We start from the raw sequence: 72,089 nt of genomic DNA, 5'->3' as shown, positions 1-72,089 counted from the left end.
CCATTCAAGTGAATGGGAGAAGCACTGGAGCTCTTGTAAGAGAAGGTTAACTTTACAAGCAAGAGGGTCTTGCACCTTGTTAAGCATGGTGAACTGTCTTAGTTTTGGAAAGGAATGCTGCCTAATCTTCAGCGTTTTCATGGATGATCAACATAAACTTTGTGCAAACTCACCGCATACAAGTGACTAGGACAAAAACTGCAGTTTTTTAAGAGAATCCTTTGATGTTAGAAACAAGAGGGTCTAGCAACTTGGTTATTATTGTGAATTCAGTTTTCTGTTTAAAGGAGTACTGAATACTTCTCAGTGTTTTCCTGGATGAGCAACATCACCTTTGTGTTCAATCACCCTATTCAAGTGAATTTCAGAAGCACTGCAGCTCTTGTGAGACAAGCATTAATATTAAAAGCAAGAGGGTCTTGCACCTTGTTAAGCATGGGGAACTGGGTTAATTTTTCAGAGGATCGCTGCCTAACCTTCAGCCTTTTCATGGGTGAGGAACATAAACTTTGTGCAAAATCACCACATACAAGTGAATGGGAGAAAAACTGCAGTTTTTTAAGAAAATCCTTTTATGTTGGAAACAAGAGGGTCTAGCAACTTGGTTAATATTGTGAATTTAGTTTGCTCTTGACAGGAATACGCGTAACTCTCACCGTTTCCCTGGATGAGCAACATCACCTTTGTGTTCGATCTCCCCATTCAAGTGAACGGGAGAATCACTGAAGCTCTGTAAGAGAAGCATTAGTGTTACAAGCAAGAGGGCCTTTCACCTTGTTAGGCATGGTGAACCGAGTTAGCATTTAAAAAGAACGCTTCCTGACTGTCAGCGTTTTCAAAGGTGAAGAACATCAACATTGTGCAGAACAGCCTCTTTCAAGTGAAGGGAGAAAAACTGTAGCATTTCTAAGAAAACAATTAATGTTAGAAGCAAGATGATTTAGCCGCATGTTTAGGTTTGAGAATTGAGTGTGCTGTTTAAGGCAATACGCTCTCCCTCTCAGTTTCCATGGTTGAGGACATCATCTTTGTGCACAATGAGAGCATACAAGTGAATGGGAGAAAAACTGCAGTTTTTTAAGAGAATTCTTTTATGTTCGAAACAAGAGATTCTAGCAACTTGCTTAATATTGTGAATTCAGTTTGCTGTTTAAAGGAGTACTGAATACTTCTCAGTGTTTTCCTGGATCAGCAACATCAACTTTCTGCTGAATCTCCCCATTCAAGTGAAAGGGAGAAGCACTGCAGCTCTTGTAAGAGAAGCATTAATGTTACAAGCAAGAGGCTCTTGCAGCTTGTTAAGCATGGTGAACTGAGTTAGCTTTTGAAAGGAACGCTGAGCAACTGTCAGCGTTTTCATGGTTGAGGATCGTCAACTTTGTGCAAAATCACCGCCTAGAGGTAAATGGGAGAAACACTGCAGATTTGTAAGAGAATCTGTAATGTTAGAAAAAAGAGGGTCTAGCAACATGGTTAATGTTGTGAATTCATTTTGCTCTTTAAAGGAATTCTGCCTACTTCTCACTGTTTTCCTGCATGAGCAACATCACCTTTGTGCTGAATCACCCCATTCAAGTGAATGGGAGAAGCACTGGAGCTCTTGTAAGAGAAGGTTAACTTTACAAGCAAGAGGGTCTTGCACCTTGTTAAGCATGGTGAACTGTGTTAGTTTTTGAAAGGAACGCTGCCTAACCTGCAGCGTTTTCATGGGTGATCAACATAAACTTTGTGCAAACTCACGGCATACAAGTGACTTGGACAAAAACTGCAGTTTTTTAAGAGAATCCTTTGATGTTAGAAACAAGAGGGTCTAGCAACTTGGTTAATATTGGGAATTCAGTTTGCTGTTTAAAGGAGTACTGAATACTTCTCAGTGTTTTCCTGGATGAGCACATCACCTTTGTGTTCAATCCCCCTATTCAAGTGAATTTCAGAAGCACTGCAGCTCTTGTGAGACAAGCATTAATATTAAAAGCAATAGGGTCTTGCACCTTGTTAAGCATGGGGAACTGGGTTAATTTTTCAGAGGAACGCTGTCTAACCTTCAGGGTTTTCATGGGTGAGGAACATAAACTTTGTGCAAAATCACCTCCTAAAAGTAAATGGGAGAAAAACTGCAGCTTTTGTCAGAGAATCCTTCATGTTAGAAACAAGAAGGTCTAGCAACTTGGGTAATATATTGAATTCAGTTTGCTCTTTAAAGGAGAACTGAATACCTCTCAGTGCTTTCCTGGAGGAGCAATATCACCTTTCTGCAGAATCACCCCTCTCAATGAAAGAAGTGAAAGGGAGAAGAAATGCAGCTCTTGTAAGAGAAGCATTAATGTTCCAAGCAAGAGGGCCTTGCACCTTGTTAAACATGTTGAACTAAGTTAGCTTTTGAAAGGAACGCTGCCTAACTGTCAGCATTTTCATGGGTGAGGAATATCAACTTTGTGCAAGATCACCGCATACAAGTAAATGGCAGAAAAACTGCAGGTTTGTAAGAGAATCCTTCATGTTAGAAACAAGAGGGTCCAGCAACATGGTTAGTATGGTGAATTCAGTCTGCTCTTTAAAGGAGTACTGCCTACCTCTCAGTGTTTTCCTGGATCAGCACATCAACTTTCTGCTGAATCTCCCCATTCAAGTGAATGGGAGAAGCACTGGAGCTCTTGTAAGAGAAGGTTAACTTTACAAGCAAGAGGGTCTTGCACCTTGTTAAGCATGGTGAACTGTGTTAGTTTTGGAAAGGAATGCTGCCTAATCTTCAGCGTTTTCATGGATGATCAACATAAACTTTGTGCAAACTCACAGCATACAAGTGACTAGGACAAAAACTGCAGTTTTTTAAGAGAATCCTTTGATGTTAGAAACAAGAGGGTCTAGCAACTTGGTTATTATTGTGAATTCAGTTTTCTGTTTAAAGGAGTACTGAATACTTCTCAGTGTTTTCCTGGATGAGCAACATCACCTTTGTGTTCAATCACCCTATTCAAGTGAATTTCAGAAGCACTGCAGCTCTTGTGAGACAAGCATTAATATTAAAAGCAAGAGGGTCTTGCACCTTGTTAAGCATGGGGAACTGGGTTAATTTTTCAGAGGATCACTGCCTAACCTTCAGCCTTTTCATGGGTGAGGAACATAAACTTTGTGCAAAATCACCACATACAAGTGAATGGGAGAAAAACTGCAGTTTTTTAAGAAAATCCTTTTATGTTGGAAACAAGAGGGTCTAGCAACTTGGTTAATATTGTGAATTTAGTTTGCTCTTGACAGGAATATGCGTAACTCTCACCGTTTTCCTGGATGAGCAACATCACCTTTGTGTTCGATCTCCCCATTCAAGTGAACGGGAGAATCACTGCAGCTCTGTAAGAGAACCATTAGTGTTACAAGCAAGAGGGCCTTTCACCTTGTTAGGCATGGTGAACCGAGTTGGCATTTGAAAAGAACGCTTCCTGACTGTCAGCGTTTTCTAAGGTGAAGAACATCAACATTGTGCAGAACAGCCTCTTTCAAGTGAAGGGAGAAAAACTGTAGCTTTTCTAAGAAAACAATTAATGTTAAAAGCAAGATGATTTAGCCGCATGTTTAGGTTTGAGAATTGAGTGTGCGGTTTAAGGCAATACGCTCTCCCTCTCAGTGTTTCCATGGTTGAGGACATCATCTTTGTGCACAATGAGAGCATGCAAGTGAATGGGAGAAAAACTGCAGTTTTTTAAGAGAATTCTTTTATGTTCGAAACAAGTGATTCTAGCAACTTGCTTAATATTGTGAATTCAGTTTGCTGTTTAAAGGAGTACTGAATACTTCTCAGTGTTTTCCTGGATCAGCAACATCAACTTTCTGCTGAATCTCCCCATTCAAGTGAAAGGGATTAGCACTGCAGCTCTTGTAAGAGAAGCATTAATGTTACAAGCAAGAGGCTCTTGCAGCTTGTTAAGCTTGGTGAACTGAGTTAGATTTTGAAAGGAACGCTGAGCAACTGTCAGCGTTTTCATGGTTGAGGATCGTCAACTTTCTGCAAAATCACCGCATAGAGGTAAATGGGAGAAACACTGCAGATTTGTAAGCGAATCTGTAATGTTAGAAAAAAGAGGGTCTAGTAACATGGTTAGTGTTGTGAATTCATTTTACTCTTTAAAGGAATTCTGCCTACTTCTCACTGTTTTCCTGCATGAGCAACATCACCTTTGTGCTGAATCACCCCTTTCAAGTGAATGGGAGAAGCACTGGAGCTCTTGTAAGAGAAGGTTAACTTTACAAGCAAGAGGGTCTTGCACCTTGTTAAGCATGGTGAACTGTGTTAGTTTTTGAAAGGAACGCTGCCTAACCTTCAGCGTTTTCATGGGTGATCAACATAAACTTTGTGCAAACTCACGGCATACAAGTGACTTGGACAAAAACTGCAGTTTTTTAAGAGAATCCTTTGATGTTAGAAACAAGAGGGTCTAGCAACTTGGTTAATATTGGGAATTCAGTTTGCTGTTTAAAGGAGTACTGAATACTTCTCAGTGTTTTCCTGGATGAGCACATCACCTTTGTGTTCAATCCCCCTATTCAAGTGAATTTCAGAAGCACTGCAGCTCTTGTGAGACAAGCATTAATATTAAAAGCAATAGGGTCTTGCACCTTGTTAAGCATGGGGAACTGGGTTAATTTTTCAGAGGAACGCTGTCTAACCTTCAGGGTTTTCATGGGTGAGGAACATAAACTTTGTGCAAAATCACTTCCTAAAAGTAAATGGGAGAAAAACTGCAGCTTTTGTCAGAGAATCCTTCATGTTAGAAACAAGAAGGTCTAGCAACTTGGGTAATATATTGAATTCAGTTTGCTCTTTAAAGGAGAACTGAATACCTCTCAGTGCTTTCCTGGAGGAGCAATATCACCTTTCTGCAGAATCACCCCTCTCAATGAAGGAAGTGAAAGGGAGAAGAAATGCAGCTCTTGTAAGAGAAGCATTAATGTTCCAAGCAAGAGGGCCTTGCACCTTGTTAAGCATGTTGAACTAAGTTAGCTTTTGAAAGGAACGCTGCCTAACTGTCAGCATTTTCATGGGTGAGGAATATCAACTTTGTGCAAGATCACCGCATACAAGTAAATGGCAGAAAAACTGCAGGTTTGTAAGAGAATCCTTCATGTTAGAAACAAGAGGGTCCAGCAACATGGTTAGTATGGTGAATTCAGTCTGCTCTTTAAAGGAGTACTGCCTACGTCTCAGTGTTTTCCTGGATCAGCACATCAACTTTCTGCTGAATCTCCCCATTCAAGTGAATGGGAGAAGCACTGGAGCTCTTGTAAGAGAAGGTTAACTTTACAAGCAAGAGGGTCTTGCACCTTGTTAAGCATGGTGAACTGTGTTAGTTTTGGAAAGGAATGCTGCCTAATCTTCAGCGTTTTCATGGATGATCAACATAAACTTTGTGCAAACTCACAGCATACAAGTGACTAGGACAAAAACTGCAGTTTTTTAAGAGAATCCTTTGATGTTAGAAACAAGAGGGTCTAGCAACTTGGTTATTATTGTGAATTCAGTTTTCTGTTTAAAGGAGTACTGAATACTTCTCAGTGTTTTCCTGGATGAGCAACATCACCTTTGTGTTCAATCACCCTATTCAAGTGAATTTCAGAAGCACTGCAGCTCTTGTGAGACAAGCATTAATATTAAAAGCAAGAGGGTCTTGCACCTTGTTAAGCATGGGGAACTGGGTTAATTTTTCAGAGGATCACTGCCTAACCTTCAGCCTTTTCATGGGTGAGGAACATAAACTTTGTGCAAAATCACCACATACAAGTGAATGGGAGAAAAACTGCAGTTTTTTAAGAAAATCCTTTTATGTTGGAAACAAGAGGGTCTAGCAACTTGGTTAATATTGTGAATTTAGTTTGCTCTTGACAGGAATATGCGTAACTCTCACCGTTTTCCTGGATGAGCAACATCACCTTTGTGTTCGATCTCCCGATTCAAGTGAACGGGAGAATCACTGCAGCTCTGTAAGAGAACCATTAGTGTTACAAGCAAGAGGGCCTTTCACCTTGTTAGGCATGGTGAACCGAGTTGGCATTTGAAAAGAACGCTTCCTGACTGTCAGCGTTTTCTAAGGTGAAGAACATCAACATTGTGCAGAACAGCCTCTTTCAAGTGAAGGGAGAAAAACTGTAGCTTTTCTAAGAAAACAATTAATGTTAAAAGCAAGATGATTTAGCCGCATGTTTAGGTTTGAGAATTGAGTGTGCGGTTTAAGGCAATACGCTCTCCCTCTCAGTGTTTCCATGGTTGAGGACATCATCTTTGTGCACAATGAGAGCATGCAAGTGAATGGGAGAAAAACTGCAGTTTTTTAAGAGAATTCTTTTATGTTCGAAACAAGTGATTCTAGCAACTTGCTTAATATTGTGAATTCAGTTTGCTGTTTAAAGGAGTACTGAATACTTCTCAGTGTTTTCCTGGATCAGCAACATCAACTTTCTGCTGAATCTCCCCATTCAAGTGAAAGGGATTAGCACTGCAGCTCTTGTAAGAGAAGCATTAATGTTACAAGCAAGAGGCTCTTGCAGCTTGTTAAGCTTGGTGAACTGAGTTAGATTTTGAAAGGAACGCTGAGCAACTGTCAGCGTTTTCATGGTTGAGGATCGTCAACTTTCTGCAAAATCACCGCATAGAGGTAAATGGGAGAAACACTGCAGATTTGTAAGAGAATCTGTAATGTTAGAAAAAAGAGGGTCTAGCAACATGGTTAGTGTTGTGAATTCATTTTACTCTTTAAAGGAATTCTGCCTACTTCTCACTGTTTTCCTGCATGAGCAACATCACCTTTGTGCTGAATCACCCCTTTCAAGTGAATGGGAGAAGCACTGGAGCTCTTGTAAGAGAAGGTTAACTTTACAAGCAAGAGGGTCTTGCACCTTGTTAAGCATGGTGAACTGTGTTAGTTTTTGAAAGGAACGCTGCCTAACCTTCAGCGTTTTCATGGGTGATCAACATAAACTTTGTGCAAACTCACGGCATACAAGTGACTTGGACAAAAACTGCAGTTTTTTAAGAGAATCCTTTGATGTTAGAAACAAGAGGGTCTAGCAACTTGGTTAATATTGGGAATTCAGTTTGCTGTTTAAAGGAGTACTGAATACTTCTCAGTGTTTTCCTGGATGAGCACATCACCTTTGTGTTCAATCCCCCTATTCAAGTGAATTTCAGAAGCACTGCAGCTCTTGTGAGACAAGCATTAATATTAAAAGCAATAGGGTCTTGCACCTTGTTAAGCATGGGGAACTGGGTTAATTTTTCAGAGGAACGCTGTCTAACCTTCAGGGTTTTCATGGGTGAGGAACATAAACTTTGTGCAAAATCACCTCCTAAAAGTAAATGGGAGAAAAACTGCAGCTTTTGTCAGAGAATCCTTCATGTTAGAAACAAGAAGGTCTAGCAACTTGGGTAATATATTGAATTCAGTTTGCTCTTTAAAGGAGAACTGAATACCTCTCAGTGCTTTCCTGGAGGAGCAATATCACCTTTCTGCAGAATCACCCCTCTCAATGAAGGAAGTGAAAGGGAGAAGAAATGCAGCTCTTGTAAGAGAAGCGTTAATGTTCCAAGCAAGAGGGCCTTGCACCTTGTTAAGCATGTTGAACTAAGTTAGCTTTTGAAAGGAACGCTGCCTAACTGTCAGCATTTTCATGGGTGAGGAATATCAACTTTGTGCAAGATCACCGCATACAAGTAAATGGCAGAAAAACTGCAGGTTTGTAAGAGAATCCTTCATGTTAGAAACAAGAGGGTCCAGCAACATGGTTAGTATGGTGAATTCAGTCTGCTCTTTAAAGGAGTACTGCCTACGTCTCAGTGTTTTCCTGGATCAGCACATCAACTTTCTGCTGAATCTCCCCATTCAAGTGAATGGGAGAAGCACTGGAGCTCTTGTAAGAGAAGGTTAACTTTACAAGCAAGAGGGTCTTGCACCTTGTTAAGCATGGTGAACTGTGTTAGTTTTGGAAAGGAATGCTGCCTAATCTTCAGCGTTTTCATGGATGATCAACATAAACTTTGTGCAAACTCACCGCATACAAGTGACTAGGACAAAAACTGCAGTTTTTTAAGAGAATCCTTTGATGTTAGAAACAAGAGGGTCTAGCAACTTGGTTATTATTGTGAATTCAGTTTTCTGTTTAAAGGAGTACTGAATACTTCTCAGTGTTTTCCTGGATTAGCAACATCACCTTTGTGTTCAATCACCCTATTCAAGTGAATTTCAGAAGCACTGCAGCTCTTGTGAGACAAGCATTAATATTAAAAGCAAGAGGGTCTTGCACCTTGTTAAGCATGGGGAACTGGGTTAATTTTTCAGAGGATCGCTGCCTAACCTTCAGCCTTTTCATGGGTGAGGAACATAAACTTTGTGCAAAATCACCACATACAAGTGAATGGGAGAAAAACTGCAGTTTTTTAAGAAAATCCTTTTATGTTGGAAACAAGAGGGTCTAGCAACTTGGTTAATATTGTGAATTTAGTTTGCTCTTGACAGGAATACGCGTAACTCTCACCGTTTCCCTGGATGAGCAACATCACCTTTGTGTTCGATCTCCCCATTCAAGTGAACGGGAGAATCACTGAAGCTCTGTAAGAGAAGCATTAGTGTTACAAGCAAGAGGGCCTTTCACCTTGTTAGGCATGGTGAACCGAGTTAGCATTTAAAAAGAACGCTTCCTGACTGTCAGCGTTTTCAAAGGTGAAGAACATCAACATTGTGCAGAACAGCCTCTTTCAAGTGAAGGGAGAAAAACTGTAGCATTTCTAAGAAAACAATTAATGTTAGAAGCAAGATGATTTAGCCGCATGTTTAGGTTTGAGAATTGAGTGTGCTGTTTAAGGCAATACGCTATCCCTCTCAGTTTCCATGGTTGAGGACATCATCTTTGTGCACAATGAGAGCATACAAGTGAATGGGAGAAAAACTGCAGTTTTTTAAGAGAATTCTTTTATGTTCGAAACAAGAGATTCTAGCAACTTGCTTAATATTGTGAATTCAGTTTGCTGTTTAAAGGAGTACTGAATACTTCTCAGTGTTTTCCTGGATCAGCAACATCAACTTTCTGCTGAATCTCCCCATTCAAGTGAAAGGGAGAAGCACTGCAGCTCTTGTAAGAGAAGCATTAATGTTACAAGCAAGAGGCTCTTGCAGCTTGTTAAGCATGGTGAACTGAGTTAGCTTTTGAAAGGAACGCTGAGCAACTGTCAGCGTTTTCATGGTTGAGGATCGTCAACTTTGTGCAAAATCACCGCCTAGAGGTAAATGGGAGAAACACTGCAGATTTGTAAGAGAATCTGTAATGTTAGAAAAAAGAGGGTCTAGCAACATGGTTAATGTTGTGAATTCATTTTGCTCTTTAAAGGAATTCTGCCTACTTCTCACTGTTTTCCTGCATGAGCAACATCACCTTTGTGCTGAATCACCCCATTCAAGTGAATGGGAGAAGCACTGGAGCTCTTGTAAGAGAAGGTTAACTTTACAAGCAAGAGGGTCTTGCACCTTGTTAAGCATGGTGAACTGTGTTAGTTTTTGAAAGGAACGCTGCCTAACCTGCAGCGTTTTCATGGGTGATCAACATAAACTTTGTGCAAACTCACGGCATACAAGTGACTTGGACAAAAACTGCAGTTTTTTAAGAGAATCCTTTGATGTTAGAAACAAGAGGGTCTAGCAACTTGGTTAATATTGGGAATTCAGTTTGCTGTTTAAAGGAGTACTGAATACTTCTCAGTGTTTTCCTGGATGAGCACATCACCTTTGTGTTCAATCCCCCTATTCAAGTGAATTTCAGAAGCACTGCAGCTCTTGTGAGACAAGCATTAATATTAAAAGCAATAGGGTCTTGCACCTTGTTAAGCATGGGGAACTGGGTTAATTTTTCAGAGGAACGCTGTCTAACCTTCAGGGTTTTCATGGGTGAGGAACATAAACTTTGTGCAAAATCACCTCCTAAAAGTAAATGGGAGAAAAACTGCAGCTTTTGTCAGAGAATCCTTCATGTTAGAAACAAGAAGGTCTAGCAACTTGGGTAATATATTGAATTCAGTTTGCTCTTTAAAGGAGAACTGAATACCTCTCAGTGCTTTCCTGGAGGAGCAATATCACCTTTCTGCAGAATCACCCCTCTCAATGAAAGAAGTGAAAGGGAGAAGAAATGCAGCTCTTGTAAGAGAAGCATTAATGTTCCAAGCAAGAGGGCCTTGCACCTTGTTAAACATGTTGAACTAAGTTAGCTTTTGAAAGGAACGCTGCCTAACTGTCAGCATTTTCATGGGTGAGGAATATCAACTTTGTGCAAGATCACCGCATACAAGTAAATGGCAGAAAAACTGCAGGTTTGTAAGAGAATCCTTCATGTTAGAAACAAGAGGGTCCAGCAACATGGTTAGTATGGTGAATTCAGTCTGCTCTTTAAAGGAGTACTGCCTACGTCTCAGTGTTTTCCTGGATCAGCACATCAACTTTCTGCTGAATCTCCCCATTCAAGTGAATGGGAGAAGCACTGGAGCTCTTGTAAGAGAAGGTTAACTTTACAAGCAAGAGGGTCTTGCACCTTGTTAAGCATGGTGAACTGTGTTAGTTTTGGAAAGGAATGCTGCCTAATCTTCAGCGTTTTCATGGATGATCAACATAAACTTTGTGCAAACTCACAGCATACAAGTGACTAGGACAAAAACTGCAGTTTTTTAAGAGAATCCTTTGATGTTAGAAACAAGAGGGTCTAGCAACTTGGTTATTATTGTGAATTCAGTTTTCTGTTTAAAGGAGTACTGAATACTTCTCAGTGTTTTCCTGGATGAGCAACATCACCTTTGTGTTCAATCACCCTATTCAAGTGAATTTCAGAAGCACTGCAGCTCTTGTGAGACAAGCATTAATATTAAAAGCAAGAGGGTCTTGCACCTTGTTAAGCATGGGGAACTGGGTTAATTTTTCAGAGGATCACTGCCTAACCTTCAGCCTTTTCATGGGTGAGGAACATAAACTTTGTGCAAAATCACCACATACAAGTGAATGGGAGAAAAACTGCAGTTTTTTAAGAAAATCCTTTTATGTTGGAAACAAGAGGGTCTAGCAACTTGGTTAATATTGTGAATTTAGTTTGCTCTTGACAGGAATATGCGTAACTCTCACCGTTTTCCTGGATGAGCAACATCACCTTTGTGTTCGATCTCCCCATTCAAGTGAACGGGAGAATCACTGCAGCTCTGTAAGAGAACCATTAGTGTTACAAGCAAGAGGGCCTTTCACCTTGTTAGGCATGGTGAACCGAGTTGGCATTTGAAAAGAACGCTTCCTGACTGTCAGCGTTTTCTAAGGTGAAGAACATCAACATTGTGCAGAACAGCCTCTTTCAAGTGAAGGGAGAAAAACTGTAGCTTTTCTAAGAAAACAATTAATGTTAAAAGCAAGATGATTTAGCCGCATGTTTAGGTTTGAGAATTGAGTGTGCGGTTTAAGGCAATACGCTCTCCCTCTCAGTGTTTCCATGGTTGAGGACATCATCTTTGTGCACAATGAGAGCATGCAAGTGAATGGGAGAAAAACTGCAGTTTTTTAAGAGAATTCTTTTATGTTCGAAACAAGTGATTCTAGCAACTTGCTTAATATTGTGAATTCAGTTTGCTGTTTAAAGGAGTACTGAATACTTCTCAGTGTTTTCCTGGATCAGCAACATCAACTTTCTGCTGAATCTCCCCATTCAAGTGAAAGGGATTAGCACTGCAGCTCTTGTAAGAGAAGCATTAATGTTACAAGCAAGAGGCTCTTGCAGCTTGTTAAGCTTGGTGAACTGAGTTAGATTTTGAAAGGAACGCTGAGCAACTGTCAGCGTTTTCATGGTTGAGGATCGTCAACTTTCTGCAAAATCCCCGCATAGAGGTAAATGGGAGAAACACTGCAGATTTGTAAGAGAATCTGTAATGTTAGAAAAAAGAGGGTCTAGTAACATGGTTAGTGTTGTGAATTCATTTTACTCTTTAAAGGAATTCTGCCTACTTCTCACTGTTTTCCTGCATGAGCAACATCACCTTTGTGCTGAATCACCCCTTTCAAGTGAATGGGAGAAGCACTGGAGCTCTTGTAAGAGAAGGTTAACTTTACAAGCAAGAGGGTCTTGCACCTTGTTAAGCATGGTGAACTGTGTTAGTTTTTGAAAGGAACGCTGCCTAACCTTCAGCGTTTTCATGGGTGATCAACATAAACTTTGTGCAAACTCACGGCATACAAGTGACTTGGACAAAAACTGCAGTTTTTTAAGAGAATCCTTTGATGTTAGAAACAAGAGGGTCTAGCAACTTGGTTAATATTGGGAATTCAGTTTGCTGTTTAAAGGAGTACTGAATACTTCTCAGTGTTTTCCTGGATGAGCACATCACCTTTGTGTTCAATCCCCCTATTCAAGTGAATTTCAGAAGCACTGCAGCTCTTGTGAGACAAGCATTAATATTAAAAGCAATAGGGTCTTGCACCTTGTTAAGCATGGGGAACTGGGTTAATTTTTCAGAGGAACGCTGTCTAACCTTCAGGGTTTTCATGGGTGAGGAACATAAACTTTGTGCAAAATCACTTCCTAAAAGTAAATGGGAGAAAAACTGCAGCTTTTGTCAGAGAATCCTTCATGTTAGAAACAAGAAGGTCTAGCAACTTGGGTAATATATTGAATTCAGTTTGCTCTTTAAAGGAGAACTGAATACCTCTCAGTGCTTTCCTGGAGGAGCAATATCACCTTTCTGCAGAATCACCCCTCTCAATGAAGGAAGTGAAAGGGAGAAGAAATGCAGCTCTTGTAAGAGAAGCATTAATGTTCCAAGCAAGAGGGCCTTGCACCTTGTTAAGCATGTTGAACTAAGTTAGCTTTTGAAAGGAACGCTGCCTAACTGTCAGCATTTTCATGGGTGAGGAATATCAACTTTGTGCAAGATCACCGCATACAAGTAAATGGCAGAAAAACTGCAGGTTTGTAAGAGAATCCTTCATGTTAGAAACAAGAGGGTCCAGCAACATGGTTAGTATGGTGAATTCAGTCTGCTCTTTAAAGGAGTACTGCCTACGTCTCAGTGTTTTCCTGGATCAGCACATCAACTTTCTGCTGAATCTCCCCATTCAAGTGAATGGGAGAAGCACTGGAGCTCTTGTAAGAGAAGGTTAACTTTACAAGCAAGAGGGTCTTGCACCTTGTTAAGCATGGTGAACTGTGTTAGTTTTGGAAAGGAATGCTGCCTAATCTTCAGCGTTTTCATGGATGATCAACATAAACTTTGTGCAAACTCACAGCATACAAGTGACTAGGACAAAAACTGCAGTTTTTTAAGAGAATCCTTTGATGTTAGAAACAAGAGGGTCTAGCAACTTGGTTATTATTGTGAATTCAGTTTTCTGTTTAAAGGAGTACTGAATACTTCTCAGTGTTTTCCTGGATGAGCAACATCACCTTTGTGTTCAATCACCCTATTCAAGTGAATTTCAGAAGCACTGCAGCTCTTGTGAGACAAGCATTAATATTAAAAGCAAGAGGGTCTTGCACCTTGTTAAGCATGGGGAACTGGGTTAATTTTTCAGAGGATCACTGCCTAACCTTCAGCCTTTTCATGGGTGAGGAACATAAACTTTGTGCAAAATCACCACATACAAGTGAATGGGAGAAAAACTGCAGTTTTTTAAGAAAATCCTTTTATGTTGGAAACAAGAGGGTCTAGCAACTTGGTTAATATTGTGAATTTAGTTTGCTCTTGACAGGAATATGCGTAACTCTCACCGTTTTCCTGGATGAGCAACATCACCTTTGTGTTCGATCTCCCGATTCAAGTGAACGGGAGAATCACTGCAGCTCTGTAAGAGAACCATTAGTGTTACAAGCAAGAGGGCCTTTCACCTTGTTAGGCATGGTGAACCGAGTTGGCATTTGAAAAGAACGCTTCCTGACTGTCAGCGTTTTCTAAGGTGAAGAACATCAACATTGTGCAGAACAGCCTCTTTCAAGTGAAGGGAGAAAAACTGTAGCTTTTCTAAGAAAACAATTAATGTTAAAAGCAAGATGATTTAGCCGCATGTTTAGGTTTGAGAATTGAGTGTGCGGTTTAAGGCAATACGCTCTCCCTCTCAGTGTTTCCATGGTTGAGCACATCATCTTTGTGCACAATGAGAGCATGCAAGTGAATGGGAGAAAAACTGCAGTTTTTTAAGAGAATTCTTTTATGTTCGAAACAAGTGATTCTAGCAACTTGCTTAATATTGTGAATTCAGTTTGCTGTTTAAAGGAGTACTGAATACTTCTCAGTGTTTTCCTGGATCAGCAACATCAACTTTCTGCTGAATCTCCCCATTCAAGTGAAAGGGATTAGCACTGCAGCTCTTGTAAGAGAAGCATTAATGTTACAAGCAAGAGGCTCTTGCAGCTTGTTAAGCTTGGTGAACTGAGTTAGATTTTGAAAGGAACGCTGAGCAACTGTCAGCGTTTTCATGGTTGAGGATCGTCAACTTTCTGCAAAATCACCGCATAGAGGTAAATGGGAGAAACACTGCAGATTTGTAAGAGAATCTGTAATGTTAGAAAAAAGAGGGTCTAGCAACATGGTTAGTGTTGTGAATTCATTTTACTCTTTAAAGGAATTCTGCCTACTTCTCACTGTTTTCCTGCATGAGCAACATCACCTTTGTGCTGAATCACCCCTTTCAAGTGAATGGGAGAAGCACTGGAGCTCTTGTAAGAGAAGGTTAACTTTACAAGCAAGAGGGTCTTGCACCTTGTTAAGCATGGTGAACTGTGTTAGTTTTTGAAAGGAACGCTGCCTAACCTTCAGCGTTTTCATGGGTGATCAACATAAACTTTGTGCAAACTCACGGCATACAAGTGACTTGGACAAAAACTGCAGTTTTTTAAGAGAATCCTTTGATGTTAGAAACAAGAGGGTCTAGCAACTTGGTTAATATTGGGAATTCAGTTTGCTGTTTAAAGGAGTACTGAATACTTCTCAGTGTTTTCCTGGATGAGCACATCACCTTTGTGTTCAATCCCCCTATTCAAGTGAATTTCAGAAGCACTGCAGCTCTTGTGAGACAAGCATTAATATTAAAAGCAATAGGGTCTTGCACCTTGTTAAGCATGGGGAACTGGGTTAATTTTTCAGAGGAACGCTGTCTAACCTTCAGGGTTTTCATGGGTGAGGAACATAAACTTTGTGCAAAATCACCTCCTAAAAGTAAATGGGAGAAAAACTGCAGCTTTTGTCAGAGAATCCTTCATGTTAGAAACAAGAAGGTCTAGCAACTTGGGTAATATATTGAATTCAGTTTGCTCTTTAAAGGAGAACTGAATACCTCTCAGTGCTTTCCTGGAGGAGCAATATCACCTTTCTGCAGAATCACCCCTCTCAATGAAGGAAGTGAAAGGGAGAAGAAATGCAGCTCTTGTAAGAGAAGCGTTAATGTTCCAAGCAAGAGGGCCTTGCACCTTGTTAAGCATGTTGAACTAAGTTAGCTTTTGAAAGGAACGCTGCCTAACTGTCAGCATTTTCATGGGTGAGGAATATCAACTTTGTGCAAGATCACCGCATACAAGTAAATGGCAGAAAAACTGCAGGTTTGTAAGAGAATCCTTCATGTTAGAAACAAGAGGGTCCAGCAACATGGTTAGTATGGTGAATTCAGTCTGCTCTTTAAAGGAGTACTGCCTACGTCTCAGTGTTTTCCTGGATCAGCACATCAACTTTCTGCTGAATCTCCCCATTCAAGTGAATGGGAGAAGCACTGGAGCTCTTGTAAGAGAAGGTTAACTTTACAAGCAAGAGGGTCTTGCACCTTGTTAAGCATGGTGAACTGTGTTAGTTTTGGAAAGGAATGCTGCCTAATCTTCAGCGTTTTCATGGATGATCAACATAAACTTTGTGCAAACTCACCGCATACAAGTGACTAGGACAAAAACTGCAGTTTTTTAAGAGAATCCTTTGATGTTAGAAACAAGAGGGTCTAGCAACTTGGTTATTATTGTGAATTCAGTTTTCTGTTTAAAGGAGTACTGAATACTTCTCAGTGTTTTCCTGGATTAGCAACATCACCTTTGTGTTCAATCACCCTATTCAAGTGAATTTCAGAAGCACTGCAGCTCTTGTGAGACAAGCATTAATATTAAAAGCAAGAGGGTCTTGCACCTTGTTAAGCATGGGGAACTGGGTTAATTTTTCAGAGGATCGCTGCCTAACCTTCAGCCTTTTCATGGGTGAGGAACATAAACTTTGTGCAAAATCACCACATACAAGTGAATGGGAGAAAAACTGCAGTTTTTTAAGAAAATCCTTTTATGTTGGAAACAAGAGGGTCTAGCAACTTGGTTAATATTGTGAATTTAGTTTGCTCTTGACAGGAATACGCGTAACTCTCACCGTTTCCCTGGATGAGCAACATCACCTTTGTGTTCGATCTCCCCATTCAAGTGAACGGGAGAATCACTGAAGCTCTGTAAGAGAAGCATTAGTGTTACAAGCAAGAGGGCCTTTCACCTTGTTAGGCATGGTGAACCGAGTTAGCATTTAAAAAGAACGCTTCCTGACTGTCAGCGTTTTCAAAGGTGAAGAACATCAACATTGTGCAGAACAGCCTCTTTCAAGTGAAGGGAGAAAAACTGTAGCATTTCTAAGAAAACAATTAATGTTAGAAGCAAGATGATTTAGCCGCATGTTTAGGTTTGAGAATTGAGTGTGCTGTTTAAGGCAATACGCTATCCCTCTCAGTTTCCATGGTTGAGGACATCATCTTTGTGCACAATGAGAGCATACAAGTGAATGGGAGAAAAACTGCAGTTTTTTAAGAGAATTCTTTTATGTTCGAAACAAGAGATTCTAGCAACTTGCTTAATATTGTGAATTCAGTTTGCTGTTTAAAGGAGTACTGAATACTTCTCAGTGTTTTCCTGGATCAGCAACATCAACTTTCTGCTGAATCTCCCCATTCAAGTGAAAGGGAGAAGCACTGCAGCTCTTGTAAGAGAAGCATTAATGTTACAAGCAAGAGGCTCTTGCAGCTTGTTAAGCATGGTGAACTGAGTTAGCTTTTGAAAGGAACGCTGAGCAACTGTCAGCGTTTTCATGGTTGAGGATCGTCAACTTTGTGCAAAATCACCGCCTAGAGGTAAATGGGAGAAACACTGCAGATTTGTAAGAGAATCTGTAATGTTAGAAAAAAGAGGGTCTAGCAACATGGTTAATGTTGTGAATTCATTTTGCTCTTTAAAGGAATTCTGCCTACTTCTCACTGTTTTCCTGCATGAGCAACATCACCTTTGTGCTGAATCACCCCATTCAAGTGAATGGGAGAAGCACTGGAGCTCTTGTAAGAGAAGGTTAACTTTACAAGCAAGAGGGTCTTGCACCTTGTTAAGCATGGTGAACTGTGTTAGTTTTTGAAAGGAACGCTGCCTAACCTGCAGCGTTTTCATGGGTGATCAACATAAACTTTGTGCAAACTCACGGCATACAAGTGACTTGGACAAAAACTGCAGTTTTTTAAGAGAATCCTTTGATGTTAGAAACAAGAGGGTCTAGCAACTTGGTTAATATTGGGAATTCAGTTTGCTGTTTAAAGGAGTACTGAATACTTCTCAGTGTTTTCCTGGATGAGCACATCACCTTTGTGTTCAATCCCCCTATTCAAGTGAATTTCAGAAGCACTGCAGCTCTTGTGAGACAAGCATTAATATTAAAAGCAATAGGGTCTTGCACCTTGTTAAGCATGGGGAACTGGGTTAATTTTTCAGAGGAACGCTGTCTAACCTTCAGGGTTTTCATGGGTGAGGAACATAAACTTTGTGCAAAATCACCTCCTAAAAGTAAATGGGAGAAAAACTGCAGCTTTTGTCAGAGAATCCTTCATGTTAGAAACAAGAAGGTCTAGCAACTTGGGTAATATATTGAATTCAGTTTGCTCTTTAAAGGAGAACTGAATACCTCTCAGTGCTTTCCTGGAGGAGCAATATCACCTTTCTGCAGAATCACCCCTCTCAATGAAAGAAGTGAAAGGGAGAAGAAATGCAGCTCTTGTAAGAGAAGCATTAATGTTCCAAGCAAGAGGGCCTTGCACCTTGTTAAACATGTTGAACTAAGTTAGCTTTTGAAAGGAACGCTGCCTAACTGTCAGCATTTTCATGGGTGAGGAATATCAACTTTGTGCAAGATCACCGCATACAAGTAAATGGCAGAAAAACTGCAGGTTTGTAAGAGAATCCTTCATGTTAGAAACAAGAGGGTCCAGCAACATGGTTAGTATGGTGAATTCAGTCTGCTCTTTAAAGGAGTACTGCCTACGTCTCAGTGTTTTCCTGGATCAGCACATCAACTTTCTGCTGAATCTCCCCATTCAAGTGAATGGGAGAAGCACTGGAGCTCTTGTAAGAGAAGGTTAACTTTACAAGCAAGAGGGTCTTGCACCTTGTTAAGCATGGTGAACTGTGTTAGTTTTGGAAAGGAATGCTGCCTAATCTTCAGCGTTTTCATGGATGATCAACATAAACTTTGTGCAAACTCACAGCATACAAGTGACTAGGACAAAAACTGCAGTTTTTTAAGAGAATCCTTTGATGTTAGAAACAAGAGGGTCTAGCAACTTGGTTATTATTGTGAATTCAGTTTTCTGTTTAAAGGAGTACTGAATACTTCTCAGTGTTTTCCTGGATGAGCAACATCACCTTTGTGTTCAATCACCCTATTCAAGTGAATTTCAGAAGCACTGCAGCTCTTGTGAGACAAGCATTAATATTAAAAGCAAGAGGGTCTTGCACCTTGTTAAGCATGGGGAACTGGGTTAATTTTTCAGAGGATCACTGCCTAACCTTCAGCCTTTTCATGGGTGAGGAACATAAACTTTGTGCAAAATCACCACATACAAGTGAATGGGAGAAAAACTGCAGTTTTTTAAGAAAATCCTTTTATGTTGGAAACAAGAGGGTCTAGCAACTTGGTTAATATTGTGAATTTAGTTTGCTCTTGACAGGAATATGCGTAACTCTCACCGTTTTCCTGGATGAGCAACATCACCTTTGTGTTCGATCTCCCCATTCAAGTGAACGGGAGAATCACTGCAGCTCTGTAAGAGAACCATTAGTGTTACAAGCAAGAGGGCCTTTCACCTTGTTAGGCATGGTGAACCGAGTTGGCATTTGAAAAGAACGCTTCCTGACTGTCAGCGTTTTCTAAGGTGAAGAACATCAACATTGTGCAGAACAGCCTCTTTCAAGTGAAGGGAGAAAAACTGTAGCTTTTCTAAGAAAACAATTAATGTTAAAAGCAAGATGATTTAGCCGCATGTTTAGGTTTGAGAATTGAGTGTGCGGTTTAAGGCAATACGCTCTCCCTCTCAGTGTTTCCATGGTTGAGGACATCATCTTTGTGCACAATGAGAGCATGCAAGTGAATGGGAGAAAAACTGCAGTTTTTTAAGAGAATTCTTTTATGTTCGAAACAAGTGATTCTAGCAACTTGCTTAATATTGTGAATTCAGTTTGCTGTTTAAAGGAGTACTGAATACTTCTCAGTGTTTTCCTGGATCAGCAACATCAACTTTCTGCTGAATCTCCCCATTCAAGTGAAAGGGATTAGCACTGCAGCTCTTGTAAGAGAAGCATTAATGTTACAAGCAAGAGGCTCTTGCAGCTTGTTAAGCTTGGTGAACTGAGTTAGATTTTGAAAGGAACGCTGAGCAACTGTCAGCGTTTTCATGGTTGAGGATCGTCAACTTTCTGCAAAATCCCCGCATAGAGGTAAATGGGAGAAACACTGCAGATTTGTAAGAGAATCTGTAATGTTAGAAAAAAGAGGGTCTAGTAACATGGTTAGTGTTGTGAATTCATTTTACTCTTTAAAGGAATTCTGCCTACTTCTCACTGTTTTCCTGCATGAGCAACATCACCTTTGTGCTGAATCACCCCTTTCAAGTGAATGGGAGAAGCACTGGAGCTCTTGTAAGAGAAGGTTAACTTTACAAGCAAGAGGGTCTTGCACCTTGTTAAGCATGGTGAACTGTGTTAGTTTTTGAAAGGAACGCTGCCTAACCTTCAGCGTTTTCATGGGTGATCAACATAAACTTTGTGCAAACTCACGGCATACAAGTGACTTGGACAAAAACTGCAGTTTTTTAAGAGAATCCTTTGATGTTAGAAACAAGAGGGTCTAGCAACTTGGTTAATATTGGGAATTCAGTTTGCTGTTTAAAGGAGTACTGAATACTTCTCAGTGTTTTCCTGGATGAGCACATCACCTTTGTGTTCAATCCCCCTATTCAAGTGAATTTCAGAAGCACTGCAGCTCTTGTGAGACAAGCATTAATATTAAAAGCAATAGGGTCTTGCACCTTGTTAAGCATGGGGAACTGGGTTAATTTTTCAGAGGAACGCTGTCTAACCTTCAGGGTTTTCATGGGTGAGGAACATAAACTTTGTGCAAAATCACTTCCTAAAAGTAAATGGGAGAAAAACTGCAGCTTTTGTCAGAGAATCCTTCATGTTAGAAACAAGAAGGTCTAGCAACTTGGGTAATATATTGAATTCAGTTTGCTCTTTAAAGGAGAACTGAATACCTCTCAGTGCTTTCCTGGAGGAGCAATATCACCTTTCTGCAGAATCACCCCTCTCAATGAAGGAAGTGAAAGGGAGAAGAAATGCAGCTCTTGTAAGAGAAGCATTAATGTTCCAAGCAAGAGGGCCTTGCACCTTGTTAAGCATGTTGAACTAAGTTAGCTTTTGAAAGGAACGCTGCCTAACTGTCAGCATTTTCATGGGTGAGGAATATCAACTTTGTGCAAGATCACCGCATACAAGTAAATGGCAGAAAAACTGCAGGTTTGTAAGAGAATCCTTCATGTTAGAAACAAGAGGGTCCAGCAACATGGTTAGTATGGTGAATTCAGTCTGCTCTTTAAAGGAGTACTGCCTACGTCTCAGTGTTTTCCTGGATCAGCACATCAACTTTCTGCTGAATCTCCCCATTCAAGTGAATGGGAGAAGCACTGGAGCTCTTGTAAGAGAAGGTTAACTTTACAAGCAAGAGGGTCTTGCACCTTGTTAAGCATGGTGAACTGTGTTAGTTTTGGAAAGGAATGCTGCCTAATCTTCAGCGTTTTCATGGATGATCAACATAAACTTTGTGCAAACTCACAGCATACAAGTGACTAGGACAAAAACTGCAGTTTTTTAAGAGAATCCTTTGATGTTAGAAACAAGAGGGTCTAGCAACTTGGTTATTATTGTGAATTCAGTTTTCTGTTTAAAGGAGTACTGAATACTTCTCAGTGTTTTCCTGGATGAGCAACATCACCTTTGTGTTCAATCACCCTATTCAAGTGAATTTCAGAAGCACTGCAGCTCTTGTGAGACAAGCATTAATATTAAAAGCAAGAGGGTCTTGCACCTTGTTAAGCATGGGGAACTGGGTTAATTTTTCAGAGGATCACTGCCTAACCTTCAGCCTTTTCATGGGTGAGGAACATAAACTTTGTGCAAAATCACCACATACAAGTGAATGGGAGAAAAACTGCAGTTTTTTAAGAAAATCCTTTTATGTTGGAAACAAGAGGGTCTAGCAACTTGGTTAATATTGTGAATTTAGTTTGCTCTTGACAGGAATATGCGTAACTCTCACCGTTTTCCTGGATGAGCAACATCACCTTTGTGTTCGATCTCCCCATTCAAGTGAACGGGAGAATCACTGCAGCTCTGTAAGAGAACCATTAGTGTTACAAGCAAGAGGGCCTTTCACCTTGTTAGGCATGGTGAACCGAGTTGGCATTTGAAAAGAACGCTTCCTGACTGTCAGCGTTTTCTAAGGTGAAGAACATCAACATTGTGCAGAACAGCCTCTTTCAAGTGAAGGGAGAAAAACTGTAGCTTTTCTAAGAAAACAATTAATGTTAAAAGCAAGATGATTTAGCCGCATGTTTAGGTTTGAGAATTGAGTGTGCGGTTTAAGGCAATACGCTCTCCCTCTCAGTGTTTCCATGGTTGAGGACATCATCTTTGTGCACAATGAGAGCATGCAAGTGAATGGGAGAAAAACTGCAGTTTTTTAAGAGAATTCTTTTATGTTCGAAACAAGTGATTCTAGCAACTTGCTTAATATTGTGAATTCAGTTTGCTGTTTAAAGGAGTACTGAATACTTCTCAGTGTTTTCCTGGATCAGCAACATCAACTTTCTGCTGAATCTCCCCATTCAAGTGAAAGGGATTAGCACTGCAGCTCTTGTAAGAGAAGCATTAATGTTACAAGCAAGAGGCTCTTGCAGCTTGTTAAGCTTGGTGAACTGAGTTAGATTTTGAAAGGAACGCTGAGCAACTGTCAGCGTTTTCATGGTTGAGGATCGTCAACTTTCTGCAAAACCCCGCATAGAGGTAAATGGGAGAAACACTGCAGATTTGTAAGAGAATCTGTAATGTTAGAAAAAAGAGGATCTAGTAACATGGTTAGTGTTGTGAATTCATTTTACTCTTTAAAGGAATTCTGCCTACTTCTCACTGTTTTCCTGCATGAGCAACATCACCTTTGTGCTGAATCACCCCTTTCAAGTGAATGGGAGAAGCACTGGAGCTCTTGTAAGAGAAGGTTAACTTTACAAGCAAGAGGGTCTTGCACCTTGTTAAGCATGGTGAACTGTGTTAGTTTTTGAAAGGAACGCTGCCTAACCTTCAGCGTTTTCATGGGTGATCAACATAAACTTTGTGCAAACTCACGGCATACAAGTGACTTGGACAAAAACTGCAGTTTTTTAAGAGAATCCTTTGATGTTAGAAACAAGAGGGTCTAGCAACTTGGTTAATATTGGGAATTCAGTTTGCTGTTTAAAGGAGTACTGAATACTTCTCAGTGTTTTCCTGGATGAGCACATCACCTTTGTGTTCAATCCCCCTATTCAAGTGAATTTCAGAAGCACTGCAGCTCTTGTGAGACAAGCATTAATATTAAAAGCAATAGGGTCTTGCACCTTGTTAAGCATGGGGAACTGGGTTAATTTTTCAGAGGAACGCTGTCTAACCTTCAGGGTTTTCATGGGTGAGGAACATAAACTTTGTGCAAAATCACTTCCTAAAAGTAAATGGGAGAAAAACTGCAGCTTTTGTCAGAGAATCCTTCATGTTAGAAACAAGAAGGTCTAGCAACTTGGGTAATATATTGAATTCAGTTTGCTCTTTAAAGGAGAACTGAATACCTCTCAGTGCTTTCCTGGAGGAGCAATATCACCTTTCTGCAGAATCACCCCTCTCAATGAAGGAAGTGAAAGGGAGAAGAAATGCAGCTCTTGTAAGAGAAGCATTAATGTTCCAAGCAAGAGGGCCTTGCACCTTGTTAAGCATGTTGAACTAAGTTAGCTTTTGAAAGGAACGCTGCCTAACTGTCAGCATTTTCATGGGTGAGGAATATCAACTTTGTGCAAGATCACCGCATACAAGTAAATGGCAGAAAAACTGCAGGTTTGTAAGAGAATCCTTCATGTTAGAAACAAGAGGGTCCAGCAACATGGTTAGTATGGTGAATTCAGTCTGCTCTTTAAAGGAGTACTGCCTACGTCTCAGTGTTTTCCTGGATCAGCACATCAACTTTCTGCTGAATCTCCCCATTCAAGTGAATGGGAGAAGCACTGGAGCTCTTGTAAGAGAAGGTTAACTTTACAAGCAAGAGGGTCTTGCACCTTGTTAAGCATGGTGAAATGTGTTAGTTTTGGAAAGGAATGCTGCCTAATCTTCAGCGTTTTCATGGATGATCAACATAAACTTTGTGCAAACTCACCGCATACAAGTGACTAGGACAAAAACTGCAGTTTTTTAAGAGAATCCTTTGATGTTAGAAACAAGAGGGTCTAGCAACTTGGTTATTATTGTGAATTCAGTTTTCTGTTTAAAGGAGTACTGAATACTTCTCAGTGTTTTCCTGGATGAGCAACATCACCTTTGTGTTCAATCACCCTATTCAAGTGAATTTCAGAAGCACTGCAGCTCTTGTGAGACAAGCATTAATATTAAAAGCAAGAGGGTCTTGCACCTTGTTAAGCATGGGGAACTGGGTTAATTTTTCAGAGGATCACTGCCTAACCTTCAGCCTTTTCATGGGTGAGGAACATAAACTTTGTGCAAAATCACCACATACAAGTGAATGGGAGAAAAACTGCAGTTTTTTAAGAAAATCCTTTTATGTTGGAAACAAGAGGGTCTAGCAACTTGGTTAATATTGTGAATTTAGTTTGCTCTTGACAGGAATATGCGTAACTCTCACCGATTTCCTGGATGAGCAACATCACCTTTGTGTTCGATCTCCCCATTCAAGTGAACGGGAGAATCACTGCAGCTCTGTAAGAGAACCATTAGTGTTACAAGCAAGAGGGCCTTTCACCTTGTTAGGCATGGTGAACCGAGTTGGCATTTGAAAAGAACGCTTCCTGACTGTCAGCGTTTTCAAAGGTGAAGAACATCAACATTGTGCAGAACAGCCTCTTTCAAGTGAAGGGAGAAAAACTGTAGCTTTTCTAAGAAAACAAATAATGTTAGAAGCAAGATGATTTAGCCGCATGTTTAGGTTTGAGAATTGAGTGTGCTGTTTAAGGCAATACGCTCTCCCTCTCAGTGTTTCCATGGTTGAGGACATCATCTTTGTGCACAATGATAGCATGCAAGTGAATGGGAGAAAAACTGCAGTTTTTTAAGAGAATTCTTTTATGTTAGAAACAAGTGATTCTAGCAACTTGCTTAATATTGTGAATTCAGTTTGCTGTTTAAAGGAGTACTGAATACTTCTCAGTGTTTTCCTGGATCAGCAACATCAACTTTCTGCTGAATCTCCCCATTCAAGTGAAAGGGAGAAGCACTGCAGCTCTTGTAAGAGAAGCATTAATGTTACAAGCAAGAGGCTCTTGCAGCTTGTTAAGCATGGTGAACTGAGTTAGCTTTTGAAAGGAACGCTGAGCAACTGTCAGCGTTTTCATGGTTGAGGATCGTCAACTTTGTGCAAAATCACCGCCTAGAGGTAAATGGGAGAAACACTGCAGACTTGTAAGAGAATCTGTAATGTTAGAAAAAAGAGGGTCTAGCAACATGGTTAATGTTGTGAATTCATTTTGCTCTTTAAAGGAATTCTGCCTACTTCCCACTGTTTTCCTGCATGAGCAACATCACCTTTGTGCTGAATCACCCCATTCAAGTGAATGGGAGAAGCACTGGAGCTCTTGTAAGAGAAGGTTAACTTTACAAGCAAGAGGGTCTTGCACCTTGTTAAGCATGGTGAACTGTGTTAGTTTTTGAAAGGAACGCTACCTAACCTGCAGCGTTTTCATGGGTGATCAACATAAACTTTGTGCAAACTCACGGCATACAAGTGACTTGGACAAAAACTGCAGTTTTTTAAGAGAATCCTTTGATGTTAGAAACAAGAGGGTCTAGCAACTTGGTTAATATTGGGAATTCAGTTTGCTGTTTAAAGGAGTACTGAATACTTCTCAGTGTTTTCCTGGATGAGCACATCACCTTTGTGTTCAATCCCCCTATTCAAGTGAATTTCAGAAGCACTGCAGCTCTTGTGAGACAAGCATTAATATTAAAAGCAATAGGGTCTTGCACCTTGTTAAGCATGGGGAACTGGGTTAATTTTTCAGAGGAACGCTGTCTAACCGTCAGGGTTTTCATGGGTGAGGAACATAAACTTTGTGCAAAATCACCTCCTAAAAGTAAATGGGAGAAAAACTGCAGCTTTTGTCAGAGAATCCTTCATGTTAGAAACAAGAAGGTCTAGCAACTTGGGTAATATATTGAATTCAGTTTGCTCTTTAAAGGAGAACTGAATACCTCTCAGTGCTTTCCTGGAGGAGCAATATCACCTTTCTGCAGAATCACCCCTCTCAATGAAAGAAGTGAAAGGGAGAAGAAATGCAGCTCTTGTAAGAGAAGCATTAATGTTCCAAGCAAGAGGGCCTTGCACCTTGTTAAGCATGTTGAACTAAGTTAGCTTTTGAAAGGAACGCTGCCTAACTGTCAGCATTTTCATGGGTGAGGAATATCAACTTTGTGCAAGATCACCGCATACAAGTAAATGGCAGAAAAACTGCAGGTTTGTAAGAGAATCCTTCATGTTAGAAACAAGAGGGTCCAGCAACATGGTTAGTATGGTGAATTCAGTCTGCTCTTTAAAGGAGTACTGCCTACCTCTCAGTGTTTTCCTGGATCAGCACATCAACTTTCTGCTGAATCTCCCCATTCAAGTGAATGGGAGAAGCACTGGAGCTCTTGTAAGAGAAGGTTAACTTTACAAGCAAGAGGGTCTTGCACCTTGTTAAGCATGGTGAACTGTGTTAGTTTTGGAAAGGAATGCTGCCTAATCTTCAGCGTTTTCATGGATGATCAACATAAACTTTGTGCAAACTCACCGCATACAAGTGACTAGGACAAAAACTGCAGTTTTTTAAGAGAATCCTTTGATGTTAGAAACAAGAGGGTCTAGCAACTTGGTTATTATTGTGAATTCAGTTTTCTGTTTAAAGGAGTACTGAATACTTCTCAGTGTTTTCCTGGATGAGCAACATCACCTTTGTGTTCAATCACCCTATTCAAGTGAATTTCAGAAGCACTGCAGCTCTTGTGAGACAAGCATTAATATTAAAAGCAAGAGGGTCTTGCACCTTGTTAAGCATGGGGAACTGGGTTAATTTTTCAGAGGATCGCTGCCTAACCTTCAGCCTTTTCATGGGTGAGGAACATAAACTTTGTGCAAAATCACCACATACAAGTGAATGGGAGAAAAACTGCAGTTTTTTAAGAAAATCCTTTTATGTTGGAAACAAGAGGGTCTAGCAACTTGGTTAATATTGTGAATTTAGTTTGCTCTTGACAGGAATATGCGTAACTCTCACCGTTTTCCTGGATGAGCAACATCACCTTTGTGTTCGATCTCCCCATTCAAGTGAACGGGAGAATCACTGCAGCTCTGTAAGAGAAGCATTAGTGTTACAAGCAAGAGGGCCTTTCACCTTGTTAGGCATGGTGAACCGAGTTAGCATTTAAAAAGAACGCTTCCTGACTGTCAGCGTTTTCAAAGGTGAAGAACATCAACATTGTGCAGAACAGCCTCTTTCAAGTGAAGGGAGAAAAACTGTAGCATTTCTAAGAAAACAATTAATGTTAGAAGCAAGATGATTTAGCCGCATGTTTAGGTTTGAGAATTGAGTGTGCTGTTTAAGGCAATACGCTCTCCCTCTCAGTTTCCATGGTTGAGGACATCATCTTTGTGCACAATGAGAGCATACAAGTGAATGGGAGAAAAACTGCAGTTTTTTAAGAGAATTCTTTTATGTTCGAAACAAGAGATTCTAGCAACTTGCTTAATATTGTGAATTCAGTTTGCTGTTTAAAGGAGTACTGAATACTTCTCAGTGTTTTCCTGGATCAGCAACATCAACTTTCTGCTGAATCTCCCCATTCAAGTGAAAGGGAGAAGCACTGCAGCTCTTGTAAGAGAAGCATTAATGTTACAAGCAAGAGGCTCTTGCAGCTTGTTAAGCATGGTGAACTGAGTTAGCTTTTGAAAGGAACGCTGAGCAACTGTCAGCGTTTTCATGGTTGAGGATCGTCAACTTTGTGCAAAATCACCGCCTAGAGGTAAATGGGAGAAACACTGCAGATTTGTAAGAGAATCTGTAATGTTAGAAAAAAGAGGGTCTAGCAACATGGTTAATGTTGTGAATTCATTTTGCTCTTTAAAGGAATTCTGCCTACTTCTCACTGTTTTCCTGCATGAGCAACATCACCTTTGTGCTGAATCACCCCATTCAAGTGAATGGGAGAAGCACTGGAGCTCTTGTAAGAGAAGGTTAACTTTACAAGCAAGAGGGTCTTGCACCTTGTTAAGCATGGTGAACTGTGTTAGTTTTTGAAAGGAACGCTACCTAACCTGCAGCGTTTTCATGGGTGATCAACATAAACTTTGTGCAAACTCACGGCATACAAGTGACTTGGACAAAAACTGCAGTTTTTTAAGAGAATCCTTTGATGTTAGAAACAAGAGGGTCTAGCAACTTGGTTAATATTGGGAATTCAGTTTGCTGTTTAAAGGAGTACTGAATACTTCTCAGTGTTTTCCTGGATGAGCACATCACCTTTGTGTTCAATCCCCCTATTCAAGTGAATTTCAGAAGCACTGCAGCTCTTGTGAGACAAGCATTAATATTAAAAGCAATAGGGTCTTGCACCTTGTTAAGCATGGGGAACTGGGTTAATTTTTCAGAGGAACGCTGTCTAACCTTCAGGGTTTTCATGGGTGAGGAACATAAACTTTGTGCAAAATCACCTCCTAAAAGTAAATGGGAGAAAAACTGCAGCTTTTGTCAGAGAATCCTTCATGTTAGAAACAAGAAGGTCTAGCAACTTGGGTAATATATTGAATTCAGTTTGCTCTTTAAAGGAGAACTGAATACCTCTCAGTGCTTTCCTGGAGGAGCAATATCACCTTTCTGCAGAATCACCCCTCTCAATGAAAGAAGTGAAAGGGAGAAGAAATGCAGCTCTTGTAAGAGAAGCATTAATGTTCCAAGCAAGAGGGCCTTGCACCTTGTGAAGCATGTTGAACTAAGTTAGCTTTTGAAAGGAACGCTGCCTAACTGTCAGCATTTTCATGGGTGAGGAATATCAACTTTGTGCAAGATCACCGCATACAAGTAAATGGCAGAAAAACTGCAGGTTTGTAAGAGAATCCTTCATGTTAGAAACAAGAGGGTCCAGCAACATGGTTAGTATGGTGAATTCAGTCTGCTCTTTAAAGGAGTACTGCCTACGTCTCAGTGTTTTCCTGGATCAGCACATCAACTTTCTGCTGAATCTCCCCATTCAAGTGAATGGGAGAAGCACTGGAGCTCTTGTAAGAGAAGGTTAACTTTACAAGCAAGAGGGTCTTGCACCTTGTTAAGCATGGTGAACTGTGTTAGTTTTGGAAAGGAATGCTGCCTAATCTTCAGCGTTTTCATGGATGATCAACATAAACTTTGTGCAAACTCACCGCATACAAGTGACTAGGACAAAAACTGCAGTTTTTTAAGAGAATCCTTTGATGTTAGAAACAAGAGGGTCTAGCAACTTGGTTATTATTGTGAATTCAGTTTTCTGTTTAAAGGAGTACTGAATACTTCTCAGTGTTTTCCTGGATGAGCAACATCACCTTTGTGTTCAATCACCCTATTCAAGTGAATTTCAGAAGCACTGCAGCTCTTGTGAGACAAGCATTAATATTAAAAGCAAGAGGGTCTTGCACCTTGTTAAGCATGGGGAACTGGGTTAATTTTTCAGAGGATCGCTGCCTAACCTTCAGCCTTTTCATGGGTGAGGAACATAAACTTTGTGCAAAATCACCACATACAAGTGAATGGGAGAAAAACTGCAGTTTTTTAAGAAAATCCTTTTATGTTGGAAACAAGAGGGTCTAGCAACTTGGTTAATATTGTGAATTTAGTTTGCTCTTGACAGGAATATGCGTAACTCTCACCGTTTTCCTGGATGAGCAACATCACCTTTGTGTTCGATCTCCCCATTCAAGTGAACGGGAGAATCACTGCAGTTCTGTAAGAGAACCATTAGTGTTACAAGCAAGAGGGCCTTTCACCTTGTTAGGCATGGTGAACCGAGTTGGCATTTGAAAAGAACGCTTCCTGACTGTCAGCGTTTTCAAAGGTGAAGAACATCAACATTGTGCAGAACAGCCTCTTTCAAGTGAAGGGAGAAAAACTGTAGCTTTTCTAAGAAAACAATTAATGTTAGAAGCAAGATGATTTAGCCGCATGTTTAGGTTTGAGAATTGAGTGTGCTGTTTAAGGCAATACGCTCTCCCTCTCAGTGTTTCCATGGTTGAGGACATCATCTTTGTGCACAATGATAGCATGCAAGTGAATGGGAGAAAAACTGCAGTTTTTTAAGAGAATTCTTTTATGTTAGAAACAAGTGATTCTAGCAACTTGCTTAATATTGTGAATTCAGTTTGCTGTTTAAAGGAGTACTGAATACTTCTCAGTGTTTTCCTGGATCAGCAACATCAACTTTCTGCTGAATCTCCCCATTCAAGTGAAAGGGATTAGCACTGCAGCTCTTGTAAGAGAAGCATTAATGTTACAAGCAAGAGGCTCTTGCAGCTTGTTAAGCTTGGTGAACTGAGTTAGATTTTGAAAGGAACGCTGAGCAACTGTCAGCGTTTTCATGGTTGAGGATCGTCAACTTTCTGCAAAATCACCGCATAGAGGTAAATGGGAGAAACACTGCAGATTTGTAAGAGAATCTGTAATGTTAGAAAAAAGAGGGTCTAGCAACATGGTTAGTGTTGTGAATTCATTTTACTCTTTAAAGGAATTCTGCCTACTTCTCACTGTTTTCCTGCATGAGCAACATCACCTTTGTGCTGAATCACCCCTTTCAAGTGAATGGGAGAAGCACTGGAGCTCTTGTAAGAGAAGGTTAACTTTACAAGCAAGAGGGTCTTGCACCTTGTTAAGCATGGTGAACTGTGTTAGTTTTTGAAAGGAACGCTGCCTAACCTTCAGCGTTTTCATGGGTGATCAACATAAACTTTGTGCAAACTCACGGCATACAAGTGACTTGGACAAAAACTGCAGTTTTTTAAGAGAATCCTTTGATGTTAGAAACAAGAGGGTCTAGCAACTTGGTTAATATTGGGAATTCAGTTTGCTGTTTAAAGGAGTACTGAATACTTCTCAGTGTTTTCCTGGATGAGCACATCACCTTTGTGTTCAATCCCCCTATTCAAGTGAAGTTCAGAAGCACTGCAGCTCTTGTGAGACAAGCATTAATATTAAAAGCAATAGGGTCTTGCACCTTGTTAAGCATGGGGAACTGGGTTAATTTTTCAGAGGAACGCTGTCTAACCTTCAGGGTTTTCATGGGTGAGGAACATAAACTTTGTGCAAAATCACCTCCTAAAAGTAAATGGGAGAAAAACTGCAGCTTTTGTCAGAGAATCCTTCATGTTAGAAACAAGAAGGTCTAGCAACTTGGGTAATATATTGAATTCAGTTTGCTCTTTAAAGGAGAACTGAATACCTCTCAGTGCTTTCCTGGAGGAGCAATATCACCTTTCTGCAGAATCACCCCTCTCAATGAAGGAAGTGAAAGGGAGAAGAAATGCAGCTCTTGTAAGAGAAGCATTAATGTTCCAAGCAAGAGGGCCTTGCACCTTGTTAAGCATGTTGAACTAAGTTAGCTTTTGAAAGGAACGCTGCCTAACTGTCAGCATTTTCATGGGTGAGGAATATCAACTTTGTGCAAGATCACCGCATACAAGTAAATGGCAGAAAAACTGCAGGTTTGTAAGAGAATCCTTCATGTTAGAAACAAGAGGGTCCAGCAACATGGTTAGTATGGTGAATTCAGTCTGCTCTTTAAAGGAGTACTGCCTACCTCTCAGTGTTTTCCTGGATCAGCACATCAACTTTCTGCTGAATCTCCCCATTCAAGTGAATGGGAGAAGCACTGGAGCTCTTGTAAGAGAAGGTTAACTTTACAAGCAAGAGGGTCTTGCACCTTGTTAAGCATGGTGAACTGTGTTAGTTTTGGAAAGGAATGCTGCCTAATCTTCAGCGTTTTCATGGATGATCAACATAAACTTTGTGCAAACTCACCGCATACAAGTGACTAGGACAAAAACTGCAGTTTTTTAAGAGAATCCTTTGATGTTAGAAACAAGAGGGTCTAGCAACTTGGTTATTATTGTGAATTCAGTTTTCTGTTTAAAGGAGTACTGAATACTTCTCAGTGTTTTCCTGGATGAGCAACATCACCTTTGTGTTCAATCACCCTATTCAAGTGAATTTCAGAAGCACTGCAGCTCTTGTGAGACTATCATTAATATTAAAAGCAAGAGGGTCTTGCACCTTGTTAAGCATGGGGAACTGGGTTAATTTTTCAGAGGATCGCTGCCTAACCTTCAGCCTTTTCATGGGTGAGGAACATAAACTTTGTGCAAAATCACCACATACAAGTGAATGGGAGAAAAACTGCAGTTTTTTAAGAAAATCCTTTTATGTTGGAAAGAAGAGGGTCTAGCAACTTGGTTAATATTGTGAATTTAGTTTGCTCTTGACAGGAATATGCGTAACTCTCACCATTTTCCTGGATGAGCAACATCACCTTTGTGTTCGATCTCCCCATTCAAGTGAACGGGAGAATCACTGCAGCTCTGTAAGAGAAGCATTAGTGTTACAAGCAAGAGGGCCTTTCACCTTGTTAGGCATGGTGAACCGAGTTAGCATTTAAAAAGAACGCTTCCTGACTGTCAGCGTTTTCAAAGGTGAAGAACATCAACATTGTGCAGAACAGCCTCTTTCAAGTGAAGGGAGAAAAACTGTAGCATTTCTAAGAAAACAATTAATGTTAGAAGCAAGATGATTTAGCCGCATGTTTAGGTTTGAGAATTGAGTGTGCTGTTTAAGGCAATACGCTCTCCCTCTCAGTTTCCATGGTTGAGGACATCATCTTTGTGCACAATGAGAGCATACAAGTGAATGGGAGAAAAACTGCAGTTTTTTAAGAGAATTCTTTTATGTTCGAAACAAGAGATTCTAGCAACTTGCTTAATATTGTGAATTCAGTTTGCTGTTTAAAGGAGTACTGAATACTTCTCAGTGTTTTCCTGGATGAGCAACATCACCTTTGTGTTCAATCACCCTATTCAAGTGAATTTCAGAAGCACTGCAGCTCTTGTGAGACAAGCATTAATATTAAAAGCAAGAGGGTCTTGCACCTTGTTAAGCATGGGGAACTGGGTTAATTTTTCAGAGGATCGCTGCCTAACCTTCAGCCTTTTCATGGGTGAGGAACATAAACTTTGTGCAAAATCACCACATACAAGTGAATGGGAGAAAAACTGCAGTTTTTTAAGAAAATCCTTTTATGTTGGAAACAAGAGGGTCTAGCAACTTGGTTAATATTGTGAATTTAGTTTGCTCTTGACAGGAATATGCGTAACTCTCACCGTTTTCCTGGATGAGCAACATCACCTTTGTGTTCGATCTCCCCATTCAAGTGAACGGGAGAATCACTGCAGCTCTGTAAGAGAACCATTAGTGTTACAAGCAAGAGGGCCTTTCACCTTGTTAGGCATGGTGAACCGAGTTAGCATTTAAAAAGAACGCTTCCTGACTGTCAGCGTTTTCAAAGGTGAAGAACATCAACATTGTGCAGAACAGCCTCTTTCAAGTGAAGGGAGAAAAACTGTAGCATTTCTAAGAAAACAATTAATGTTAGAAGCAAGATGATTTAGCCGCATGTTTAGGTTTGAGAATTGAGTGTGCTGTTTAAGGCAATACGCTCTCCCTCTCAGTTTCCATGGTTGAGGACATCATCTTTGTGCACAATGAGAGCATACAAGTGAATGGGAGAAAAACTGCAGTTTTTTAAGAGAATTCTTTTATGTTCGAAACAAGAGATTCTAGCAACTTGCTTAATATTGTGAATTCAGTTTGCTGTTTAAAGGAGTACTGAATACTTCTCAGTGTTTTCCTGGATCAGCAACATCAACTTTCTGCTGAATCTCCCCATTCAAGTGAAAGGGAGAAGCACTGCAGCTCTTGTAAGAGAAGCATTAATGTTACAAGCAAGAGGCTCTTGCAGCTTGTTAAGCATGGTGAACTGAGTTAGCTTTTGAAAGGAACGCTGAGCAACTGTCAGCGTTTTCATGGTTGAGGATCGTCAACTTTGTGCAAAATCACCGCCTAGAGGTAAATGGGAGAAACACTGCAGATTTGTAAGAGAATCTGTAATGTTAGAAAAAAGAGGGTCTAGCAACATGGTTAATGTTGTGAATTCATTTTGCTCTTTAAAGGAATTCTGCCTACTTCTCACTGTTTTCCTGCATGAGCAACATCACCTTTGTGCTGAATCACCCCATTCAAGTGAATGGGAGAAGCACTGGAGCTCTTGTAAGAGAAGGTTAACTTTACAAGCAAGAGGGTCTTGCACCTTGTTAAGCATGGTGAACTGTGTTAGTTTTTGAAAGGAACGCTACCTAACCTGCAGCGTTTTCATGGGTGATCAACATAAACTTTGTGCAAACTCACGGCATACAAGTGACTTGGACAAAAACTGCAGTTTTTTAAGAGAATCCTTTGATGTTAGAAACAAGAGGGTCTAGCAACTTGGTTAATATTGGGAATTCAGTTTGCTGTTTAAAGGAGTACTGAATACTTCTCAGTGTTTTCCTGGATGAGCACATCACCTTTGTGTTCAGTCCCCCTATTCAAGTGAATTTCAGAAGCACTGCAGCTCTTGTGAGACAAGCATTAATATTAAAAGCAATAGGGTCTTGCACCTTGTTAAGCATGGGGAACTGGGTTAATTTTTCAGAGGAACGCTGTCTAACCTTCAGGGTTTTCATGGGTGAGGAACATAAACTTTGTGCAAAATCACCTCCTAAAAGTAAATGGGAGAAAAACTGCAGCTTTTGTCAGAGAATCCTTCATGTTAGAAACAAGAAGGTCTAGCAACTTGGGTAATATATTGAATTCAGTTTGCTCTTTAAAGGAGAACTGAATACCTCTCAGTGCTTTCCTGGAGGAGCAATATCACCTTTCTGCAGAATCACCCCTCTCAATGAAAGAAGTGAAAGGGAGAAGAAATGCAGCTCTTGTAAGAGAAGCATTAATGTTCCAAGCAAGAGGGCCTTGCACCTTGTTAAGCATGTTGAACTAAGTTAGCTTTTGAAAGGAACGCTGCCTAACTGTCAGCATTTTCATGGGTGAGGAATATCAACTTTGTGCAAGATCACCGCATACAAGTAAATGGCAGAAAAACTGCAGGTTTGTAAGAGAATCCTTCATGTTAGAAACAAGAGGGTCCAGCAACATGGTTAGTATGGTGAATTCAGTCTGCTCTTTAAAGGAGTACTGCCTACCTCTCAGTGTTTTCCTGGATCAGCACATCAACTTTCTGCTGAATCTCCCCATTCAAGTGAATGGGAGAAGCACTGGAGCTCTTGTAAGAGAAGGTTAACTTTACAAGCAAGAGGGTCTTGCACCTTGTTAAGCATGGTGAACTGTGTTAGTTTTGGAAAGGAATGCTGCCTAATCTTCAGCGTTTTCATGGATGATCAACATAAACTTTGTGCAAACTCACCGCATACAAGTGACTAGGACAAAAACTGCAGTTTTTTAAGAGAATCCTTTGATGTTAGAAACAAGAGGGTCTAGCAACTTGGTTATTATTGTGAATTCAGTTTTCTGTTTAAAGGAGTACTGAATACTTCTCAGTGTTTTCCTGGATGAGCAACATCACCTTTGTGTTCAATCACCCTATTCAAGTGAATTTCAGAAGCACTGCAGCTCTTGTGAGACAAGCATTAATATTAAAAGCAAGAGGGTCTTGCACCTTGTTAAGCATGGGGAACTGGGTTAATTTTTCAGAGGATCGCTGCCTAACCTTCAGCCTTTTCATGGGTGAGGAACATAAACTTTGTGCAAAATCACCACATACAAGTGAATGGGAGAAAAACTGCAGTTTTTTAAGAAAATCCTTTTATGTTGGAAACAAGAGGGTCTAGCAACTTGGTTAATATTGTGAATTTAGTTTGCTCTTGACAGGAATATGCGTAACTCTCACCGTTTTCCTGGATGAGCAACATCATCTTTGTGTTCGATCTCCCCATTCAAGTGAACGGGAGAATCACTGCAGCTCTGTAAGAGAACCATTAGTGTTACAAGCAAGAGGGCCTTTCACCTTGTTAGGCATGGCGAACCGAGTTGGCATTTGAAAAGAACGCTTCCTGACTGTCAGCGTTTTCAAAGGTGAAGAACATCAACATTGTGCAGAACAGCCTCTTTCAAGTGAAGGGAGAAAAACTGTAGCTTTTCTAAGAAAACAATTAATGTTAGAAGCAAGATGATTTAGCCGCATGTTTAGGTTTGAGAATTGAGTGTGCTGTTTAAGGCAATACGCTCTCCCTCTCAGTTTCCATGGTTGAGGACATCATCTTTGTGCACAATGAGAGCATACAAGTGAATGGGAGAAAAACTGCAGTTTTTTAAGAGAATTCTTTTATGTTCGAAACAAGAGATTCTAGCAACTTGCTTAATATTGTGAATTCAGTTTGCTGTTTAAAGGAGTACTGAATACTTCTCAGTGTTTTCCTGCATCAGCAACATCAACTTTCTGCTGAATCTCCCCATTCAAGTGAAAGGGAGAAGCACTGCAGCTCTTGTAAGAGAAGCATTAATGTTACAAGCAAGAGGCTCTTGCAGCTTGTTAAGCATGGTGAACTGAGTTAGCTTTTGAAAGGAACGCTGAGCAACTGTCAGCGTTTTCATGGTTGAGGATCGTCAACTTTGTGCAAAATCACCGCCTAGAGGTAAATGGGAGAAACACTGCAGATTTGTAAGAGAATCTGTAATGTTAGAAAAAAGAGGGTCTAGCAACATGGTTAATGTTGTGAATTCATTTTGCTCTTTAAAGGAATTCTGCCTACTTCTCACTGTTTTCCTGCATGAGCAACATCACCTTTGTGCTGAATCACCCCATTCAAGTGAATGGGAGAAGCACTGGAGCTCTTGTAAGAGAAGGTTAACTTTACAAGCAAGAGGGTCTTGCACCTTGTTAAGCATGGTGAACTGTGTTAGTTTTTGAAAGGAACGCTACCTAACCTGCAGCGTTTTCATGGGTGATCAACATAAACTTTGTGCAAACTCACGGCATACAAGTGACTTGGACAAAAACTGCAGTTTTTTAAGAGAATCCTTTGATGTTAGAAACAAGAGGGTCTAGCAACTTGGTTAATATTGGGAATTCAGTTTGCTGTTTAAAGGAGTACTGAATACTTCTCAGTGTTTTCCTGGATGAGCACATCACCTTTGTGTTCAATCCCCCTATTCAAGTGAATTTCAGAAGCACTGCAGCTCTTGTGAGACCAGCATTAATATTAAAAGCAATAGGGTCTTGCACCTTGTTAAGCATGGGGAACTGGGTTAATTTTTCAGAGGAACGCTGTCTAACCGTCAGGGTTTTCATGGGTGAGGAACATAAACTTTGTGCAAAATCACCTCCTAAAAGTAAATGGGAGAAAAACTGCAGCTTTTGTCAGAGAATCCTTCATGTTAGAAACAAGAAGGTCTAGCAACTTGGGTAATATATTGAATTCAGTTTGCTCTTTAAAGGAGAACTGAATACCTCTCAGTGCTTTCCTGGAGGAGCAATATCACCTTTCTGCAGAATCACCCCTCTCAATGAAAGAAGTGAAAGGGAGAAGAAATGCAGCTCTTGTAAGAGAAGCATTAATGTTCCAAGCAAGAGGGCCTTGCACCTTGTTAAGCATGTTGAACTAAGTTATCTTTTGAAAGGAACGCTGCCTAACTGTCAGCATTTTCATGGGTGAGGAATATCAACTTTGTGCAAGATCACCGCATACAAGTAAATGGCAGAAAAACTGCAGGTTTGTAAGAGAATCCTTCATGTTAGAAACAAGAGGGTCCAGCAACATGGTTAGTATGGTGAATTCAGTCTGCTCTTTAAAGGAGTACTACCTACCTCTCAGTGTTTTCCTGGATCAGCACATCAACTTTCTGCTGAATCTCCCCATTCAAGTGAATGGGAGAAGCACTGGAGCTCTTGTAAGAGAAGGTTAACTTTACAAGCAAGAGGGTCTTGCACCTTGTTAAGCATGGTGAACTGTGTTAGTTTTGGAAAGGAATGCTGCCTAATCTTCAGCGTTTTCATGGATGATCAACATAAACTTTGTGCAAACTCACCGCATACAAGTGACTAGGACAAAAACTGCAGTTTTTTAAGAGAATCCTTTGATGTTAGAAACAAGAGGGTCTAGCAACTTGGTTATTATTGTGAATTCAGTTTTCTGTTTAAAGGAGTACTGAATACTTCTCAGTGTTTTCCTGGATGAGCAACATCACCTTTGTGTTCAATCACCCTATTCAAGTGAATTTCAGAAGCACTGCAGCTCTTGTGAGACAAGCATTAATATTAAAAGCAAGAGGGTCTTGCACCTTGTTAAGCATGGGGAACTGGGTTAATTTTTCAGAGGATCACTGCCTAACCTTCAGCCTTTTCATGGGTGAGGAACATAAACTTTGTGCAAAATCACCACATACAAGTGAATGGGAGAAAAACTGCAGTTTTTTAAGAAAATCCTTTTATGTTGGAAACAAGAGGGTCTAGCAACTTGGTTAATATTGTGAATTTAGTTTGCTCTTGACAGGAATATGCGTAACTCTCACCGTTTTCCTGGATGAGCAACATCACCTTTGTGTTCGATCTCCCCATTCAAGTGAACGGGAGAATCACTGCAGCTCTGTAAGAGAACCATTAGTGTTACAAGCAAGAGGGCCTTTCACCTTGTTAGGCATGGTGAACCGAGTTGGCATTTGAAAAGAACGCTTCCTGACTGTCAGCGTTTTCAAAGGTGAAGAACATCAACATTGTGCAGAACAGCCTCTTTCAAGTGAAGGGAGAAAAACTGTAGCTTTTCTAAGAAAACAATTAATGTTAGAAGCAAGATGATTTAGCCGCATGTTTAGGTTTGAGAATTGAGTGTGCTGTTTAAGGCAATACGCTCTCCCTCTCAGTGTTTCCATGGTTGAGGACATCATCTTTGTGCACAATGAGAGCATGCAAGTGAATGGGAGAAAAACTGCAGTTTTTTAAGAGAATTCTTTTATGTTCGAAACAAGTGATTCTAGCAACTTGCTTAATATTGTGAATTCAGTTTGCTGTTTAAAGGAGTACTGAATACTTCTCAGTGTTTTCCTGGATCAGCAACATCAACTTTCTGCTGAATCTCCCCATTCAAGTGAAAGGGATTAGCACTGCAGCTCTTGTAAGAGAAGCATTAATGTTACAAGCAAGAGGCTCTTGCAGCTTGTTAAGCTTGGTGAACTGAGTTAGATTTTGAAAGGAACGCTGAGCAACTGTCAGCGTTTTCATGGTTGAGGATCGTCAACTTTCTGCAAAATCACCGCATAGAGGTAAATGGGAGAAACACTGCAGATTTGTAAGAGAATCTGTAATGTTAGAAAAAAGAGGGTCTAGCAACATGGTTAGTGTTGTGAATTCATTTTACTCTTTAAAGGAATTCTGCCTACTTCTCACTGTTTTCCTGCATGAGCAACATCACCTTTGTGCTGAATCACCCCTTTCAAGTGAATGGGAGAAGCACTGGAGCTCTTGTAAGAGAAGGTTAACTTTACAAGCAAGAGGGTCTTGCACCTTGTTAAGCATGGTGAACTGTGTTAGTTTTTGAAAGGAACGCTGCCTAACCTTCAGCGTTTTCATGGGTGATCAACATAAACTTTGTGCAAACTCACGGCATACAAGTGACTTGGACAAAAACTGCAGTTTTTTAAGAGAATCCTTTGATGTTAGAAACAAGAGGGTCTAGCAACTTGGTTAATATTGGGAATTCAGTTTGCTGTTTAAAGGAGTACTGAATACTTCTCAGTGTTTTCCTGGATGAGCACATCACCTTTGTGTTCAATCCCCCTATTCAAGTGAATTTCAGAAGCACTGCAGCTCTTGTGAGACAAGCATTAATATTAAAAGCAATAGGGTCTTGCACCTTGTTAAGCTTGGGGAACTGGGTTAATTTTTCAGAGGAACGCTGTCTAACCTTCAGGGTTTTCATGGGTGAGGAACATAAACTTTGTGCAAAATCACCTCCTAAAAGTAAATGGGAGAAAAACTGCAGCTTTTGTCAGAGAATCCTTCATGTTAGAAACAAGAAGGTCTAGCAACTTGGGTAATATATTGAATTCAGTTTGCTCTTTAAAGGAGAACTGAATACCTCTCAGTGCTTTCCTGGAGGAGCAATATCACCTTTCTGCAGAATCACCCCTCTCAATGAAGGAAGTGAAAGGGAGAAGAAATGCAGCTCTTGTAAGAGAAGCATTAATGTTCCAAGCAAGAGGGCCTTGCACCTTGTTAAGCATGTTGAACTAAGTTAGCTTTTGAAAGGAACGCTGCCTAACTGTCAGCATTTTCATGGGTGAGGAATATCAACTTTGTGCAAGATCACCGCATACAAGTAAATGGCAGAAAAACTGCAGGTTTGTAAGAGAATCCTTCATGTTAGAAACAAGAGGGTCCAGCAACATGGTTAGTATGGTGAATTCAGTCTGCTCTTTAAAGGAGTACTGCCTACCTCTCAGTGTTTTCCTGGATCAGCACATCAACTTTCTGCTGAATCTCCCCATTCAAGTGAATGGGAGAAGCACTGGAGCTCTTGTAAGAGAAGGTTAACTTTACAAGCAAGAGGGTCTTGCACCTTGTTAAGCATGGTGAACTGTGTTAGTTTTGGAAAGGAATGCTGCCTAATCTTCAGCGTTTTCATGGATGATCAACATAAACTTTGTGCAAACTCACCGCATACAAGTGACTAGGACAAAAACTGCAGTTTTTTAAGAGAATCCTTTGATGTTAGAAACAAGAGGGTCTAGCAACTTGGTTATTATTGTGAATTCAGTTTTCTGTTTAAAGGAGTACTGAATACTTCTCAGTGTTTTCCTGGATGAGCAACATCACCTTTGTGTTCAATCACCCTATTCAAGTGAATTTCAGAAGCACTGCAGCTCTTGTGAGACGATCATTAATATTAAAAGCAAGAGGGTCTTGCACCTTGTTAAGCATGGGGAACTGGGTTAATTTTTCAGAGGATCGCTGCCTAACCTTCAGCCTTTTCATGGGTGAGGAACATAAACTTTGTGCAAAATCACCACATACAAGTGATTGGGAGAAAAACTGCAGTTTTTTAAGAAAATCCTTTTATGTTGGAAACAAGAGGGTCTAGCAACTTGGTTAATATTGTGAATTTAGTTTGCTCTTGACAGGAATATGCGTAACTCTCACCGTTTTCCTGGATGAGCAACATCACCTTTGTGTTCGATCTCCCCATTCAAGTGAACGGGAGAATCACTGCAGCTCTGTAAGAGAAGCATTAGTGTTACAAGCAAGAGGGCCTTTCACCTTGTTAGGCATGGTGAACCGAGTTAGCATTTAAAAAGAACGCTTCCTGACTGTCAGCGTTTTCAAAGGTGAAGAACATCAACATTGTGCAGAACAGCCTCTTTCAAGTGAAGGGAGAAAAACTGTAGCATTTCTAAGAAAACAATTAATGTTAGAAGCAAGATGATTTAGCCGCATGTTTAGGTTTGAGAATTGAGTGTGCTGTTTAAGGCAATACGCTCTCCCTCTCAGTTTCCATGGTTGAGGACATCATCTTTGTGCACAATGAGAGCATACAAGTGAATGGGAGAAAAACTGCAGTTTTTTAAGAGAATTCTTTTATGTTAGAAACAAGAGATTCTAGCAACTTGCTTAATATTGTGAATTCAGTTTGCTGTTTAAAGGAGTACTGAATACTTCTCAGTGTTTTCCTGGATCAGCAACATCAACTTTCTGCTGAATCTCCCCATTCAAGTGAAAGGGAGAAGCACTGCAGCTCTTGTAAGAGAAGCATTAATGTTACAAGCAAGAGGCTCTTGCAGCTTGTTAAGCTTGGTGAACTGAGTTAGCTTTTGAAAGGAACGCTGAGCAACTGTCAGCGTTTTCATGGTTGAGGATCGTCAACTTTGTGCAAAATCACCGCCTAGAGGTAAATGGGAGAAACACTGCAGATTTGTAAGAGAATCTGTAATGTTAGAAAAAAGAGGGTCTAGCAACATGGTTAATGTTGTGAATTCATTTTGCTCTTTAAAGGAATTCTGCCTACTTCTCACTGTTTTCCTGCATGAGCAACATCACCTTTGTGCTGAATCACCCCATTCAAGTGAATGGGAGAAGCACTGGAGCTCTTGTAAGAGAAGGTTAACTTTACAAGCAAGAGGGTCTTGCACCTTGTTAAGCATGGTGAACTGTGTTAGTTTTTGAAAGGAACGCTGCCTAACCTTCAGCGTTTTCATGGGTGATCAACATAAACTTTGTGCAAACTCACGGCATACAAGTGACTTGGACAAAAACTGCAGTTTTTTAAGAGAATCCTTTGATGTTAGAAACAAGAGGGTCTAGCAACTTGGTTAATATTGGGAATTCAGTTTGCTGTTTAAAGGAGTACTGAATACTTCTCAGTGTTTTCCTGGATGAGCACATCACCTTTGTGTTCAATCCCCCTATTCAAGTGAATTTCAGAAGCACTGCAGCTCTTGTGAGACAAGCATTAATATTAAAAGCAATAGGGTCTTGCACCTTGTTAAGCTTGGGGAACTGGGTTAATTTTTCAGAGGAACGCTGTCTAACCTTCAGGGTTTTCATGGGTGAGGAACATAAACTTTGTGCAAAATCACCTCCTAAAAGTAAATGGGAGAAAAACTGCAGCTTTTGTCAGAGAATCCTTCATGTTAGAAACAAGAAGGTCTAGCAACTTGGGTAATATATTGAATTCAGTTTGCTCTTTAAAGGAGAACTGAATACCTCTCAGTGCTTTCCTGGAGGAGCAATATCACCTTTCTGCAGAATCACCCCTCTCAATGAAGGAAGTGAAAGGGAGAAGAAATGCAGCTCTTGTAAGAGAAGCATTAATGTTCCAAGCAAGAGGGCCTTGCACCTTGTTAAGCATGTTGAACTAAGTTAGCTTTTGAAAGGAACGCTGCCTAACTGTCAGCATTTTCATGGGTGAGGAATATCAACTTTGTGCAAGATCACCGCATACAAGTAAATGGCAGAAAAACTGCAGATTTGTAAGAGAATCCTTCATGTTAGAAACAAGAGGGTCCAGCAACATGGTTAGTATGGTGAATTCAGTCTGCTCTTTAAAGGAGTACTGCCTACCTCTCAGTGTTTTCCTGGATCAGCACATCAACTTTCTGCTGAATCTCCCCATTCAAGTGAATGGGAGAAGCACTGGAGCTCTTGTAAGAGAAGGTTAACTTTACAAGCAAGAGGGTCTTGCACCTTGTTAAGCATGGTGAACTGTGTTAGTTTTGGAAAGGAATGCTGCCTAATCTTCAGCGTTTTCATGGATGATCAACATAAACTTTGTGCAAACTCACCGCATACAAGTGACTAGGACAAAAACTGCAGTTTTTTAAGAGAATCCTTTGATGTTAGAAACAAGAGGGTCTAGCAACTTGGTTATTATTGTGAATTCAGTTTTCTGTTTAAAGGAGTACTGAATACTTCTCAGTGTTTTCCTGGATGAGCAACATCACCTTTGTGTTCAATCACCCTATTCAAGTGAATTTCAGAAGCACTGCAGCTCTTGTGAGACGATCATTAATATTAAAAGCAAGAGGGTCTTGCACCTTGTTAAGCATGGGGAACTGGGTTAATTTTTCAGAGGATCGCTGCCTAACCTTCAGCCTTTTCATGGGTGAGGAACATAAACTTTGTGCAAAATCACCACATACAAGTGAATGGGAGAAAAACTGCAGTTTTTTAAGAAAATCCTTTTATGTTGGAAACAAGAGGGTCTAGCAACTTGGTTAATATTGTGAATTTAGTTTGCTCTTGACAGGAATATGCGTAACTCTCACCGTTTTCCTGGATGAGCAACATCACCTTTGTGTTCGATCTCCCCATTCAAGTGAACGGGAGAATCACTGCAGCTCTGTAAGAGAAGCATTAGTGTTACAAGCAAGAGGGCCTTTCACCTTGTTAGGCATGGTGAACCGAGTTAGCATTTAAAAAGAACGCTTCCTGACTGTCAGCGTTTTCAAAGGTGAAGAACATCAACATTGTGCAGAACAGCCTCTTTCAAGTGAAGGGAGAAAAACTGTAGCATTTCTAAGAAAACAATTAATGTTAGAAGCAAGATGATTTAGCCGCATGTTTAGGTTTGAGAATTGAGTGTGCTGTTTAAGGCAATACGCTCTCCCTCTCAGTTTCCATGGTTGAGGACATCATCTTTGTGCACAATGAGAGCATACAAGTGAATGGGAGAAAAACTGCAGTTTTTTAAGAGAATTCTTTTATGTTAGAAACAAGAGATTCTAGCAACTTGCTTAATATTGTGAATTCAGTTTGCTGTTTAAAGGAGTACTGAATACTTCTCAGTGTTTTCCTGGATCAGCAACATCAACTTTCTGCTGAATCTCCCCATTCAAGTGAAAGGGAGAAGCACTGCAGCTCTTGTAAGAGAAGCATTAATGTTACAAGCAAGAGGCTCTTGCAGCTTGTTAAGCTTGGTGAACTGAGTTAGCTTTTGAAAGGAACGCTGAGCAACTGTCAGCGTTTTCATGGTTGAGGATCGTCAACTTTGTGCAAAATCACCGCCTAGAGGTAAATGGGAGAAACACTGCAGATTTGTAAGAGAATCTGTAATGTTAGAAAAAAGAGGGTCTAGCAACATGGTTAATGTTGTGAATTCATTTTGCTCTTTAAAGGAATTCTGTCTACTTCTCACTGTTTTCCTGCATGAGCAACATCACCTTTGTGCTGAATCACCCCATTCAAGTGAATGGGAGAAGCACTGGAGCTCTTGTAAGAGAAGGTTAACTTTACAAGCAAGAGGGTCTTGCACCTTGTTAAGCATGGTGAACTGTGTTAGTTTTTGAAAGGAACGCTACCTAACCTGCAGCGTTTTCATGGGTGATCAACATAAACTTTGTGCAAACTCACGGCATACAAGTGACTTGGACAAAAACTGCAGTTTTTTAAGAGAATCCTTTGATGTTAGAAACAAGAGGGTCTAGCAACTTGGTTAATATTGGGAATTCAGTTTGCTGTTTAAAGGAGTACTGAATACTTCTCAGTGTTTTCCTGGATGAGCACATCACCTTTGTGTTCAATCCCCCTATTCAAGTGAATTTCAGAAGCACTGCAGCTCTTGTGAGACAAGCATTAATATTAAAAGCAATAGGGTCTTGCACCTTGTTAAGCATGGGGAACTGGGTTAATTTTTCAGAGGAACGCTGTCTAACCTTCAGGGTTTTCATGGGTGAGGAACATAAACTTTGTGCAAAATCACCTCCTAAAAGTAAATGGGAGAAAAACTGCAGCTTTTGTCAGAGAATCCTTCATGTTAGAAACAAGAAGGTCTAGCAACTTGGGTAATATATTGAATTCAGTTTGCTCTTTAAAGGAGAACTGAATACCTCTCAGTGCTTTCCTGGAGGAGCAATATCACCTTTCTGCAGAATCACCCCTCTCAATGAAAGAAGTGAAAGGGAGAAGAAATGCAGCTCTTGTAAGAGAAGCATTAATGTTCCAAGCAAGAGGGCCTTGCACCTTGTTAAGCATGTTGAACTAAGTTAGCTTTTGAAAGGAACGCTGCCTAACTGTCAGCATTTTCATGGGTGAGGAATATCAACTTTGTGCAAGATCACCGCATACAAGTAAATGGCAGAAAAACTGCAGGTTTGTAAGAGAATCCTTCATGTTAGAAACAAGAGGGTCCAGCAACATGGTTAGTATGGTGAATTCAGTCTGCTCTTTAAAGGAGTACTGCCTACGTCTCAGTGTTTTCCTGGATCAGCACATCAACTTTCTGCTGAATCTCCCCATTCAAGTGAATGGGAGAAGCACTGGAGCTCTTGTAAGAGAAGGTTAACTTTACAAGCAAGAGGGTCTTGCACCTTGTTAAGCATGGTGAACTGTGTTAGTTTTGGAAAGGAATGCTGCCTAATCTTCAGCGTTTTCATGGATGATCAACATAAACTTTGTGCAAACTCACCGCATACAAGTGACTAGGACAAAAACTGCAGTTTTTTAAGAGAATCCTTTGATGTTAGAAACAAGAGGGTCTAGCAACTTGGTTATTATTGTGAATTCAGTTTTCTGTTTAAAGGAGTACTGAATACTTCTCAGTGTTTTCCTGGATGAGCAACATCACCTTTGTGTTCAATCACCCTATTCAAGTGAATTTCAGAAGAACTGCAGCTCTTGTGAGACAAGCATTAATATTAAAAGCAAGAGGGTCTTGCACCTTGTTAAGCATGGGGAACTGGGTTAATTTTTCAGAGGATCACTGCCTAACCTTCAGCCTTTTCATGGGTGAGGAACATAAACTTTGTGCAAAATCACCACATACAAGTGAATGGGAGAAAAACTGCAGTTTTTTAAGAAAATCCTTTTATGTTGGAAACAAGAGGGTCTAGCAACTTGGTTAATATTGTGAATTTAGTTTGCTCTTGACAGGAATATGCGTAACTCTCACCGTTTTCCTGGATGAGCAACATCACCTTTGTGTTCGATCTCCCCATTCAAGTGAACGGGAGAATCACTGCAGCTCTGTAAGAGAACCATTAGTGTTACAAGCAAGAGGGCCTTTCACCTTGTTAGGCATGGTGAACCGAGTTGGCATTTGAAAAGAACGCTTCCTGACTGTCAGCGTTTTCAAAGGTGAAGAACATCAACATTGTGCAGAACAGCCTCTTTCAAGTGAAGGGAGAAAAACTGTAGCTTTTCTAAGAAAACAATGTTAGAAGCAAGATGATTTAGCCGCATGTTTAGGTTTGAGAATTGAGTGTGCTGTTTAAGGCAATACGCTCTCCCTCTCAGTGTTTCCATGGTTGAGGACATCATCTTTGTGCACAATGAGAGCATGCAAGTGAATGGGAGAAAAACTGCAGTTTTTTAAGAGAATTCTTTTATGTTAGAAACAAGTGATTCTAGCAACTTGCTTAATATTGTGAATTCAGTTTGCTGTTTAAAGGAGTACTGAATACTTCTCAGTGTTTTCCTGGATCAGCAACATCAACTTTCTGCTGAATCTCCCCATTCAAGTGAAAGGGAGAAGCACTGCAGCTCTTGTAAGAGAAGCATTAATGTTACAAGCAAGAGGCTCTTGCAGCTTGTTAAGCATGGTGAACTGAGTTAGCTTTTGAAAGGAACGCTGAGCAACTGTCAGCGTTTTCATGGTTGAGGATCGTCAACTTTGTGCAAAATCACCGCCTAGAGGTAAATGGGAGAAACACTGCAGATTTGTAAGAGAATCTGTAATGTTAGAAAAAAGAGGGTCTAGCAACATGGTTAATGTTGTGAATTCATTTTGCTCTTTAAAGGAATTCTGCCTACTTCTCACTGTTTTCCTGCATGAGCAACATCACCTTTGTGCTGAATCACCCCATTCAAGTGAATTGGAGAAGCACTGGAGCTCTTGTAAGAGAAGGTTAACTTTACAAGCAAGAGGGTCTTGCACCTTGTTAAGCATGGTGAACTGTGTTAGTTTTTGAAAGGAACGCTGCCTAACCTGCAGCGTTTTCATGGGTGATCAACATAAACTTTGTGCAAACTCACGGCATACAAGTGACTTGGACAAAAACTGCAGTTTTTTAAGAGAATCCTTTGATGTTAGAAACAAGAGGGTCTAGCAACTTGGTTAATATTGGGAATTCAGTTTGCTGTTTAAAGGAGTACTGAATACTTCTCAGTGTTTTCCTGGATGAGCACATCACCTTTGTGTTCAATCCCCCTATTCAAGTGAATTTCAGAAGCACTGCAGCTCTTGTGAGACAAGCATTAATATTAAAAGCAATAGGGTCTTGCACCTTGTTAAGCATGGGGAACTGGGTTAATTTTTCAGAGGAACGCTGTCTAACCGTCAGGGTTTTCATGGGTGAGGAACATAAACTTTGTGCAAAATCACCTCCTAAAAGTAAATGGGAGAAAAACTGCAGCTTTTGTCAGAGAATCCTTCATGTTAGAAACAAGAAGGTCTAGCAACTTGGGTAATATATTGAATTCAGTTTGCTCTTTAAAGGAGAACTGAATACCTCTCAGTGCTTTCCTGGAGGAGCAATATCACCTTTCTGCAGAATCACCCCTCTCAATGAAAGAAGTGAAAGGGAGAAGAAATGCAGCTCTTGTAAGAGAAGCATTAATGTTCCAAGCAAGAGGGCCTTGCACCTTGTTAAGCATGTTGAACTAAGTTAGCTTTTGAAAGGAACGCTGCCTAACTGTCAGCATTTTCATGGGTGAGGAATATCAACTTTGTGCAAGATCACCGCATACAAGTAAATGGCAGAAAAACTGCAGGTTTGTAAGAGAATCCTTCATGTTAGAAACAAGAGGGTCCAGCAACATGGTTAGTATGGTGAATTCAGTCTGCTCTTTAAAGGAGTACTGCCTACCTCTCAGTGTTTTCCTGGATCAGCACATCAACTTTCTGCTGAATCTCCCCATTCAAGTGAATGGGAGAAGCACTGGAGCTCTTGTAAGAGAAGGTTAACTTTACAAGCAAGAGGGTCTTGCACCTTGTTAAGCATGGTGAACTGTGTTAGTTTTGGAAAGGAATGCTGCCTAATCTTCAGCGTTTTCATGGATGATCAACATAAACTTTGTGCAAACTCACCGCATACAAGTGACTAGGACAAAAACTGCAGTTTTTTAAGAGAATCCTTTGATGTTAGAAACAAGAGGGTCTAGCAACTTGGTTATTATTGTGAAGTCAGTTTTCTGTTTAAAGGAGTACTGAATACTTCTCAGTGTTTTCCTGGATGAGCAACATCACCTTTGTGTTCAATCACCCTATTCAAGTGAATTTCAGAAGCACTGCAGCTCTTGTGAGACGATCATTAATATTAAAAGCAAGAGGGTCTTGCACCTTGTTAAGCATGGGGAACTGGGTTAATTTTTCAGAGGATCGCTGCTTAACCTTCAGCCTTTTCATGGGTGAGGAACATAAACTTTGTGCAAAATCACCACATACAAGTGAATGGGAGAAAAACTGCAGTTTTTTAAGAAAATCCTTTTATGTTGGAAACAAGAGGGTCTAGCAACTTGGTTAATATTGTGAATTTAGTTTGCTCTTGACAGGAATATGCGTAACTCTCACCGTTTTCCTGGATGAGCAACATCACCTTTGTGTTCGATCTCCCCATTCAAGTGAACGGGAGAATCACTGCAGCTCTGTAAGAGAAGCATTAGTGTTACAAGCAAGAGGGCCTTTCACCTTGTTAGGCATGGTGAACCGAGTTAGCATTTAAAAAGAACGCTTCCTGACTGTCAGCGTTTTCAAAGGTGAAGAACATCAACATTGTGCAGAAGAGCCTCTTTCAAGTGAAGGGAGAAAAACTGTAGCATTTCTAAGAAAACAATTAATGTTAGAAGCAAGATGATTTAGCCGCATGTTTAGGTTTGAGAATTGAGTGTGCTGTTTAAGGCAATACGCTCTCCCTCTCAGTTTCCATGGTTGAGGACATCATCTTTGTGCACAATGAGAGCATACAAGTGAATGGGAGAAAAACTGCAGTTTTTTAAGAGAATTCTTTTATGTTCGAAACAAGAGATTCTAGCAACTTGCTTAATATTGTGAATTCAGTTTGCTGTTTAAAGGAGTACTGAATACTTCTCAGTGTTTTCCTGGATCAGCAACATCAACTTTCTGCTGAATCTCCCCATTCAAGTGAAAGGGAGAAGCACTGCAGCTCTTGTAAGAGAAGCATTAATGTTACAAGCAAGAGGCTCTTGCAGCTTGTTAAGCATGGTGAACTGAGTTAGCTTTTGAAAGGAACGCTGAGCAACTGTCAGCGTTTTCATGGTTGAGGATCGTCAACTTTGTGCAAAATCACCGCCTAGAGGTAAATGGGAGAAACACTGCAGATTTGTAAGAGAATCTGTAATGTTAGAAAAAAGAGGGTCTAGCAACATGGTTAATGTTGTGAATTCATTTTGCTCTTTAAAGGAATTCTGCCTACTTCTCACTGTTTTCCTGCATGAGCAACATCACCTTTGTGCTGAATCACCCCATTCAAGTGAATGGGAGAAGCACTGGAGCTCTTGTAAGAGAAGGTTAACTTTACAAGCAAGAGGGTCTTGCACCTTGTTAAGCATGGTGAACTGTGTTAGTTTTTGAAAGGAACGCTACCTAACCTGCAGCGTTTTCATGGGTGATCAACATAAACTTTGTGCAAACTCACGGCATACAAGTGACTTGGACAAAAACTGCAGTTTTTTAAGAGAATCCTTTGATGTTAGAAACAAGAGGGTCTAGCAACTTGGTTAATATTGGGAATTCAGTTTGCTGTTTAAAGGAGTACTGAATACTTCTCAGTGTTTTCCTGGATGAGCACATCACCTTTGTGTTCAATCCCCCTATTCAAGTGAATTTCAGAAGCACTGCAGCTCTTGTGAGACAAGCATTAATATTAAAAGCAATAGGGTCTTGCACCTTGTTAAGCATGGGGAACTGGGTTAATTTTTCAGAGGAACGCTGTCTAACCTTCAGGGTTTTCATGGGTGAGGAACATAAACTTTGTGCAAAATCACCTCCTAAAAGTAAATGGGAGAAAAACTGCAGCTTTTGTCAGAGAATCCTTCATGTTAGAAACAAGAAGGTCTAGCAACTTGGGTAATATATTGAATTCAGTTTGCTCTTTAAAGGAGAACTGAATACCTCTCAGTGCTTTCCTGGAGGAGCAATATCACCTTTCTGCAGAATCACCCCTCTCAATGAAAGAAGTGAAAGGGAGAAGAAATGCAGCTCTTGTAAGAGAAGCATTAATGTTCCAAGCAAGAGGGCCTTGCACCTTGTTAAGCATGTTGAACTAAGTTAGCTTTTGAAAGGAACGCTGCCTAACTGTCAGCATTTTCATGGGTGAGGAATATCAACTTTGTGCAAGATCACCGCATACAAGTAAATGGCAGAAAAACTGCAGGTTTGTAAGAGAATCCTTCATGTTAGAAACAAGAGGGTCCAGCAACATGGTTAGTATGGTGAATTCAGTCTGCTCTTTAAAGGAGTACTGCCTACCTCTCAGTGTTTTCCTGGATCAGCACATCAACTTTCTGCTGAATCTCCCCATTCAAGTGAATGGGAGAAGCACTGGAGCTCTTGTAAGAGAAGGTTAACTTTACAAGCAAGAGGGTCTTGCACCTTGTTAAGCATGGTGAACTGTGTTAGTTTTGGAAAGGAATGCTGCCTAATCTTCAGCGTTTTCATGGATGATCAACATAAACTTTGTGCAAACTCACCGCATACAAGTGACTAGGACAAAAACTGCAGTTTTTTAAGAGAATCCTTTGATGTTAGAAACAAGAGGGTCTAGCAACTTGGTTATTATTGTGAATTCAGTTTTCTGTTTAAAGGAGTACTGAATACTTCTCAGTGTTTTCCTGGATGAGCAACATCACCTTTGTGTTCAATCACCCTATTCAAGTGAATTTCAGAAGGACTGCAGCTCTTGTGAGACAAGCATTAATATTAAAAGCAAGAGGGTCTTGCACCTTGTTAAGCATGGGGAACTGGGTTAATTTTTCAGAGGATCGCTGCCTAACCTTCAGCCTTTTCATGGGTGAGGAACATAAACTTTGTGCAAAATCACCACATACAAGTGAATGGGAGAAAAACTGCAGTTTTTTAAGAAAATCCTTTTATGTTGGAAACAAGAGGGTCTAGCAACTTGGTTAATATTGTGAATTTAGTTTGCTCTTGACAGGAATATGCGTAACTCTCACCGTTTTCCTGGATGAGCAACATCACCTTTGTGTTCGATCTCCCCATTCAAGTGAACGGGAGAATCACTGCAGCTCTGTAAGAGAACCATTAGTGTTACAAGCAAGAGGGCCTTTCACCTTGTTAGGCATGGTAAACCGAGTTGGCATTTGAAAAGAACGCTTCCTGACTGTCAGCGTTTTCAAAGGTGAAGAACATCAACATTGTGCAGAACAGCCTCTTTCAAGTGAAGGGAGAAAAACTGTAGCTTTTCTAAGAAAACAATTAATGTTAGAAGCAAGATGATATAGCCGCATGTTTAGGTTTGAGAATTGAGTGTGCTGTTTAAGGCAATACGCTCTCCCTCTCAGTGTTTCCATGGTTGAGGACATCATCTTTGTGCACAATGAGAGCATGCAAGTGAATGGGAGAAAAACTGCAGTTTTTTAAGAGAATTCTTTTATGTTAGAAACAAGTGATTCTAGCAACTTGCTTAATATTGTGAATTCAGTTTGCTGTTTAAAGGAGTACTGAATACTTCTCAGTGTTTTCCTGGATCAGCAACATCAACTTTCTGCTGAATCTCCCCATTCAAGTGAAAGGGAGAAGCACTGCAGCTCTTGTAAGAGAAGCATTAATGTTACAAGCAAGAGGCTCTTGCAGCTTGTTAAGCATGGTGAACTGAGTTAGCTTTTGAAAGGAACGCTGAGCAACTGTCAGCGTTTTCATGGTTGAGGATCGTCAACTTTGTGCAAAATCACCGCATAGAGGTAAATGGGAGAAACACTGCAGATTTGTAAGAGAATCTGTAATGTTAGAAAAAAGAGGGTCTAGCAACATGGTTAATGTTGTGAATTCATTTTGCTCTTTAAAGGAATTCTGCCTACTTCTCACTGTTTTCCTGCATGAGCAACATCACCTTTGTGCTGAATCACCCCATTCAAGTGAATGGGAGAAGCACTGGAGCTCTTGTAAGAGAAGGTTAACTTTACAAGCAAGAGGGTCTTGCACCTTGTTAAGCATGGTGAACTGTGTTAGTTTTTGAAAGGAACGCTGCCTAACCTGCAGCGTTTTCATGGGTGATCAACATAAACTTTGTGCAAACTCACGGCATACAAGTGACTTGGACAAAAACTGCAGTTTTTTAAGAGAATCCTTTGATGTTAGAAACAAGAGGGTCTAGCAACTTGGTTAATATTGGGAATTCAGTTTGCTGTTTAAAGGAGTACTGAATACTTCTCAGTGTTTTCCTGGATGAGCACATCACCTTTGTGTTCAATCCCCCTATTCAAGTGAATTTCAGAAGCACTGCAGCTCTTGTGAGACAAGCATTAATATTAAAAGCAATAGGGTCTTGCACCTTGTTAAGCATGGGGAACTGGGTTAATTTTTCAGAGGAACGCTGTCTAACCTTCAGGGTTTTCATGGGTGAGGAACATAAACTTTGTGCAAAATCACCTCCTAAAAGTAAATGGGAGAAAAACTGCAGCTTTTGTCAGAGAATCCTTCATGTTAGAAACAAGAAGGTCTATCAACTTGGGTAATATATTGAATTCAGTTTGCTCTTTAAAGGAGAACTGAATACCTCTCAGTGCTTTCCTGGAGGAGCAATATCACCTTTCTGCAGAATCACCCCTCTCAATGAAAGAAGTGAAAGGGAGAAGAAATGCAGCTCTTGTAAGAGAAGCATTAATGTTCCAAGCAAGAGGGCCTTGCACCTTGTTAAGCATGTTGAACTAAGTTAGCTTTTGAAAGGAACGCTGCCTAACTGTCAGCATTTTCATGGGTGAGGAATATCAACTTTGTGCAAGATCACCGCATACAAGTAAATGGCAGAAAAACTGCAGGTTTGTAAGAGAATCCTTCATGTTAGAAACAAGAGGGTCCAGCAACATGGTTAGTATGGTGAATTCAGTCTGCTCTTTAAAGGAGTACTGCCTACCTCTCAGTGTTTTCCTGGATCAGCACATCAACTTTCTGCTGAATCTCCCCATTCAAGTGAATGGGAGAAGCACTGGAGCTCTTGTAAGAGAAGGTTAACTTTACAAGCAAGAGGGTCTTGCACCTTGTTAAGCATGGTGAACTGTGTTAGTTTTGGAAAGGAATGCTGCCTAATCTTCAGCGTTTTCATGGATGATCAACATAAACTTTGTGCAAACTCACCGCATACAAGTGACTAGGACAAAAACTGCAGTTTTTTAAGAGAATCCTTTGATGTTAGAAACAAGAGGGTCTAGCAACTTGGTTATTATTGTGAATTCAGTTTTCTGTTTAAAGGAGTACTGAATACTTCTCAGTGTTTTCCTGGATGAGCAACATCACCTTTGTGTTCAATCACCCTATTCAAGTGAATTTCAGAAGCACTGCAGCTCTTGTGAGACAAGCATTAATATTAAAAGCAAGAGGGTCTTGCACCTTGTTAAGCATGGGGAACTGGGTTAATTTTTCAGAGGATCGCTGCCTAACCTTCAGCCTTTTCATGGGTGAGGAACATAAACTTTGTGCAAAATCACCACATACAAGTGAATGGGAGAAAAACTGCAGTTTTTTAAGAAAATCCTTTTATGTTGGAAACAAGAGGGTCTAGCAACTTGGTTAATATTGTGAATTTAGTTTGCTCTTGACAGGAATATGCGTAACTCTCACCGTTTTCCTGGATGAGCAACATCACCTTTGTGTTCGATCTCCCCATTCAAGTGAACGGGAGAATCACTGCAGCTCTGTAAGAGAACCATTAGTGTTACAAGCAAGAGGGCCTTTCACCTTGTTAGGCATGGTGAACCGAGTTGGCATTTGAAAAGAACGCTTCCTGACTGTCAGCGTTTTCAAAGGTGAAGAACATCAACATTGTGCAGAACAGCCTCTTTCAAGTGAAGGGAGAAAAACTGTAGCTTTTCTAAGAAAACAATTAATGTTAGAAGCAAGATGATTTAGCCGCATGTTTAGGTTTGAGAATTGAGTGTGCTGTTTAAGGCAATACGCTCTCCCTCTCAGTTTCCATGGTTGAGGACATCATCTTTGTGCACAATGAGAGCATACAAGTGAATGGGAGAAAAACTGCAGTTTTTTAAGAGAATTCTTTTATGTTCGAAACAAGAGATTCTAGCAACTTGCTTAATATTGTGAATTCAGTTTGCTGTTTAAAGGAGTACTGAATACTTCTCAGTGTTTTCCTGGATCAGCAACATCAACTTTCTGCTGAATCTCCCCATTCAAGTGAAAGGGAGAAGCACTGCAGCTCTTGTAAGAGAAGCATTAATGTTACAAGCAAGAGGCTCTTGCAGCTTGTTAAGCATGGTGAACTGAGTTAGCTTTTGAAAGGAACGCTGAGCAACTGTCAGCGTTTTCATGGTTGAGGATCGTCAACTTTGTGCAAAATCACCGCCTAGAGGTAAATGGGAGAAACACTGCAGATTTGTAAGAGAATCTGTAATGTTAGAAAAAAGAGGGTCTAGCAACATGGTTAATGTTGTGAATTCATTTTGCTCTTTAAAGGAATTCTGCCTACTTCTCACTGTTTTCCTGCATGAGCAACATCACCTTTGTGCTGAATCACCCCATTCAAGTGAATGGGAGAAGCACTGGAGCTCTTGTAAGAGAAGGTTAACTTTACAAGCAAGAGGGTCTTGCACCTTGTTAAGCATGGTGAACTGTGTTAGTTTTTGAAAGGAACGCTACCTAACCTGCAGCGTTTTCATGGGTGATCAACATAAACTTTGTGCAAACTCACGGCATACAAGTGACTTGGACAAAAACTGCAGTTTTTTAAGAGAATCCTTTGATGTTAGAAACAAGAGGGTCTAGCAACTTGGTTAATATTGGGAATTCAGTTTGCTGTTTAAAGGAGTACTGAATACTTCTCAGTGTTTTCCTGGATGAGCACATCACCTTTGTGTTCAATCCCCCTATTCAAGTGAATTTCAGAAGCACTGCAGCTCTTGTGAGACAAGCATTAATATTAAAAGCAATAGGGTCTTGCACCTTGTTAAGCATGGGGAACTGGGTTAATTTTTCAGAGGAACGCTGTCTAACCTTCAGGGTTTTCATGGGTGAGGAACATAAACTTTGTGCAAAATCACCTCCTAAAAGTAAATGGGAGAAAAACTGCAGCTTTTGTCAGAGAATCCTTCATGTTAGAAACAAGAAGGTCTAGCAACTTGGGTAATATATTGAATTCAGTTTGCTCTTTAAAGGAGAACTGAATACCTCTCAGTGCTTTCCTGGAGGAGCAATATCACCTTTCTGCAGAATCACCCCTCTCAATGAAAGAAGTGAAAGGGAGAAGAAATGCAGCTCTTGTAAGAGAAGCATTAATGTTCCAAGCAAGAGGGCCTTGCACCTTGTTAAGCATGTTGAACTAAGTTAGCTTTTGAAAGGAACGCTGCCTAACTGTCAGCATTTTCATGGGTGAGGAATATCAACTTTGTGCAAGATCACCGCATACAAGTAAATGGCAGAAAAACTGCAGGTTTGTAAGAGAATCCTTCATGTTAGAAACAAGAGGGTCCAGCAACATGGTTAGTATGGTGAATTCAGTCTGCTCTTTAAAGGAGTACTGCCTACCTCTCAGTGTTTTCCTGGATCAGCACATCAACTTTCTGCTGAATCTCCCCATTCAAGTGAATGGGAGAAGCACTGGAGCTCTTGTAAGAGAAGGTTAACTTTACAAGCAAGAGGGTCTTGCACCTTGTTAAGCATGGTGAACTGTGTTAGTTTTGGAAAGGAATGCTGCCTAATCTTCAGCGTTTTCATGGATGATCAACATAAACTTTGTGCAAACTCACCGCATACAAGTGACTAGGACAAAAACTGCAGTTTTTTAAGAGAATCCTTTGATGTTAGAAACAAGAGGGTCTAGCAACTTGGTTATTATTGTGAATTCAGTTTTCTGTTTAAAGGAGTACTGAATACTTCTCAGTGTTTTCCTGGATGAGCAACATCACCTTTGTGTTCAATCACCCTATTCAAGTGAATTTCAGAAGTACTGCAGCTCTTGTGAGACAAGCATTAATATTAAAAGCAAGAGGGTCTTGCACCTTGTTAAGCATGGGGAACTGGGTTAATTTTTCAGAGGATCGCTGCCTAACCTTCAGCCTTTTCATGGGTGAGGAACATAAACTTTGTGCAAAATCACCACATACAAGTGAATGGGAGAAAAACTGCAGTTTTTTAAGAAAATCCTTTTATGTTGGAAACAAGAGGGTCTAGCAACTTGGTTAATATTGTGAATTTAGTTTGCTCTTGACAGGAATATGCGTAACTCTCACCGTTTTCCTGGATGAGCAACATCACCTTTGTGTTCGATCTCCCCATTCAAGTGAACGGGAGAATCACTGCAGCTCTGTAAGAGAACCATTAGTGTTACAAGCAAGAGGGCCTTTCACCTTGTTAGGCATGGTGAACCGAGTTGGCATTTGAAAAGAACGCTTCCTGACTGTCAGCGTTTTCAAAGGTGAAGAACATCAACATTGTGCAGAACAGCCTCTTTCAAGTGAAGGGAGAAAAACTGTAGCTTTTCTAAGAAAACAATTAATGTTAGAAGCAAGATGATTTAGCCGCATGTTTAGGTTTGAGAATTGAGTGTGCTGTTTAAGGCAATACGCTCTCCCTCTCAGTGTTTCCATGGTTGAGGACATCATCTTTGTGCACAATGAGAGCATGCAAGTGAATGGGAGAAAAACTGCAGTTTTTTAAGAGAATTCTTTTATGTTCGAAACAAGTGATTCTAGCAACTTGCTTAATATTGTGAATTCAGTTTGCTGTTTAAAGGAGTACTGAATACTTCTCAGTGTTTTCCTGGATCAGCAACATCAACTTTCTGCTGAATCTCCCCATTCAAGTGAAAGGGATTAGCACTGCAGCTCTTGTAAGAGAAGCATTAATGTTACAAGCAAGAGGCTCTTGCAGCTTGTTAAGCTTGGTGAACTGAGTTAGATTTTGAAAGGAACGCTGAGCAACTGTCAGCGTTTTCATGGTTGAGGATCGTCAACTTTCTGCAAAATCACCGCATAGAGGTAAATGGGAGAAACACTGCAGATTTGTAAGAGAATCTGTAATGTTAGAAAAAAGAGGGTCTAGCAACATGGTTAGTGTTGTGAATTCATTTTACTCTTTAAAGGAATTCTGCCTACTTCTCACTGTTTTCCTGCATGAGCAACATCACCTTTGTGCTGAATCACCCCTTTCAAGTGAATGGGAGAAGCACTGGAGCTCTTGTAAGAGAAGGTTAACTTTACAAGCAAGAGGGTCTTGCACCTTGTTAAGCATGGTGAACTGTGTTAGTTTTTGAAAGGAACGCTGCCTAACCTTCAGCGTTTTCATGGGTGATCAACATAAACTTTGTGCAAACTCACGGCATACAAGTGACTTGGACAAAAAGTGCAGTTTTTTAAGAGAATCCTTTGATGTTAGAAACAAGAGGGTCTAGCAACTTGGTTAATATTGGGAATTCAGTTTGCTGTTTAAAGGAGTACTGAATACTTCTCAGTGTTTTCCTGGATGAGCACATCACCTTTGTGTTCAATCCCCCTATTCAAGTGAATTTCAGAAGCACTGCAGCTCTTGTGAGACAAGCATTAATATTAAAAGCAATAGGGTCTTGCACCTTGTTAAGCATGGGGAACTGGGTTAATTTTTCAGAGGAACGCTGTCTAACCTTCAGGGTTTTCATGGGTGAGGAACATAAACTTTGTGCAAAATCACCTCCTAAAAGTAAATGGGAGAAAAACTGCAGCTTTTGTCAGAGAATCCTTCATGTTAGAAACAAGAAGGTCTAGCAACTTGGGTAATATATTGAATTCAGTTTGCTCTTTAAAGGAGAACTGAATACCTCTCAGTGCTTTCCTGGAGGAGCAATATCACCTTTCTGCAGAATCACCCCTCTCAATGAAGGAAGTGAAAGGGAGAAGAAATGCAGCTCTTGTAAGAGAAGCATTAATGTTCCAAGCAAGAGGGCCTTGCACCTTGTTAAGCATGTTGAACTAAGTTAGCTTTTGAAAGGAACGCTGCCTAACTGTCAGCATTTTCATGGGTGAGGAATATCAACTTTGTGCAAGATCACCGCATACAAGTAAATGGCAGAAAAACTGCAGGTTTGTAAGAGAATCCTTCATGTTAGAAACAAGAGGGTCCAGCAACATGGTTAGTATGGTGAATTCAGTCTGCTCTTTAAAGGAGTACTGCCTACCTCTCAGTGTTTTCCTGGATCAGCACATCAACTTTCTGCTGAATCTCCCCATTCAAGTGAATGGGAGAAGCACTGGAGCTCTTGTAAGAGAAGGTTAACTTTACAAGCAAGAGGGTCTTGCACCTTGTTAAGCATGGTGAACTGTGTTAGTTTTGGAAAGGAATGCTGCCTAATCTTCAGCGTTTTCATGGATGATCAACATAAACTTTGTGCAAACTCACCGCATACAAGTGACTAGGACAAAAACTGCAGTTTTTTAAGAGAATCCTTTGATGTTAGAAACAAGAGGGTCTAGCAACTTGGTTATTATTGTGAAGTCAGTTTTCTGTTTAAAGGAGTACTGAATACTTCTCAGTGTTTTCCTGGATGAGCAACATCACCTTTGTGTTCAATCACCCTATTCAAGTGAATTTCAGAAGCACTGCAGCTCTTGTGAGACGATCATTAATATTAAAAGCAAGAGGGTCTTGCACCTTGTTAAGCATGGGGAACTGGGTTAATTTTTCAGAGGATCGCTGCTTAACCTTCAGCCTTTTCATGGGTGAGGAACATAAACTTTGTGCAAAATCACCACATACAAGTGAATGGGAGAAAAACTGCAGTTTTTTAAGAAAATCCTTTTATGTTGGAAACAAGAGGGTCTAGCAACTTGGTTAATATTGTGAATTTAGTTTGCTCTTGACAGGAATATGCGTAACTCTCACCGTTTTCCTGGATGAGCAACATCACCTTTGTGTTCGATCTCCCCATTCAAGTGAACGGGAGAATCACTGCAGCTCTGTAAGAGAAGCATTAGTGTTACAAGCAAGAGGGCCTTTCACCTTGTTAGGCATGGTGAACCGAGTTAGCATTTAAAAAGAACGCTTCCTGACTGTCAGCGTTTTCAAAGGTGAAGAACATCAACATTGTGCAGAACAGCCTCTTTCAAGTGAAGGGAGAAAAACTGTAGCATTTCTAAGAAAACAATTAATGTTAGAAGCAAGATGATTTAGCCGCATGTTTAGGTTTGAGAATTGAGTGTGCTGTTTAAGGCAATACGCTCTCCCTCTCAGTGTTTCCATGGTTGAGGACATCATCTTTGTGCACAATGAGAGCATGCAAGTGAATGGGAGAAAAACTGCAGTTTTTTAAGAGAATTCTTTTATGTTCGAAACAAGTGATTCTAGCAACTTGCTTAATATTGTGAATTCAGTTTGCTGTTTAAAGGAGTACTGAATACTTCTCAGTGTTTTCCTGGATCAGCAACATCAACTTTCTGCTGAATCTCCCCATTCAAGTGAAAGGGATTAGCACTGCAGCTCTTGTAAGAGAAGCATTAATGTTACAAGCAAGAGGCTCTTGCAGCTTGTTAAGCTTGGTGAACTGAGTTAGATTTTGAAAGGAACGCTGAGCAACTGTCAGCGTTTTCATGGTTGAGGATCGTCAACTTTCTGCAAAATCACCGCATAGAGGTAAATGGGAGAAACACTGCAGATTTGTAAGAGAATCTGTAATGTTAGAAAAAAGAGGGTCTAGCAACATGGTTAGTGTTGTGAATTCATTTTACTCTTTAAAGGAATTCTGCCTACTTCTCACTGTTTTCCTGCATGAGCAACATCACCTTTGTGCTGAATCACCCCTTTCAAGTGAATGGGAGAAGCACTGGAGCTCTTGTAAGAGAAGGTTAACTTTACAAGCAAGAGGGTCTTGCACCTTGTTAAGCATGGTGAACTGTGTTAGTTTTTGAAAGGAACGCTGCCTAACCTTCAGCGTTTTCATGGGTGATCAACATAAACTTTGTGCAAACTCACGGCATACAAGTGACTTGGACAAAAAGTGCAGTTTTTTAAGAGAATCCTTTGATGTTAGAAACAAGAGGGTCTAGCAACTTGGTTAATATTGGGAATTCAGTTTGCTGTTTAAAGGAGTACTGAATACTTCTCAGTGTTTTCCTGGATGAGCACATCACCTTTGTGTTCAATCCCCCTATTCAAGTGAATTTCAGAAGCACTGCAGCTCTTGTGAGACAAGCATTAATATTAAAAGCAATAGGGTCTTGCACCTTGTTAAGCATGGGGAACTGGGTTAATTTTTCAGAGGAACGCTGTCTAACCTTCAGGGTTTTCATGGGTGAGGAACATAAACTTTGTGCAAAATCACCTCCTAAAAGTAAATGGGAGAAAAACTGCAGCTTTTGTCAGAGAATCCTTCATGTTAGAAACAAGAAGGTCTAGCAACTTGGGTAATATATTGAATTCAGTTTGCTCTTTAAAGGAGAACTGAATACCTCTCAGTGCTTTCCTGGAGGAGCAATATCACCTTTCTGCAGAATCACCCCTCTCAATGAAGGAAGTGAAAGGGAGAAGAAATGCAGCTCTTGTAAGAGAAGCATTAATGTTCCAAGCAAGAGGGCCTTGCACCTTGTTAAGCATGTTGAACTAAGTTAGCTTTTGAAAGGAACGCTGCCTAACTGTCAGCATTTTCATGGGTGAGGAATATCAACTTTGTGCAAGATCACCGCATACAAGTAAATGGCAGAAAAACTGCAGGTTTGTAAGAGAATCCTTCATGTTAGAAACAAGAGGGTCCAGCAACATGGTTAGTATGGTGAATTCAGTCTGCTCTTTAAAGGAGTACTGCCTACCTCTCAGTGTTTTCCTGGATCAGCACATCAACTTTCTGCTGAATCTCCCCATTCAAGTGAATGGGAGAAGCACTGGAGCTCTTGTAAGAGAAGGTTAACTTTACAAGCAAGAGGGTCTTGCACCTTGTTAAGCATGGTGAACTGTGTTAGTTTTGGAAAGGAATGCTGCCTAATCTTCAGCGTTTTCATGGATGATCAACATAAACTTTGTGCAAACTCACCGCATACAAGTGACTAGGACAAAAACTGCAGTTTTTTAAGAGAATCCTTTGATGTTAGAAACAAGAGGGTCTAGCAACTTGGTTATTATTGTGAAGTCAGTTTTCTGTTTAAAGGAGTACTGAATACTTCTCAGTGTTTTCCTGGATGAGCAACATCACCTTTGTGTTCAATCACCCTATTCAAGTGAATTTCAGAAGCACTGCAGCTCTTGTGAGACGATCATTAATATTAAAAGCAAGAGGGTCTTGCACCTTGTTAAGCATGGGGAACTGGGTTAATTTTTCAGAGGATCGCTGCTTAACCTTCAGCCTTTTCATGGGTGAGGAACATAAACTTTGTGCAAAATCACCACATACAAGTGAATGGGAGAAAAACTGCAGTTTTTTAAGAAAATCCTTTTATGTTGGAAACAAGAGGGTCTAGCAACTTGGTTAATATTGTGAATTTAGTTTGCTCTTGACAGGAATATGCGTAACTCTCACCGTTTTCCTGGATGAGCAACATCACCTTTGTGTTCGATCTCCCCATTCAAGTGAACGGGAGAATCACTGCAGCTCTGTAAGAGAAGCATTAGTGTTACAAGCAAGAGGGCCTTTCACCTTGTTAGGCATGGTGAACCGAGTTAGCATTTAAAAAGAACGCTTCCTGACTGTCAGCGTTTTCAAAGGTGAAGAACATCAACATTGTGCAGAACAGCCTCTTTCAAGTGAAGGGAGAAAAACTGTAGCATTTCTAAGAAAACAATTAATGTTAGAAGCAAGATGATTTAGCCGCATGTTTAGGTTTGAGAATTGAGTGTGCTGTTTAAGGCAATACGCTCTCCCTCTCAGTTTCCATGGTTGAGGACATCATCTTTGTGCACAATGAGAGCATACAAGTGAATGGGAGAAAAACTGCAGTTTTTTAAGAGAATTCTTTTATGTTCGAAACAAGAGATTCTAGCAACTTGCTTAATATTGTGAATTCAGTTTGCTGTTTAAAGGAGTACTGAATACTTCTCAGTGTTTTCCTGGATCAGCAACATCAACTTTCTGCTGAATCTCCCCATTCAAGTGAAAGGGAGAAGCACTGCAGCTCTTGTAAGAGAAGCATTAATGTTACAAGCAAGAGGCTCTTGCAGCTTGTTAAGCATGGTGAACTGAGTTAGCTTTTGAAAGGAACGCTGAGCAACTGTCAGCGTTTTCATGGTTGAGGATCGTCAACTTTGTGCAAAATCACCGCCTAGAGGTAAATGGGAGAAACACTGCAGATTTGTAAGAGAATCTGTAATGTTAGAAAAAAGAGGGTCTAGCAACATGGTTAATGTTGTGAATTCATTTTGCTCTTTAAAGGAATTCTGCCTACTTCTCACTGTTTTCCTGCATGAGCAACATCACCTTTGTGCTGAATCACCCCATTCAAGTGAATGGGAGAAGCACTGGAGCTCTTGTAAGAGAAGGTTAACTTTACAAGCAAGAGGGTCTTGCACCTTGTTAAGCATGGTGAACTGTGTTAGTTTTTGAAAGGAACGCTACCTAACCTGCAGCGTTTTCATGGGTGATCAACATAAACTTTGTGCAAACTCACGGCATACAAGTGACTTGGACAAAAACTGCAGTTTTTTAAGAGAATCCTTTGATGTTAGAAACAAGAGGGTCTAGCAACTTGGTTAATATTGGGAATTCAGTTTGCTGTTTAAAGGAGTACTGAATACTTCTCAGTGTTTTCCTGGATGAGCACATCACCTTTGTGTTCAATCCCCCTATTCAAGTGAATTTCAGAAGCACTGCAGCTCTTGTGAGACAAGCATTAATATTAAAAGCAATAGGGTCTTGCACCTTGTTAAGCATGGGGAACTGGGTTAATTTTTCAGAGGAACGCTGTCTAACCTTCAGGGTTTTCATGGGTGAGGAACATAAACTTTGTGCAAAATCACCTCCTAAAAGTAAATGGGAGAAAAACTGCAGCTTTTGTCAGAGAATCCTTCATGTTAGAAACAAGAAGGTCTAGCAACTTGGGTAATATATTGAATTCAGTTTGCTCTTTAAAGGAGAACTGAATACCTCTCAGTGCTTTCCTGGAGGAGCAATATCACCTTTCTGCAGAATCACCCCTCTCAATGAAAGAAGTGAAAGGGAGAAGAAATGCAGCTCTTGTAAGAGAAGCATTAATGTTCCAAGCAAGAGGGCCTTGCACCTTGTTAAGCATGTTGAACTAAGTTAGCTTTTGAAAGGAACGCTGCCTAACTGTCAGCATTTTCATGGGTGAGGAATATCAACTTTGTGCAAGATCACCGCATACAAGTAAATGGCAGAAAAACTGCAGGTTTGTAAGAGAATCCTTCATGTTAGAAACAAGAGGGCCCAGCAACATGGTTAGTATGGTGAATTCAGTCTGCTCTTTAAAGGAGTCCTGCCTACGTCTCAGTGTTTTCCTGGATCAGCACATCAACTTTCTGCTGAATCTCCCCATTCAAGTGAATGGGAGAAGCACTGGAGCTCTTGTAAGAGAAGGTTAACTTTACAAGCAAGAGGGTCTTGCACCTTGTTAAGCATGGTGAACTGTGTTAGTTTTGGAAAGGAATGCTGCCTAATCTTCAGCGTTTTCATGGATGATCAACATAAACTTTGTGCAAACTCACCGCATACAAGTGACTAGGACAAAAACTGCAGTTTTTTAAGAGAATCCTTTGATGTTAGAAACAAGAGGGTCTAGCAACTTGGTTATTATTGTGAATTCAGTTTTCTGTTTAAAGGAGTACTGAATACTTCTCAGTGTTTTCCTGGATGAGCAACATCACCTTTGTGTTCAATCACCCTATTCAAGTGAATTTCAGAAGGACTGCAGCTCTTGTGAGACAAGCATTAATATTAAAAGCAAGAGGGTCTTGCACCTTGTTAAGCATGGGGAACTGGGTTAATTTTTCAGAGGATCGCTGCCTAACCTTCAGCCTTTTCATGGGTGAGGAACATAAACTTTGTGCAAAATCACCACATACAAGTGAATGGGAGAAAAACTGCAGTTTTTTAAGAAAATCCTTTTATGTTGGAAACAAGAGGGTCTAGCAACTTGGTTAATATTGTGAATTTAGTTTGCTCTTGACAGGAATATGCGTAACTCTCACCGTTTTCCTGGATGAGCAACATCACCTTTGTGTTCGATCTCCCCATTCAAGTGAACGGGAGAATCACTGCAGCTCTGTAAGAGAAGCATTAGTGTTACAAGCAAGAGGGCCTTTCACCTTGTTAGGCATGGTAAACCGAGTTGGCATTTGAAAAGAACGCTTCCTGACTGTCAGCGTTTTCAAAGGTGAAGAACATCAACATTGTGCAGAACAGCCTCTTTCAAGTGAAGGGAGAAAAACTGTAGCTTTTCTAAGAAAACAATTAATGTTAGAAGCAAGATGATATAGCCGCATGTTTAGGTTTGAGAATTGAGTGTGCTGTTTAAGGCAATACGCTCTCCCTCTCAGTGTTTCCATGGTTGAGGACATCATCTTTGTGCACAATGAGAGCATGCAAGTGAATGGGAGAAAAACTGCAGTTTTTTAAGAGAATTCTTTTATGTTAGAAACAAGTGATTCTCGCAACTTGCTTAATATTGTGAATTCAGTTTGCTGTTTAAAGGAGTACTGAATACTTCTCAGTGTTTTCCTGGATCAGCAACATCAACTTTCTGCTGAATCTCCCCATTCAAGTGAAAGGGAGAAGCACTGCAGCTCTTGTAAGAGAAGCATTAATGTTACAAGCAAGAGGCTCTTGCAGCTTGTTAAGCATGGTGAACTGAGTTAGCTTTTGAAAGGAACGCTGAGCAACTGTCAGCGTTTTCATGGTTGAGGATCGTCAACTTTGTGCAAAATCACCGCATAGAGGTAAATGGGAGAAACACTGCAGATTTGTAAGAGAATCTGTAATGTTAGAAAAAAGAGGGTCTAGCAACATGGTTAATGTTGTGAATTCATTTTGCTCTTTAAAGGAATTCTGCCTACTTCTCACTGTTTTCCTGCATGAGCAACATCACCTTTGTGCTGAATCACCCCATTCAAGTGAATGGGAGAAGCACTGGAGCTCTTGTAAGAGAAGGTTAACTTTACAAGCAAGAGGGTCTTGCACCTTGTTAAGCATGGTGAACTGTGTTAGTTTTTGAAAGGAACGCTGCCTAACCTGCAGCGTTTTCATGGGTGATCAACATAAACTTTGTGCAAACTCACGGCATACAAGTGACTTGGACAAAAACTGCAGTTTTTTAAGAGAATCCTTTGATGTTAGAAACAAGAGGGTCTAGCAACTTGGTTAATATTGGGAATTCAGTTTGCTGTTTAAAGGAGTACTGAATACTTCTCAGTGTTTTCCTGGATGAGCACATCACCTTTGTGTTCAATCCCCCTATTCAAGTGAATTTCAGAAGCACTGCAGCTCTTGTGAGACAAGCATTAATATTAAAAGCAATAGGGTCTTGCACCTTGTTAAGCATGGGGAACTGGGTTAATTTTTCAGAGGAACGCTGTCTAACCTTCAGGGTTTTCATGGGTGAGGAACATAAACTTTGTGCAAAATCACCTCCTAAAAGTAAATGGGAGAAAAACTGCAGCTTTTGTCAGAGAATCCTTCATGTTAGAAACAAGAAGGTCTATCAACTTGGGTAATATATTGAATTCAGTTTGCTCTTTAAAGGAGAACTGAATACCTCTCAGTGCTTTCCTGGAGGAGCAATATCACCTTTCTGCAGAATCACCCCTCTCAATGAAAGAAGTGAAAGGGAGAAGAAATGCAGCTCTTGTAAGAGAAGCATTAATGTTCCAAGCAAGAGGGCCTTGCACCTTGTTAAGCATGTTGAACTAAGTTAGCTTTTGAAAGGAACGCTGCCTAACTGTCAGCATTTTCATGGGTGAGGAATATCAACTTTGTGCAAGATCACCGCATACAAGTAAATGGCAGAAAAACTGCAGGTTTGTAAGAGAATCCTTCATGTTAGAAACAAGAGGGTCCAGCAACATGGTTAGTATGGTGAATTCAGTCTGCTCTTTAAAGGAGTACTGCCTACCTCTCAGTGTTTTCCTGGATCAGCACATCAACTTTCTGCTGAATCTCCCCATTCAAGTGAATGGGAGAAGCACTGGAGCTCTTGTAAGAGAAGGTTAACTTTACAAGCAAGAGGGTCTTGCACCTTGTTAAGCATGGTGAACTGTGTTAGTTTTGGAAAGGAATGCTGCCTAATCTTCAGCGTTTTCATGGATGATCAACATAAACTTTGTGCAAACTCACCGCATACAAGTGACTAGGACAAAAACTGCAGTTTTTTAAGAGAATCCTTTGATGTTAGAAACAAGAGGGTCTAGCAACTTGGTTATTATTGTGAATTCAGTTTTCTGTTTAAAGGAGTACTGAATACTTCTCAGTGTTTTCCTGGATGAGCAACATCACCTTTGTGTTCAATCACCCTATTCAAGTGAATTTCAGAAGCACTGCAGCTCTTGTGAGACAAGCATTAATATTAAAAGCAAGAGGGTCTTGCACCTTGTTAAGCATGGGGAACTGGGTTAATTTTTCAGAGGATCGCTGCCTAACCTTCAGCCTTTTCATGGGTGAGGAACATAAACTTTGTGCAAAATCACCACATACAAGTGAATGGGAGAAAAACTGCAGTTTTTTAAGAAAATCCTTTTATGTTGGAAACAAGAGGGTCTAGCAACTTGGTTAATATTGTGAATTTAGTTTGCTCTTGACAGGAATATGCGTAACTCTCACCGTTTTCCTGGATGAGCAACATCACCTTTGTGTTCGATCTCCCCATTCAAGTGAACGGGAGAATCACTGCAGCTCTGTAAGAGAACCATTAGTGTTACAAGCAAGAGGGCCTTTCACCTTGTTAGGCATGGTGAACCGAGTTGGCATTTGAAAAGAACGCTTCCTGACTGTCAGCGTTTTCAAAGGTGAAGAACATCAACATTGTGCAGAACAGCCTCTTTCAAGTGAAGGGAGAAAAACTGTAGCTTTTCTAAGAAAACAATTAATGTTAGAAGCAAGATTATTTAGCCGCATGTTTAGGTTTGAGAATTGAGTGTGCTGTTTAAGGCAATACGCTCTCCCTCTCAGTGTTTCCATGGTTGAGGACATCATCTTTGTGCACAATGAGAGCATGCAAGTGAATGGGAGAAAAACTGCAGTTTTTTAAGAGAATTCTTTTATGTTAGAAACAAGTGATTCTAGCAACTTGCTTAATATTGTGAATTCAGTTTGCTGTTTAAAGGAGTACTGAATACTTCTCAGTGTTTTCCTGGATCAGCAACATCAACTTTCTGCTGAATCTCCCCATTCAAGTGAAAGGGATTAGCACTGCAGCTCTTGTAAGAGAAGCATTAATGTTACAAGCAAGAGGCTCTTGCAGCTTGTTAAGCTTGGTGAACTGAGTTAGATTTTGAAAGGAACGCTGAGCAACTGTCAGCGTTTTCATGGTTGAGGATCGTCAACTTTCTGCAAAATCACCGCATAGAGGTAAATGGGAGAAACACTGCAGATTTGTAAGAGAATCTGTAATGTTAGAAAAAAGAGGGTCTAGCAACATGGTTAGTATCGTGAATTCATTTTGCTCTTTAAAGGAATTCTGCCTACTTCTCACTGTTTTCCTGCATGAGCAACATCACCTTTGTGCTGAATCACCCCATTGAAGTGAAAGGGAGAAGCACTGGAGCTCTTGTAAGAGAAGGATTAACTTTACAAGCAAGAGGGTCTTGCACCTTGTTAAGCATGGTGAACTGTGTTAGTTGTTGAAAGGAACGCTGCCTAACCTTCAGCGTTTTCATGGGTGATCAACATAAACTTTGTGCAAACTCACGGCATTCAAGTGACGGGGACAAAAACTGCAGTTTCTTAAGAGAATCCTTTGATGTTAGAAACAAGAGGGTCTAGCAACTTGGTCAATATTGTGAATTCAGTTTGCTGTTTAAAGGAGTACTGAATACTTCTCAGTGTTTTCCTAGATGAGCAACATCACCTTTGTGTTCAATCACCCTATTCAAGTGAATTTCAGAAGCACTGCAGCTCTTGTGAGACAAGCATTAATATTAAAAGCAAGAGGGTCTTGCACCTTGTTAAGCATGGGGAACTGGGTTAAGTTTTCAGAGGAACGCTGCCTAACCTTCAGCCTTTTCATGGGTGAGGAACATAAACTTTTGCAAAATCACCCCATACAAGTGAATGGGAGAAAAACTGCAGTTTTTTTAAAAAAATCCTTTTATGTTAGAAACAAGAGGGTCAAGCAACTTGGTTAATATTGTGAATTTAGTTTGCTCTTGACAGGAATATGCGTAACTCTCACCATTTTCCTGGATGAGCAACATCACCTTTGTGTTCAATCACCCCATTCAAGTGAATGGGAGAATCATTGCAGCTCTGTAAGAGAAGCATTACTGTTACAAGCAAGAGGGCCTTTCACCTTGTTATGCATGGTGAACCCAGTTAGCATTTGAAAAGAACGCTTCCTGACTGTCAGCGTTTTCAAAGGTGAAGAACATCAACATTGTGCAGAACAGCCTCTTTTAAGTGAAGGCAGAAAAACTGTAGCTTTTCTAAGAAAACAACTAATATTAGAAGCAAGATGATTTAGCCGCATGTTTAGGTTTGAGAATTGAGTGTGCTGTTTAAGGCAATACGCTCTAACTCTCAGTGTTTCCATGGTTGTGGAATTGCACAATTGTATGCACAATGAGAGCATACAAGTGAATGGGAGAAAAACTGCAGTTTTTTAAGAGAATTCTTTTATGTTAGAAACAAGAGATTCTAGCAACTTGCTTAATATTGTGAATTCAGTTTGCTGTTTAAAGGAGTACTGAATACTTCTCAGTGTTTTCCTGGATCAGCAACATCAACTTTCTGCTGAATCTCCCCATTCAAGTGAAAGGGAGAAGCACTGCAGCTCTTGTAAGAGAAGCATTAATGTTACAAGCAAGAGGCTCTTCAGCTTGTTAAGCATGGTGAACTGAGTTAGCTTTTGAAAGGAACGCTGAGCAACTGTCAGCGTTTTCATGGTTGAGGATCGTCAACTTTGTGCAAAATCACCGCATAGAGGTAAATGGGAGAAACACTGCAGATTTGTAAGAGAATCTGTAATGTTAGAAAAAAGAGGGTCTAGCAACATGGTTAGTGTTGTGAATTCATTTTGCTCTTTAAAGGAATTCTGCCTACTTCTCACTGTTTTCCTGCATGAGCAACATCACCTTTGTGCTGAATCACCCCTTTCAAGTGAATGGGAGAAGCACTGGAGCTCTTGTAAGAGAAGGTTAACTTTACAAGCAAGAGGGTCTTGCACCTTGTTAAGCATGGTGAACTGTGTTAGTTTTTGAAAGGAACGCTGCCTAACCTTCAGTGTTTTCATGGGTGATCAACATAAACTTTGTGCAAACTCACGGCATACAAGTGACTTGGACAAAAACTGCAGTTTTTTAAGAGAATCCTTTGATGTTAGAAACAAGAGGGTCTAGCAACTTGGTTAATATTGGGAATTCAGTTTGCTGTTTAAAGGAGTACTGAATACTTCTCAGTGTTTTCCTGGATGAGCACATCACCTTTGTGTTCAATCCCCCTATTCAAGTGAATTTCAGAAGCACTGCAGCTCTTGTGAGACAAGCATTAATATTAAAAGCAATAGGGTCTTGCACCTTGTTAAGCATGGGGAACTGGGTTAATTTTTCAGAGGAACGCTGTCTAACCTTCAGGGTTTTCATGGGTGAGGAACATAAACTTTGTGCAAAATCACCTCCTAAAAGTAAATGGGAGAAAAACTGCAGCTTTTGTCAGAGAATCCTTCATGTTAGAAACAAGAAGGTCTAGCAACTTGGGTAATATATTGAATTCAGTTTGCTCTTTAAAGGAGAACTGAATACCTCTCAGTGCTTTCCTGGAGGAGCAATATCACCTTTCTGCAGAATCACCCCTCTCAATGAAAGAAGTGAAAGGGAGAAGAAATGCAGCTCTTGTAAGAGAAGCATTAATGTTCCAAGCAAGAGGGCCTTGCACCTTGTTAAGCATGTTGAACTAAGTTAGCTTTTGAAAGGAACGCTGCCTAACTGTCAGCATTTTCATGGGTGAGGAATATCAACTTTGTGCAAGATCACCGCATACAAGTAAATGGCAGAAAAACTGCAGGTTTGTAAGAGAATCCTTCATGTTAGAAACAAGAGGGTCCAGCAACATGGTTAGTATGGTGAATTCAGTCTGCTCTTTAAAGGAGTACTGCCTACGTCTCAGTGTTTTCCTGGATCAGCACATCAACTTTCTGCTGAATCTCCCCATTCAAGTGAAAGGGAGAAGCACTGGAGCTCTTGTAAGAGAAGGTTAACTTTACAAGCAAGAGGGTCTTGCACCTTGTTAAGCATGGTGAACTGTGTTAGTTTTGGAAAGGAATGCTACCTAATCTTCAGCGTTTTCATGGATGATCAACATAAACTTTGTGCAAACTCACCGCATACAAGTGACTAGGACAAAAACTGCAGTTTTTTAAGAGAATCCTTTGATGTTGGAAACAAGAGGGTCTAGCAACTTGGTTATTATTGTGAAGTCAGTTTTCTGTTTAAAGGAGTACTGAATACTTCTCAGTGTTTTCCTGGATGAGCAACATCACCTTTGTGTTCAATAACCCTATTCAAGTGAATTTCAGAAGCACTGCAGCTCTTGTGAGACAAGCATTAATATTAAAAGCAAGAGGGTCTTGCACCTTGTTAAGCATGGGGAACTGGGTTAATTTTTCAGAGGAACGCTGCCTAACCTTCAGCCTTTTCATGGGTGAGGAACATAAACTTTGTGCAAAATCACCACATACAAGTGAATGGGAGAAAAACTGCAGTTTTTTAAGAAAATCCTTTTATGTTGGAAACAAGAGGGTCTAGCAACTTGGTTAATATTGTGAATTTAGTTTGCTCTTGACAGGAATATGCGTAACTCTCACCATTTTCCTGGATGAGCAACATCACCTTTGTGTTCAATCACCCCATTCAAGTGAATGGGAGAATCACTGCAGCTCTGTAAGAGAACCATTAGTGTTACAAGCAAGAGGGCCTTTCACCTTGTTAGGCATGGTGAACCGAGTTAGCATTTGAAAAGAACGCTTCCTGACTGTCAGCGTTTTCAAAGGTGAAGAACATCAACATTGTGCAGAACAGCCTCTTTCAAGTGAAGGGAGAAAAACTGTAGCTTTTCTAAGAAAACAATTAATGTTAGAAGCAAGATGATTTAGCCGCATGTTTAGGTTTGAGAATTGAGTGTGCTGTTTAAGGCAATACGCTCTCCCTCTCAGTGTTTCCATGGTTGAGGACATCATCTTTGTGCACAATGAGAGCATACAAGTGAATGGGAGAAAAACTGCAGTTTTTTAAGAGAATTCTTTTATGTTAGAAACAAGTGATTCTAGCAACTTGCTTAATATTGTGAATTCAGTTTGCTGTTTAAAGGAGTACTGAATACTTCTCAGTGTTTTCCTGGATCAGCAACATCAACTTTCTGCTGAATCTCCCCATTCAAGTGAAAGGGAGAAGCACTGCAGCTCTTGTAAGAGAAGCATTAATGTTACAAGCAAGAGGCTCTTGCAGCTTGTTAAGCATGGTGAACTGAGTTAGCTTTTGAAAGGAACGCTGAGCAACTGTCAGCGTTTTCATGGTTGAGGATCGTCAACTTTCTGCAAAATCACCACATAGAAGTAAGTGGGAGAAAAACTGCAGGTTTGTAAGAGAATCTGTAATGTTAGAAAAAAGAGGGTCTAGCAACATGGTT

This window comes from Castor canadensis, chromosome 6 (genome assembly GCF_047511655.1).
Source record: "Castor canadensis chromosome 6, mCasCan1.hap1v2, whole genome shotgun sequence".
In the NCBI taxonomy this organism is placed as follows: domain Eukaryota; kingdom Metazoa; phylum Chordata; class Mammalia; order Rodentia; family Castoridae; genus Castor; species Castor canadensis.
Note: the sequence above shows the minus strand (reverse complement) of the source record.